The 71512-nt window shown below is 46.1% G+C and overlaps 2 protein-coding genes across 2 annotated transcripts; both read left to right on the top strand.

The window, feature by feature from the left end:
- Window positions 1–3896: 3896 nt before the first annotated feature.
- Window positions 3897–27665, top strand: LOC139163546 (papilin-like). Its single transcript, XM_070744379.1, has 13 exons — window positions 3897–3999; window positions 8081–8179; window positions 9748–9891; window positions 10275–10409; window positions 12835–13032; window positions 14820–14927; window positions 17188–17355; window positions 19315–19464; window positions 21561–21722; window positions 23837–23974; window positions 24101–24277; window positions 25962–26129; window positions 27484–27665. Exons 1-13 carry the CDS (start codon window positions 3930–3932, stop codon window positions 27522–27524), a joined length of 1758 nt encoding a protein of 585 aa, XP_070600480.1. The 5' UTR covers window positions 3897–3929; the 3' UTR covers window positions 27525–27665.
- An 11264-nt stretch (window positions 27666–38929) lies between these two features.
- On the top strand, window positions 38930–60358 carry LOC139163455 (tissue factor pathway inhibitor 2-like). Its single transcript, XM_070744255.1, has 7 exons — window positions 38930–39023; window positions 41227–41394; window positions 54986–55147; window positions 56667–56804; window positions 56914–57134; window positions 58468–58635; window positions 60311–60358. The coding sequence occupies exons 1-7, from the start codon at window positions 38930–38932 to the stop codon at window positions 60356–60358; spliced, it is 999 nt and encodes a 332-aa protein (XP_070600356.1).
- The last annotated feature ends 11154 nt before the right edge of the window (window positions 60359–71512 follow it).

Genomic DNA, 71512 nt, shown 5'->3' with positions numbered 1-71512 from the left:
ACTAATAAATAAAGTGAAGGATGCCGTGTTTTTCCTTGTGTTGCATCACAAAATATTCTATCTTCTGCTCTTTTAGGCTCTGCAATGCCTGGGATGAAGAAGCTGAAGAACCTCTATCTAACTTAGAACTAAGGAGAAATTTCCTGACAGTTAGAACAATTAATCAGGGGAACAGAAGTTGCCTCCAGAAGTTGTGAATGCTCCAACACTGGAAGTTATTGAGAAGTTGGGTAACCATCTGTCTGAAGTAGTGGAGGGTTTCCTGCATAAGCAGGGGGTTGGACTAGAAGACCTCCAAGGTCCCGTCCAACTCTATTGTTATTATTATTAAGTCTCCAGATGAGTCCAAGACAGGAAGGGATCAAAGCAAGCTTGAGTGATGGGTGGATGCTTTGATCCTGAAGGAGCAGTTGGATCCCTTCTTCCAAATGTGTCCTCGTCCCTCCGCACAATTCCAAGTAACTGCCCGCTGTTCAATCAAGCCTCTTGACCAACCCAAGTCAAATATTATTGTAATATTTTAATGTTTTGTTCTGCTCCTCTTACTTGTTCTAAACTGCCAAAGAGTTTGCCTCTGTTTGGTGAGATGGGTGGCATATAAATTGCATAACAGATGAAATAAAATATGTGAGTTCATTTTCCAAGACTCAGCTCTAAGAAAAGAATCAAACTAGAGCAAAGTGGGATGGACAGCAACAGCACCAGGTGGATTGGCAACTGGCTGACCAACTGCACCCAGCGAGTAGGCCTAAATGGGCCCATGTCCACACGGAAAGAAGTCCGTAGCGGTGCACCACAAGGGTCAGTCCTAGGCCCACTACTTTTCAACATACAGTGATTCCTCATTTTTTGTGGGGGATGCGTTCCAAGACCACCCACGAAAAACGAATATCCGTGAAGTAGAGGAAAGATATTTTTTATGTATTTAATGAGTATTTGGACTTTTAAAACCCACCCTTTGCATTAAACAGTCATTCTATAATGTTTCTCAGCTGGAACGACATGTGATATCCTACCGGTTTCTTTCATAGAGTACAGTAAAAGAATTTTATGCATTTTTAATGGATTTAAAATTTTCAATGGATTTAACCCCCCTTTGAAAACCTGGGAAGTGGCGAATCCGCAAAAGAGGAACCGCGAAGTAGCGAGGGATGATGGTATTCATTAATGACTTAGCTGCAGGAGTAGAAGGGGAACTAACCAAATTTGCAGATGACACCAACTGGGCAAAAACAGGTGCCATAGGTTTGCCATAGGTTTGCCATCACAGATACAGGGTTCCCTGCCTGAACAGGGGCTTGAACTAGAAGACCTCCAAGGTCCCTTCCAACTCTCTTATTCAGCTGACCAGAATTTGCCTTTGGTGAGGACAAAGGAAAGGAAACAGAGCTGTGAGTGGCAGGCTGGGGGTGTAAACAAGGGGTGTGCATAAGTGCACCAGTGTGCCTCCCGTCCCCTGTCCAGTTGTCTCTCCTTATCTCATTTATCTTTTCTTCCTTTCAAATTTGTTCACCTATACTTTTATATCTTTTCTTCTATTTGTTTCTTTTGTTATATTACTACATATCTATTCTCTAACAATGTGTATTATGTTTTGTTTGTTTGTTTGTTTGTTTGTTTGTTTGTGTATGTATGTATGTATGTATGGATTGATTGATTGATTGATTGATTGATTGATTGATTGATTGATTGATTGTTAGAGTTGAAAGGGACCATGAAGGCCATCGAGTTCAACTCCCTGCCCAAGCAGGAACCCTATAGCACACCAGTCAAGTGGCAGTTCAATCTTCTCTTAAAAATGTCCAGAGTGTTTGAGTTCACAACGTCCGCTGGTAGGTTGTTCCATTGGTTGATCGCTCTGACCATCAGGAAGTTCCTCCTTATCTCCATGTTGAATCTCTCCTTGGACTAAATAAATAAACAAATACACATAAATGAAGTCTTCCTCCTCCTTTCTGCAGTTGCTGGAGGGTGGGGGTGGGTGGGGCTGGAGGGGAGGGGGGGGAAACGTTGGCATCCCAGGTAAGACCTTCCAATTAACTCTGATTAAAGAGCTGCTGGCAGAATCTGTCCCTGTGGCTTGGCCGCAGCACAACTATTTTGCAGGAGGAAAGAGGTGTGGCTGCTTTGCCTAAGAGCCTGCTTAGAGAATGAAGAGTCGGTCACACCTGAAATGCCTGCCAAGGTGCCATTCCTCAACGGGGTTTCTCACATGCTGGGTGCCAACCGGGTTGGCTCAGCTCCCAGGAGGCTGAGAAGGCTCTGACATACTGTAGATCCGGGCCTGCTCAGGAATCTGAGGTTAGTTCTCAGTCAAAGAGGGAAACACCGAGTTGGAAGGGGACTTCGAGGTCTTCTAGTCCAGTGTTTCCCAACCTTGGCAACTTGGAGATATCTGGACTTCAACTACCAGAATTCCCCAGCCAGCATTCTTTTGTTTTTTCTTTTTTCTTTTGTTTTTGTATAAATCTAGAATTTTACCAATTTTATCACCAAGCTCAGAGGACACAACAGCGATAGCAATAGCATTTAGACTTATATACTGCTTCACAATGCCTTTCCAGCCCTCTCTAAGCGGTTTACAGAGTCAGCCTCTTGCTCCCAACAATCTGGGTCCTTGTTTGACCCATTATGGAAGGAAGGAAGGAAGGAAGGAAGGAAGGAAGGAAGGAAGGAAGGAAGGAAGGAAGGAAGGAGGGAATAGCAGTAGCATTTAGACTTATATACTGCTTCACAATGCTTTTATAGCGCCCCCTAAGAGGTTTACAGAATCAGCCTATTGCCCTGCAACAATCTGGGTCCTCATTTTACCTACCTCAGAAGGAAGGAAGGAAGGAAGGAAGGAAGGAAGGAAGGAAGGAAGGAAGGAAGGAAGGAAGGAAGGAAGGAATAGCAATAGCGTTTAGATTTATATACTGCTTCACAGTGCTTTTACAGCTCCCTCTAAGATCAAAAGCAACATGAGACAATATTATTTTACTGAAAGAGTAGTAGATCCTTGGAACAAACTTCCAGCAGACGTGGTTGGTCAATCCACAGTAACTGAATTGAAACATGCCTGGGATAAACATAGATCCATCCTAAGGTAAAATACAGAAAATAGTATAAGGGCAGACTAGATGGACCATGAGGTCTTTTTCTGCCATCAGTCTTCTATGTATCTATGTTTCTATGTTTACAGAATCAGCCTATTGCCCCCAACAATCTGGGTCCTCATTTGACCCATTTCAGAAGGAAGGAAGGAAGGAAGGAAGGAAGGAAGGAAGGAAGGAAGGAAGGAAGGAAGGAAGGAAGGAAGGAAGGAACTACAGCCAGCAGTTAGCTAAAGTAGCCTACAGTGCTACACTCTAACCACTGCGCCACTCCAGCTCAACAAAGGACACCTCCCATCCTCCTCCTCCTCCTCCTCCTCCTCCTCCTCCTCCTCCTCCTCCTGTACTTTTAGCATTGATGATGTTATCTAGTTTGGTAAAGAAAAGCACCAAGCTCTGGGAACACAAGGACCACCGTGGAAATCTTTCTCTTAGGGGACCCACCACAGATCACAGCACTCTGGAGAGTCAATGGCTTCCCTAAAAGCCACCTGGACATCTCCCCATCAGTAAGTGTCCGTGAAAGGCAACCCCGGTCCGTGGCCTTGTCAAATATTGACTCTCTCGAGTGGTCAGGTCTGCCTGCTGCCAAGGATGAAGCGGGGGGAGCTACCTGGCAGGAAACCTCCCCTTGGCCTCCCTCCAGGGGTCACCCTGACATGCCCCACAACCTTTGGGGAGCACGAGATAAGCCTGTGGACACAAAGAAGGGATTCTGGGATTTGGCACCAGCCAGGGTGAGGAAAGCTGACTCAGCAGGTCTGGTTTTGACCTTGAAGGTCAGGAGGTATATATTGCAAGCTCCGACACAAAGGCTGCACCAGTTGAACTTCAACCATGAAGGGCCACTTGGTCTGCTTCCTGCTCCTGGCGGTGACGTTTGCTGCAGCAACTGAATGGGATGGTGGTGAGTGCGGATTCATTTCTTCTTAGAAGCATAGAAACATAGAAGACTGAAGGCAGAAAAAGACCCCCTGGTCCATCTCGTCTGCCCTTATACTATTTCCTGTATTTTATCTTAGGATGGATCTATGTTTATCCCAGGCAGGTTTCAATTCAGTGAGTGTGGATTTACCAACCACGTCTGCTGGAAGTTTGTTCCAAGCATCTACTCCTCTTTCAGTCAAATAATATTTTCTCATGTTGCTTCTGATCTTTCCCCCAACTAATTTCAGTTTGTGCCCCCTTGTTCTTGTGTTCACTTTCTTGGATGGAGGGGCACAAGGGGACATTTTTGTCATACCCCAGTCCCTGGGGAACTCTCTGCAGACTTCCCAGACCCTCCCTCCAACTCATTTTTGTGGCTACAAATAAGCAATCAGGAAACAATCAATATTCATAAAAATCTTAAGGATACAAGCAACAAGTGACAGTCATACACTTGTAAATGGAGGAGATGGGTGATAGGAACGATGAGAAAAAACTAGTCGTAATAGTAGTGCAGACTTAGTAAATAGTTTGACAGTGTTGGAATTATTTGTTTAGCAGAGTGAGGGCATTCGGGGGGGAAACTGTTCTTATGTCTAGTTGTCTTGATGTGCATGATCATGTCCAATCACACTTGGCCAATAAAAATTCTATTCTATTCTATAGCAGTGTTTCCCAACGTTGGCAACTTGAAGATATTTGGACTTCAACTCCCAGAATTCCCCAGCCAGTGAATGCTGGGAGTTGAAGTCCAAATATCTTCAAGTTGCCAACATTAGGAAACACTGTTCTATAGCAGGGATGGAGAATCTTTTTTCCCCTTGGGTGCCAAAAGAGCATGAGTGTGCACTATCACGCATGCACAAGGGCCCACACCCATAATCCAATGCTTGGGGAGGGTGAAAACAACTTCTCCCACCCCTCGGAGCCTCTCTGGAGGCCAGAAACAGACGGTTTCCCAAGTTCTGGTGGGCTCAGTGGGCTCGTGTTTTGCCCTCCCCAGGCTGCAAAGGCTTCTCTGGATCCGGGGGAGGGTAAAAAAACCTCCCCCGCCCCCCTGGAGGCTCTCTGGAAGCCAAAAATGTCCCCCCCATGAGCCAAAAATCACCTGATTGGCACACATAGGCACATTGGAGCTCAGCTAGGGCAACCGCTCGTGTGCCGGTAGATATGGCTCCATGTGCCACCTGTGACACCTGTGCCATAGGTTCACCATCACTGCTCTATAGCATCATTTTGAGGGTCGGAGTTGAAACAGTTTTTGTCCAGTTTATGTGAGGAGTCTCTAAATATTTTCCCCTCCCTCTTTTTGACCTGTGCAGTCTACAGGTCCTCAATAGAAGGCAGGTTGACACCCATTGTGTTTTCTGCAGTTCTGATTCTCCTCTGAAGTCTGTGTCGGTCTTGTTGGGTTGCAGAACCGAACCAGACAGTTATACAGATGACAGACTCAGTGATTCCTCTGTAGAACTGGATCAGCAGCTCCTTGGGCAGTTGGAGCTTCCTGAGTTGGTGCCGAAAGAACATTCTTTGTTGTGCTTTTTTGATGGTGTTTTTGATGTTAGGTGACCATTTTAGGTCCTGAGATATGACAGAACCTAGAAATTTGAAGGTCTCTACTGTTGATACTGTGAGAGGTAGAAGGATGGGAGGGTTTCTCCTAAAGTCTACCCCCATTTCTACAGTTTTGAGTTACACATTGTTCCGGTTGCACCACAAGCGGAACATTAACGTAAGACCTACATTAATGGCTGGGAGAGACAGACTACTAATTACACATAGAATAGAGTAGAGTAGAGTAGAGTAGAGTAGAGTAGAGTAGAGTAGAGTAGAGTAGAGTAGAATAGAATAGAATAGAATAGAATTTTATTGGCCAAGTGTGATTGGACACACAAGGAATTTGTCTTTGGTGCAGATGCTCTCAGCGTACATAAAATAAAAAGAGACATTTGTCAAGAATCAAGAGGTACAACAATGATTGTCATAGGGGAAAAATAAGCAATGAAGAAACAATCAATATTAATAAAAATCTTAATAAAAATAAAATTGGCCTTGGATGACCAGCTGCTTGGAACAATGGAGGGAGGAATGGTGGTGGGCTTCTCATAGACATCTGGGAAGCCTCTGTGGGCTTTTCCCCTTCCTTAGGAATGTACACCCCCCACTTTCTTCATGCTGTGTGAGGCTGGGCATAGAGGGGACTGGGCTGCTTCCCTTTGCACAACTGCTGCTGGGTGTGAAACTAAGCCAAGGAGGATGAAGGGAAGGCACCAGCAGGGTCTCCACAGGGTGGCTGGTTTTTCTCCTTCTCAGGACAAATGTTTACTGTATTTTTCAGAGTATAAGACGCATCTAGGTTTTAGGAATGGAAAACAAGGAGAAATGAATTCTGAACCAAATAGTGTAGTAATATATCATTTAATAAAATACCAGTGTAACAGATTATATTTTACAACCATGTACATTTTTTACAAACTTCAAACTTGACAGCTTTAAGACTTGTGGACTTCAACTCCCAGAATTCCTCCTCCAGTCATGCAAGTTCAGGAATGGGAGTTGAAGTCCACAAGTCTTAAACATGCCAGGTTTGAAGACCCTTGCACCCAGTGATGGGCTCCTACGGGTACCATCAGGAATGCAGGACCAGTAGCAAAATTTGGAGCTCCACCCGAGAGCACTCAAGTTGCACTGAAAGATGTTGAAACAAAATGCATAAGCCACACCCACAGTGGGGTAGTAAAAATGTTGGTAGCCCATCACTGCTTGCACCCCGTAACACCTAATCCAGGGGTCTTCAAACCTGACAGCTTTTAGACTTGTGGACTTCAACTCCCAGAATTCCTCCTTCACTCATGCTAGCTCAGGAATGGGAGTTGAAGTCCACAAGTCTTAATCTTGCCAGGTTTGAAGACCCTTGCACCCCTAACACCTAATCCAGGGGTCTTCAAACTTGACAGCTTTAAGACCTGTGGACTTCAACTCCCAGAATTCCTCCTCCACTCATGCTAGATGGGGTAATTAACAGGCGAAAACAAACCAATTTTTGCAAAAAACGGCCCATTTTTCACAAAAACAGAGGCATTTTTGCCTTATGTCAGTCCCCAGGAGCTATCTGCAGGCTTCCCAGACCCTCTCACTGCCTATTTTTGGGAAAAACAGGCTCATTTTTTGCAAAAATGGGATGTGGGGACAGCAAAAAAATGGATATATTCGGTGTATAAGGCGCACCAACATTTCCACTCTCTTTTAGGCGTGTCTTATACAGTGATACCTTGTCTTACAAACCTCTCGTCATACAAACTTTTCGAGATACAAATCCGGGGTTTAAGATTTTTTTGCCTCTTCTTCCAAACTATTTTCACCTTACAAACCCAAACCGCCGCCACTAGGATGCCCCCCGCCTCCAGACTTCTGTTGCCAGCGAAGCGCCCGTTTTTGCACTGCTGGGATTCTTCTGCTGGGATTCCCCTGCAGCATCACAAAAACACAGAAGTCCGGAGCTGGGGATTCCATGGAGGGGAGCCTCAGGGGATTCCCAGCAGCACAAAAATGGGCGCTTCGGCTGGCAAAAGGAGTGAGTTTGGGGCTTGCACACATTAATCGCTTTTCCTATGGGAAACATTGTTTCGTCTTACAAACTTTTCACCTTACAAACCTCGTCCCGGAACCAATTAAGTTTGTAAGACAAGGTATCATGTACTCTGAAAAGTACGGTAGTTTGGGACTATGAGAGATACTTGTTGGTGGAGAGAATGAAAATAATGGCATTGTGGATGCATGCAAACACGCACACACACACACACACACACACACACACATACACACCTGTTCCTATATCTCGTTGGTTCTTCCAATAGCCCTCCCTCATCAGATCCGTCTTTTGGAAGAGGAACAGCCCCCGCGGAGCTGCTTTGGCCACAGGGCAGGCTAGTTTTGGCCAGTGGGGACTGGCAGTTTTGGCCAGTGGGTGCAGCAGCTTTTAACCGGCCCAGGCCAGCCTGAGGGCAGTCGAGGGCAAAGTCCAGAGGATGACGGTCTTGTGTTTTGTCCCCTGCTTCTAGATAGCATTCGTCCCCGTGTAAAGGGAGGACAGGTGCAGCAACAGACCCCGGAACCACCAACCATTGGCCCTCCTGGGACGAAGCAGCAGGGGAAACCTGGTAAGAGCTTGGTGGAGCCTTCGTCTTCCTGTCTTCCTCAGCCAATTTACTTGCGATCTAATCCTCACTTGTCCCCGCAGCTGTTTCCTCTTCCCCCTGGGTCTCTCCCCCTCCCCTTCCCCGTGGGGCCTCTCTGCGGTGGGTGATTTTCTTGCAGAGATTTCATGCTAGGTACCACCATCACCATTCCCTTTGGGTGGGTGGGTGGAGACAGGAGGAGGGGGGAGGGGGAGGAGGACAGAGAGGAGGAGGGGAGGGGGAGGACAGGAGGAGGAGGAGGAGGACAAAGAGGAGGAGGACAAAGAGGAGGAGGACGGCATACAAATCTAAGTAATAAATAAATAAATAAATAAAGAGGAGGAGGAGGAGGCAGGAGGAGGACTGAAGGTGCTCTCTGAGCTGGGTTGTTTTCTTTTTAAAAAATTTTTTTGAAATTCTAATTCTTCTTTTAAAAAATATTTTTATTGAATTTATTTTTTAAAAAGCTGACGCCTGTGACATATACAAAAAAGAGAAAACAATAACATAGAATACATATTGTTTCTATAACAATACATGGAAAACAACAAAAAAGAAACAGAACAAAAAAGCCGCAAATATATGCACTGCTCAAAAAAATAAAGGGAACACTTAAACAACACAATATAACTCCAAGTAAATCAAACTGTCCACTTAGGAGGCAACACTGATGGACCATCAATTTCACCTGCTGTTGTGCACATTCAACTTTGTACAGAACAATGGATTCAATGAGAATATTTCATTCCTTCAGATCCAGGATGGGTTCTTTGAGGGTTCCCTTTGTTTGTTTTTTATATGTATATGAAGGTCTTGGCATATTCGGGGGTTTTCCTGTGTACGTTTCAGAGATTCTATAAATTCTCATTTAGACTACCTCTACACTACTTATTTGTTTTGTTTTGTTTTCCTTGTCCAACCAATCGTACAGTTTCTCCCAGATTTTGTTGAAATCTGTTTCTTCCTTCTCCTTTATTTGCCCAGTTAGCCTCTTCACCTCTGCCAATTCCAATATCTTGTTTTTGACCATTAAGTGTTTTCTTGAAGATGTTTTATTGCCTGACTAGGGAACATGTGCGGTGCTAGAAGGGTGAGGGCTACGAAGAGGAGGAGGAGGAGGAAAAGAGGAGGAAGAAGAAGAGGAGGAGGAGGAAGAGGAGGGGGAAGAGGGGAGGGGCAGGAAGGCTGAAGGTGAAGTAGAAGGTGGAGGAGAAAAAGAGGAGGAGGGGAGGGGAGAACTGAAGGAGGAGAAGGAGGAGGAGTAGAAGAGGAAGGAGAGGAGGAAGAGAAGGGGAGGGGAGGGGAAGGAGGAGAAGGATGAGGAGGAGTAGAAGAGGAAGAAGAGAAGGAGGAGGAGGAAAAGAAGGAGGGGGAGAGAGAGGAGGGCTGAAGCTGCTCTCTGGGCTGGTTTGTTTTCTTGAAGACATTTCATTGCCCGACTAGCAAACATCTTCAGTTCTAGAAGAGGTGGGGGGTTGTGAAGAGGAGGAGGAGGAGGAGGAGGTCAGCTTTGGCCAACGCTGACGGAGGTTGCTTCCCTTTCTCTCCAGGTCCTCCTCGATATGGCGAATGTCCACCTACAACTACACTTCTTTACCCGCAAGTGCTCTACTGCCAGGTGGATCGACCGTGCCCAGGGGATGAAAAATGCTGCCAAATTGGGAATATAAGGAAATGTGTCCTTCCCAAAGGAGGTGGGTGAGACCCTGCACAATTTGGGGCAAGGCGGATGGAGGGCTGCTTCTGGTGGTGGTGGTGGTGACAACGTTCGGAAGTGGAAGGAGGAGAGTCCGGAGGGATTCCCCCTTGTGTCCCAGGTTCCAATTCTGCTCTGGTCAAGATTCTCCTTCCTGGGAAAGGGCAGAGTGCCACCTCCCTCATGCCTGAGGGCCCTTCTAAAGACCCCACAGATGGAGCACCCTTCCTGGTGCCCCCTCTATCAATGGCCATTGGCTGGGATCGCAGTGGTGCCCACCAGGCAACCCAAGGGTCGCGTTGAGAGACTCACCCTGCGGGAGATGCCAGGGGACCTTTCTTGGCATGAAAGACCCACTCCGTGCCCACCTTTCTCTTCCAGTCCATCATGGCTACTGCCCCAGGCCACAAGATCAGGCCATCTACAAGAAGCCCTGCACAGAAGACCACCAGTGCGGATGGCACGAGAAATGCTGCAGGACGGAAGGTCACAAGAAGTGTGTGGAAGCTGTACCAGGTAGAGTTCTCTGTGGGGCACCTGTCACTTCTTCCCAGGTGTTGTGGCTGCTCCTTGTCCACCTCAGGTCATGTCTGATTCTGAGGAGGGTGAGACCGGCCCCTCTGGAGACCCTGGGCCATGGGGGTTGCCAGCTGAAGCAGAGCGCAAGAGTGAAAGTGAGGGAGAAAGTGACATTAGTGAACTCGAGGAACCACTAGAGGGGGCTGACGTGACAATGGGGGAGTGGTCCCAGTCAGAGGATGAGGAAGACATGAGAGTGGAATGTCAGTGGATAGACCCTCATGGTAGGAGACTGCTGAGAAGGCGAGAGGAGTTGCATAATAAAAGGTATTAGCTTACAGCCTTAGCCTCTTTGGGTTGTGATGTCATTTCAAGGCAGTATAAAGGCAAAGGGTTTTGGGTAATTGGGTGTAGGGTTTCAACACCGTTCGTGGAAGAGGTTGTAGAGTGGAAATGTGCTTGAACAAGGCTTTAAACCCATGATTGCTGCCTCAATAAAAGACATTCTCTGCTGGAGGATTTTGGCTCAAGATCTCAGTGAGCTGATTCATATTCTTAAATGATAAAATGATTTGTTATCTAAGGAATTCCAATTAGGCCGAGTTTGGCACCTTCCCCAGACCTTGTTGAGGCCTCATTCTGGAGAGAGAAGCGACTCCCCTTTTTCTTGCCATTTAAATCTGCTTTCACCATGTGCGTGTTTTCAATAGAGTGTGATTTTACCATGCAATAAGGGACTTTTTGAGTTGGTGGGTTCGCTCCGAGGGCTGTGCACAAAACACCATGTGATTGACTCAAAGGGCAGGTATGTGAGCCCTGAAAAAATGAGGGCCCTCCGACTTTGGGGGCTACCACCACTCATTGGAGCATTGAATGAAAGCGGTTGCTATTGGGGACAGATTTGACCATTGGGGAAATGGCTGACTAATGGAAAGAGAGAGAGAGAGAGAGACCATCTAGGATCCAAGGTGAGCCATGGTGGTGCAGTGGTTAGAGTGCAGTACTGCAGGCGACTTCTGTTGACTGCTGGCTGCCAGCATTTCAGCAGTTCGAATCTCACCATGCTTGAGTTGGCTCAGCTTTCCGTCCTTCTGAAGTGGGTAAAATAAGGACCTAGATCATTGGGGGCAAATTATGCTGTCTGTAAACCACTTAGAGAGGGCTGTGAAGGCCCTGTGAAGCGGTATATAAATCTAAGGGCTAATTTAATTGAATTTATTTTATTGAATTTATAAGCCTATTGAATTTATTAATTTATTAAATTTATAAGCCTAAATCTATTGCTCCCCTTCCTGCTAATCTTCTGGTGGGGTAGATATGTGACCCCTCAAACCACATCCCCAGGCTCGGTTGCTATGGAAACCTCACCTGGAAATGAGGAGGAGGGAGCTGCCCCTTGGCTCAACGGGATCCACCTCCCTCTTTAATTTGGTTTAGGCTCAGTGAGTAAGGGAAGGACAGCAGACCCCAAATCCTTGGAAGCAACCTGAATGGGTCTCCAAGGGGGCCCTGCTTAGGGTGGGCTGAGTGTTGAGGAGTGTGCAGAGGGATCTCTGAGTTGTGAAAGATACACCTAGTTCTATCAGGTATCCAACTGGAAGCCCAGAGGTTCCAGTAATAACAATACAAGCCAGATACATTAAGTGTATAGAATATTATTTACTTTGACAGATATCTCAGCCAAGAACAGTCCTAGTCATACACAGTTAAATCAGGCAACACATATACAAAACTATAAGTCTTGCTTATTAGGCTTACAAATACATAAACCAGTACTTAACACACAGTTTCTACTACAGCAGTCACAGAGAACCTAATAGAAATAGCAGAGAGAGAGAATCTTGCTTCTGGCTCCCTCTTGTGTTTCAATACATTTAAGCATACATTGTTAGTTTGTTTCATATGTTGCCAAACCCAACCAGTTATCTGCATAGTACTAACACTGAGCACCGGAGTGCAACCCCTTCCCCTTTGCCCCCCCCCCCCCCCCCCCGGCAATCCTGGTCACAGTCGCTCCAGCAGGCTTAATCCATTCCCTCCCATCTGGCTACTGAGAGGTCCTTGGTGCTCTCAGAGGTTGGTGGCTTTGTCCCTCCCCAGAGCTGACCCGTCCCTCACAAGACCCTCACCTGATGTGACCGGCCCATCCCAAAACCTACTGACCACTCGAGGCCCCTGATGAGCAGAAGAACACTGACCTCCCTTAAGCGCCACTGAAGACGTCACCTAGCTTGGTAACGAAACATTCCAGAGCCAACCCACAAGCTCAGAGGATGAACCTCTGCCCCCATCTGGGTAGTTTCCTTGCAGACATTTCACTACCACACTAGGTAACATCATCCATGTCTGTGGGAAATGCGCCAAGCTCGGGGCCTCACAGTTCCACTCTGAGCCACAAATATTCTCTTCTGTTGGCATGCAGCTGTCCGTGGACTTTGCCCCAAGAGGCGTCTTCCTGAAGACATTACCCCCTGCGAAGGCGAGTGCGTCAACGACAGTGGCTGCAATGATGGGAAGAAGTGTTGCTACTACAACTGTGGCCTGAAGTGCGTGGAGCCTGAAAGACCCCAGGAACAAGACCAGGAACAGGAACAGGAACAGGAACAGGATCAGAAGAAAGGTGAGGAGGAGCTTGGCAAGACGAAGAGGGAGATTGTGATCCCGTTGTATAGAGCGCTGGTGAGACCCCATTTGGAATAATACTGTGTCCAGTTCTGGAGACCCCATCTACAAAAAGAGATGGATCAAATTGAACAGGTCCAAAGACGGGCTACAAGAATGGTGGAAGGTCTTAAGCATAAAACGTATCAGGAAGGACTTAATGGACTCAATCTGTATAGTCTGGAGGACAGAAGGAAAAGGGGGGACATGATCGAAACATTTAAATATCTTAAAGGGTTAAATAAGGTTCAGGAGGGAAGTGTTTTTAGTAGGAAAGTGAACACAAGAACAAGGGGACACAATCTGAGGTGAGTTGGGGGAAAGATCAGAAGCAAAGTGAGAAAATATTATTTGGTTGATGGGGACCAAGCTTTCTGAGACAACCCAAGAAAGGGATCTTAGGGTTTTGGTGGACAGCTCAATGAAGATGTCAACTAAGTGTACAGCAGCAGGGAAAAAAAATGAAATTCCATGCTTGGCAGGATTAGGAAGGGAATTGAAAGTAAGTCGGTAAGTGTTGCATTGCCTCCGTACAAATCGATGATGAGACCACACGTGGAGTCCTGTGTACAGTTCTGGACACCTCAAGGATAGAATGGAACAGGAAAAGGTGCAAAAAAGGGGCCACAAGAATGACCAAGGAAATGGAGCCCCTCCCTTACAAACCCAGGTTGCAACGCCTTGGTCTCTTCAGCTTTGATAGACGGCGTTTAAGGGGTGACTTGATCGAAGTGTATGAAATCAGGCATGGGACAGAAAAGGTGGATAGAGAAAAATCCTTTTCTCTATCACACAATACAGGTAGTCCTCGGGTTATGTCACCCCCGACGTACGACATTTCGGCGTTACGACGACTTGGGGACAGCATCGAAGCCATCGCTGCCGCCGCCACCTCCATTAAGGCGAAGGGATCTCTGCAGTGGGTGGCGGCTTTGGAGACCCCGTGGAGACCCCCTCGCCTGAACAGAGACAGCGACTACTTCAAGGGACCAACAGCCTTCTCGGTGCTGTGTTGCTGTAGCCTCCGAAGCTGCCGCCACCACCGCCACTGCCTCCGGTTGGGCGAGGGGATCTCCGCGGTGGGCAGCCTTGGAGCCACCACCGCCACCCACCATGGAGATCCCCTCGCCCAAACGGAGGCGACAATGCAGCGCCAAGAAGGACCGGCTGTTGGTCCCTTGAAGCTGCTGCCGCCACCTCCATTCGTGTAAATCAGAATACAGTATTCCGACTTACACGGAAATTCGGCTTATTACGCCCCATAGGAACAGATCGACGTCGTAAGTCAGGGACCACCTGCACTACGGCGAGGGGGCCCTCCCTAAAGCTCACAGGTCAGAAAGTGAGGACAAATCAAGGGAAATATTTCTTCACCCAGAAGGTCCTTGGTTGATGGGATTCCCTTCCAGAAGAGGTTGTGACAGCTGTCAGCCTGGGGAGCTTCAAGGCAGGATGAGACAGATTCAGGGATGCCGAGTGTATCATAGGTGATGATTGAAACAGATGTCCATGTACCACCTCTATGTTGGTACAGAGTACCATTTGTTGGGGGTCCAGGGAAAGGGAGGGTCCTGCCTTCTCTTTCTGCTCAAGATCCCCATGGACAATTGGGGGGCCACTGAGTGACACAGAACGCTGGACTCGATGGGCTTGGGCCCCATTCAGCAGGGCTGATTCTTATGTTCTAGGGGGCGTGGGTGGGGCAGCTTTGCCCCCCTGCATCTCAGGCTCTTTGCTCCCCTGCAGGGAAAGGTGGAGGAGAGGCCGGCAAGGGCAGGTGTCGCGCAGACCACGATTGCCTCCACGGGAAGAAGTGCTGCAAAGGAGTCTGCAGGCGGGAATGCCAGGCACAAGGTAGGCGGCCCAAGCGGCCTTGAAAGGGGCAGGAAGACCGGAAGGGGACAAGGGGGAGACCAAAAGGCCTCCGGGTGCAATTCAAGGTGGAGGGGGGGACACCGTCCGGCTGGTGGAAAAGGCCTGCGAATGGCCCACCCATAGATTTTGGCCTGGGAATGGCATGATGGACAGATTCCCGGGCTGAAATTTGCCAGTTTTTTTGCTTCTGCACATGCGCAGGAGCAAAAATAGTCCAAATCTCACTTGTGCTCGTGAGATTTCGGCTACTTTCACTGTTTTGTGCTTCTGTGCATGCGCGGAAAAATATAAGTGAAAATAGCCCAAGTCTCACAAGATTTGGCCTTGCTGCGCATGCCCAGAAGCCAACTCCAGCACAGGGCGCACACACATGGATGTCTTGGGAGCATGCGCGCCTGCACCGGCTGGTTAGCACAGTAAGTGGCTGCCCAATACTGCCTACCTGGCTTAGGACCAGGCTATTTGCGGGACCACCTTCCACCTCACACTTCCCTGTGACCAATAAGGGCCACATAGTCGGCCTTCTCCAGATCCGAGGGAAGGGCCTTCTCTGTGGTGGCTCCGATGCTCTGGAACCAACTGCTGCCAGAGATCCACACTATCCTTGCTCTACCATTAAAACTTGCCTTTTTTGGCAGGCCTGGGGCCGTTACGTGGTTACCTTGGCTCGGCCATGAATAACTAAGAGTATGTACAGTTTTCTGTGAGGTATAACAGGTGTTCTGTTAGATTTGTATTATATTGTATTGTTGTTGTTGTGAGCCGCCCCAAGTCTTCAGAGAGGGGTGGCATACAAATCTAATTAATAATAATAATAATAATAATAATAATAACAACAACAACAACAACAACAACAACAAGGTCTCCTGTTTCAGCAGAGGGTTGGGGTAGATGACCTCCGGTGTCCCTTCCAACTCTATTCCAACAATTCAGTTTCATTAGTTAAAAAGATAATTTAATATTTGCCCTACTTGTTTCATTTCGTTCCTCCTTTGGCAACCTTTCTTCAAACAATTCTAGTCCACAATTTCTTCGGTCTTAGTGGGAACTGTGTCCCATGGAGAGTTGGCTCTGGTGAGTTGTTGGGACCCCCAGTGGCCCCCCTCCCCAGAAAGCAGGTCCCAGCTGCTCAAACATGTAGGGAGGTCAGGTTCTTCTTTTGTGCAAATGCGCCCCCGTGTGGTATGGCAAAGAATAACAGAAGAACAGCTGGATAAAATGTCCATGGAGATTCCCAGTCATTCAAGTCTCAAAGGTGCATTTTTATAGCGCCTCGGTGGTGCAGTGGTTAGAGCGCAGTACTGCAGGCTACTTCTGCTGATCACCGGCTGCCAGCAGTTTGGCAGATGGAATCTCATCAGGCTCAAGGTGGACTCAGCCTTCCGCCCTTCTGAGGTGGGTCAAATGAGGACCCAGATTGTAGGGGGCAATATATGAAGGTCTCCCAGAAAATAATGCACCACATTTTTTTTCAACAATTATTTATTGAACACAATGAAACTCACATGCAAGAATGAATGACATTTCTTTTACGCTCCCTATTTCTTCATGTAATCTCCGTCCCGTTCAATGGCCTCCTCCAGTGAGACACAAAGGCGCGTTTGCCCTGTCGGTACCCCTCCTTGTTCTGGTCATGAAGCCATTTCCACACTGTGCGAATCACCTCCAATGGCCTCGTACCCTCTGTGCCCAGCGACTAATTGTACTTCTGTCGACTGCGGATTCTCCACAAACTGCACACAAACATTTGTGAATGTTCCCAACAGTTTCTTTCTCCACAGTGAGAAATCCAATGACGACACGCAGCTTGTAACGTCCATCACTTACAGACGCCATTTTGAAACACGGCTGCATCTACCCTCCCTGTCTGAAGAAACACAAAATTTACACACGCACTCCTGACAATTCAAATAATGTCTATCTAAAGTTTCGTACCATTACTGTAGGCTGAGAAAAAATGTGGTGCATTACTTTCTGGACGACCCTGGTGCTTACTCTCTGCAAACCGCTCAGGGAGGGCTGGAAAGCCCTGGGAAGTGGGATATAAGTCTCCCATAAGTCTATGGCTCTTGCTACCCCCTTGGCTTCTCCCCAAGACACGGGTGCAGGAAGCCACCCACTGGCAACAGGGCGCCCACCCTAGATAGGGGGCAGGTGTGTTCCGCTGTGGATGAGTTGGGCCCCCTCCAGGCCTCCAGGTGCCAACTTCTGAGTCTCTGCCACCCGCTCTGTCCCTCAGATCTCTGCCACCTGCCCAAGAGGGGAGGCCTGTGCATGGCCTTTATGCCTCGCTGGTTCTACAACTGGCACACAGGGGCATGCGAACACTTCATCTACGGAGGCTGCGGAGGGAATGCCAACAACTTCAACACTCTGAAGGAATGTGAGCTCCGCTGTGTCCTTCCAGGTGAGACACCGTTGGGGGAGAGGGAGGATCTGGTCCCAGGGAGGAAGGTGAGCTGTTGGCCATGGCAGGAAATGGGACAAGGGAGGGAGGGAGGGAGGAGAAGGAAAAGGAAGCAAAGGAAATGGGAATGGAAGTGGGAATGGGAGGGGAGGGGAAGGGAAAGGAAAGTTAGGAAGTTAGGAAGGAAGGAAGGAAGGAAGGAAGGAAGGAAGGAAGGAAGGAAGGAAGGAAGGAAGGAAGGAAGGAAGGGGGGAGGGAAAGGAGGGGGGAGGGAAAGGAGGGGGGAGGGAAAGGAAAGGGTATCGTCACTCCCCTTACTACCAAGGCAACCACCTGTCAGTCCGCCTTAGACTTCAGTTCACAAGACTCCAAAGAGAGAACTCAGAGAGTCAGATGGACAAGTCCATCAGGTGAGAGGGAGTGAGGAAAGGGTAGAGTGGACCTCCTTCTGCTGGCCTAACACATTTTGAGTTTATTTTTATTTGTTTTATTTTTATTTATTTATTTTGTCCAATACACAATAATACACAGTGAAGGTAAAAGAGGAGACCTTCAAGGAAATAGAGTTAGAGAAAGAATAGAAGAATATATGATAAAATAAATCGATGAGAGAATAGAGGAAAGATATAGGGATAGAAGAGAAGATATATGGGATATAGGAGAGACTATAGGACAGGGGACGGTAGGCACTCTACTGCACTTATGCATGCCCCTTACTGACCTCTTAGGAATCTGGAGAGGTCAACTGTGGACAGTCTAAGGGTAAAGTGTTGGGGGTTAGGGGATGATACTACAGAGTCCGGTAATGAGTTCTACACTTCAATAACTCTATTACTAAAGTCATATTTTTTACAGTCAAGTTTGGAACAGTTAATATTGAGCTTGAATCTGTTGCGTGCTCTTGTGTTATTGTGGTTGAAGCTGAAGTAGTGGTTGACAGGCAGGAGGTTGCAGCATATGATCTTGTGGGCAATACTTAGATCATGTTTAAGGCGTCTTAGTTCTAAACTTTCTAGGCCCAGGATTGTAAGTCTAGTTTTGTAGGGTGTTTTATTTTGGGTAGAGGAGTAAAGGGCTCTTCTGGTGAAGTTTCTCTGGACATTTTTGAGGGTGTTAATGTCCGAGATGCGATATGGGTTCCAAACAGATGAGCTGTATTCTAGGATGGGTCTGGCAAACGTTTTGTAGGCTCTGGTGAGTAGTATGAGATTGCCAGAGCAGAAGCTACGTAGGATTAGGTTTACAACTCTTGAAGCCTTCTTGGCTATGTTGTTGCAGTGGGCTTTGGCACTTAGGTCTTTTGTTAGTATTCCGAGGTCCTTAACCGAGTGGGGGTTATCTGTGATAATTCGATTATTCAGTTTGTATTTGGAGTTCTGATTCTTTTTGCCGATGTGTAGGACAGAGCATTTGCTGGTTGAGATTTGGAGTTGCCATGTGTTGGACCAATCAGAAATAGAGTCTAGGTCTTTTTGGAGAGCACTTGTGTTATCGGTGGTGTTGAAGAGCTTAACATCATCTGCGAAGAGGACACAGTTGCTTGTGATGAGATCAGAAAGGTCATTGATGTAGAGAACAAAAAGCGTTGGTCCAGTACGCTACCTTGGGGGACACAGCTTTTAACAGGGACAGGGGTAGATATGGTGCTTCCTATCTTAACCACTTGTTGTCTGTTTGACAGGAATGCTGTAATCCAGCTGTGGAGGGATCCTGAGATGCCATAGGATTTGAGTTTTAGGAGTAGTTTGTTGTGGACCACTGAATCAAAGTCAATATAAATTGCATCTACTCAGCGATACAATTCTACCTAGGTTTTAGGAGAATATATACATTTTTCTCCTGAGGGGGAAAAAACCTTTTTGAGTGAGCCTAACAAAGGCCCTGCTGAATCTCTGAATAATTTTCAAACACAACGGAAAAAGTTCCCCCTTGACTGATGGAAACCTCCTCTTCTTGCAGATACCAACAGGCCTGGCACGTGTCCCACCGGAGAACCTCGTGAGGGCAGCCCTTGTGGCAAATTCTGCTCCAATGATGCCAGCTGCCCAAACGTCCAGCGGTGCTGTGCCACTCCCTGTGGGGGGCAGGAATGTAGAATCCCACAAGAATGTAAGTCTGGTTCCTGGACTGGGAGGGGAGACCAGGGTGGTGGGGGGAACCAGGGGTCAGGAACGGTTGGCGGAGGGTGCCTGCCAGGCCTGGTACCAAGGAAAAAGCCACGGTGACGCAGTGGTTAGAGTGCAGCACTGCAAGCTCCTTCTGCTGATCACCGGCTGCCAGCAGTTTGGCAGATCAAATCTCAGTAGGCCCAAGGTTGACTCAGCCTTCCGTCCTTCTGAGGTGGATCAAATGGGGACCCAGATTGTTTGGGGCAAGAGGCTGACTCTGTAAACCACTTAGAGAGGCTGTAAAAGCACTAGGAAGTGGTAGATAAGTCTAAGGGCTATTGCCCTTCCTTCCTTCCTTCCGAGGTGGGTCAAATGAGGACCCAGATTGTTGGGGGCAAGAGGCTGATTCTGTAAACTGCTGAGAGAGGGCTGGAAAAGCACTAGGAAGCAGTGTATAAGTCTAAATGCAAACAAAGGTGGGGGGAGCTGAGTGGTGCCAGAGCTGCAAGGTCCTTTGCCCAGCCATGAACCACCACTGGAGCTCAGAGGAAAGCAAACCAGGTTCATCCTCCAAGTCCAGCAAGAGTTGAGATTTCCATGGAAGCTTTGCAGAATAGAGCTGGCCCCAGCTCTGTGTAGCCAGCCCAGTGGTTGCAGGAGGGCAGAAAGGGTCAGGCAAGTCGGAGCTGCCAAAGGAGGGTTGTTTGGTGCCAACCTGCACTGAGACGGCCTCCGTTGGGGGGAATCAGGCCCACGGGAGGCTTCTCTCTATGCAGCAGAGCGGTCGATGGGCTGGAGCATGCTAGGCAGTAATGGGCAGCCAAAATTTTTACTGCCACACTGTGGGTGTGGTTTATTTTGTGGGTGTGGCTTAATGATCATATGACTGTGTAGGAGTGGCTTGCTGGCCATGTGATCAGGTGGGAGAGGCTTGAACGATCATCATCGTTCATACAAACTGTTAAGTCCTCTACTTACAACCTCACCAGTGTCACTCGCTGGGGTGACCATTTGCTTCGCATTTCCCGCACTCTCCTTCCTGGCCTCAGGCTGGGCAGCTGGGCGAAGGGGTGCTGCCAGAAGCATCAATGCTGCCAGCGCCACTTCCACCCATGGCTTCTGCTTGCAACTCAGGTAGGAAGTGGCCGTGTGAGGCTGGAGGGGAGCCGGGCAGGAGAGAGGGAAGCTCGTCTGAGGCCAGGAAGGAGGGAAGAGGAAAAAAGCAAGGAGCGCAGACACAGCAGCAGCAGCAGCAGCAGGGAGAAAAAGGAGAGCCGAGTGGAGACCAGTAATCCAGGAAGTGACAGCTGCCAATCAGCTGGAGCTGTGCACGCATCTTCATTTCCACCGGTGGAACTGCATTCCACCCCATCCTGCCTGCTGCCCACCCCTGATTCTAGGAACGGTTCCCCTGCCACCTGGTGCCGCTTGACCAGAGAAGACCCTTCAGGGTTGTCCGGCCGCACAAGATTTATTTATTTATTTGTTAGTGAAATTTCTAAGCCTCCTTGTGGACTCTGGGTGGTGATGCTTCAATTCCCCCATGCCTGATGGCAGAGGTGGGTTTTGAGGAGTTTACGAAAGGCAAGGAGGGTGGGGGCAATCCTAATCCCCAGTGATGTAGAGCTTTATAGGTAATAACCGATACCTTGAATTGAATTGGGAGACCGACTGGTGGCCAATGCAGCTCACGGAGTGTTGGAGTAATGTGGACGTAGCTTGCACGGCTGTTCTGGCCAAAGATTTCCAACTCTTTGGTGAATGAGGCTGGAGGACCTTTGACCTTTGCAAACTCACTGCCACAGATGCCCCCTGCCGGGCTGAGTAAGGTCCTGCAATGTTTGGAGGAGGCCTCTAATAGATTTAGAGCAGGTGGTCCCCAGTCCACAGGCTGTGACCCACCAACAGGCCTTCAGCTTTTGGGAACCAGGCCGTGGAACAGGAAGTGGAGAGTGCAGGCGGTCTTGCCAGTTGCACACGCGGAACCGTCCACAGACGCCTCCCGCAAGCTGAAAGATTTGGGGAACTCTCTCCTTCAGGTGTGAGGCCCAGTCAGAATGCCCTCTTTTCTGTCCTGTGTTTCCCTTTTCTCTCTAGATTTGCCAGGATACTGCCCCATGGTCCTGCTGCCCCCCAGCACAGGGGACGTTTGTTTCCCCAACTGCACCAACGACTGGGACTGTAACCGTGGCATATACCTTCCGAGGAAGAAGTGCTGCGTCTTTGGAGATAGGAAGATATGTGTGGAGGCTGTAGAAGGTGCCACTCCTTCCTTCCTTCCTTCCTTCCTTCAATTCTTTCTTTCTCTTTTTCTTTCTTTTCTTTCTTCCTTCCTTCTTTCCTTCCTTTCTTCCTTCCTTCCATTCTTTCTTTCTCCCTTCCTTTCTTTTTTTCTTTCTTTTTTTTCTGTTGGTTCACTCCGTCCTTTTTCCCCTCATTTCCTGAGCAATCTGTGCCTCTCAGTTTTCTCTTTGAAATCTTGTGAATCGCAGTCTATAACAGACCGACAGACCGAAGCCTTTGTAGTACTGTGAGTGACAATATCCTTTCCCTCCTTTTCTTCACCATATCTTCTTTCTCAGCCCTCTCCCTTTCTTGCTTGCTTTCTTTCTTTCTTCTCTATCTTTCCCACCCTCCCACCATTTACCCTTCCTTCCTTCCTTCCTTCCTGTCCTTCTTCCTGTCTGTCTGTCTGTCTCTCTCTCTCTCTCTCTCCTCACCTCAACACTTCCACTACACACACATGCATGCAAGCACAACAGGGACAGATGGCCCGATGCTCAATCTCACAGTGATATCCCGCATCCATTCCCATCATACACTTCAGCTTGTTCCTAAATTAACCCATTTCTTCCACACCCAGAACCGGTGTCTTAAAGGGTCTGCACCAATTGTGAAGCCAAAAAGGTTCCTGCATAAGCTTCACGTTAACCAAGTTGACCACAGGGATGGGTAATATCTGCTTGTCCTTTCCTGGTATGGCTCACATTTCGCATCGTCACAGGGCCGCTCAGTCCTTCTCACACACCAAGGTTTTAGGGCAGAACCCTGGAATCCCTTGCTAGCGCACTCTAGGGTCGAGCATTGCACTGGCCTAGCCTGGCAGCACTAGAGAAGCTATGAGGCTGCACCAGGAAGACACCTCTGCCATCCGACCCCAGTAACTGCTCCCACTCCCTGTGGTAGACTGTAGTCTGGATTCCAAGAAGGGAGGGGCCAAGAGCAAAGAGAGAGCAAAGAGGGAGGAAAATCTGGATAGTTTGGTCACCAGGCAGAGACTTAACATAGCTCCTCCCAAGAGATTCAAGGAGTATTATCTATAAAATGCAAGTTGTTGCTTTAGTCTGGCAGGATTCCATCTGGAGATGAGGAACACCAAAGTAAACCGCTCTGAAATAACTATGGGTCTTTTGGGGGGGGTGTATAAATTTTTCTTTATTTTTCTCCACCATACAATAAAACATACATGGAATAATAAAAAACACAGCTTCAATGCTTAAAAATAGCAATATGTAACATTTACTTCTCAAGTAAAACATTTTAAGGAGCATCATAATTATGTTTTCCATTTAAACAGTTCTATCACCCTTAATCAGATATTTAAAACTAAATATCAATAATCTATAGAAATCATGAACTAACATTTCTATCCATCTATATATTTAAAGTTCCCTTATCTACTAAAATCTACTAACATTCCCTAGCTCCAACCTTTTAAAAATATGACAAATTATAGCTTTTATCTAATTTAACCTTTTTAAGTCTGTGTTGTATTGTTATCTATTGTTGCCACCACATTCTCATATATCACTTCAAAAATAATTTTAAAATTCTTGACCATTTTTCATTTCCATCCATTTATAAAACTTTTCCCCAGATTTTATAGTAGTCGGAATCTTCTTTATCCTTAAGTTTAAAAGAAAGCCTATTCCTTTCAGCACATTCTAAAATCTTCCATAGCATTTCTCTTTTGTTTGGGATCTTATTCAATTTCCAGTTTTGTGCATATACTATTCTAGATGCTTTCACAATATGTACAACCAAATATACTTCTTCTTTGTTTAAATTCTCTGGTAAGATGCCCAGAAGAAATATCTCTAGTTTAAATTCAATAGTCCTTTTTAATATCTTCGTTATCCAATGTTGAATATCTTTCCCAAATTTTTTGAACTTCCGTGCACGGCCACCACATATGATAAAAAAGAGCCCGGGGCCTGGTAGACATTCCCAACATTTCATTGACCTATTCTTAAACATTTTTTCTAACCTCTCTGGTGACATATGCAGTCTATAAAACATCTTATGTGCATTAACTATGAAATAATTATGTGCCTTGATTAGTTTTGGGGACCTGACCCTCCCTCTCGTTCTAGAGCACCCCGGCGTGTGTCCGGCAAGGGTCGAAGTGCAGCTCTTTGCTCAATGCAACAACACTTGCACTGGGGACCACGACTGCCCCCTGACCGAGAAGTGCTGCTTCACCGGATGCAGTCGTGGCTGCCTGCCTTCAGGTGTGTCCAGGCCTCCTTCCCCCACCTGCTTCCTTCCCCCTCCACCCTCCGCTCCTGAGCACCGGGCAGCAGGGAGACCCCCTGAGCCAGAGTCCACGCAAACCCCCTCTTCTCCCTCCCTTGCAGTCCGCAGTGAGAGGTGCCAGCGACCTCCGCAGGAGGAGAGCTGCAAAGGTGCTTTGCCACGCTACCACTACGATCCAGACAAGAAGAGGTGTGTCAGTTATCAGAGCTGCAAGGACTATCCCAACAACTTTAAGACCAAGGAGCTGTGCGAAAAGGCCTGTGGGAAAATCAGCAAAGGTACGGAGGAGGGCTAGGGCACCGGAGTTCCTGCAAGGTCAAGCTAACCCTTCCCTCCCCTGGGAGTGAGTTAGTCCAGGCAAGAAGCACCAAGCAAGGTCTCTTCTGAAACATCCTCCAGGTCCCCTGTCCTTCCGTGGATTCAGCTGCCTCTTGTTTACATGCTTACTTACTTACTTACTTACTTACTTACTTACTTACTTACTTACTTACTTACTTACTTACTTACTTACTCATTAACATACTTACTTACTTACTTACTTACTTATTTACTTACTTACTTGCTTACTTACTCATTTACATACTTACTTACTTACTTACTTACTTACTTACTTACTTACTTACTCATTTACATCCTTACTTACTTACTTACATCCTTACTTACTTACTTACTTACTTACATCCTTACTTACTTACTTACTTAAATCCTTACTTACTTAAATCCTTACTTACTTACTTACATCCTTACTTACTTACTTACATCCTTACTTACTTATTTACTTACTTACCTATTTACTTATTTACTTACTTACATACTTATTTACTTACTCATTTATTTACTTACTTACTTACTTACTTACTCATTAACATACTTACTTACTTACTTACTTATTTACTTACTTACTTGCTTACTTACTCATTTACATACTTACTTACTTACTTACTTACTTACTTACATCCTTACTTACTTACTCATTTACATCCTTACTTACTTACTTGCTTACATCCTTACTTACTTACTTACATCCTTACTTACTTACTTACTTACTTAAATCCTTACTTACTTACTTACTTACATCCTTACTTACTTACTTACATCCTTACTTACTTATTTACTTACTTACCTATTTACTTATTTACTTACTTACATACTTATTTACTTACTCATTTATTTACTTACTTACTTACTTACATCCTTGCTTGCTTGCTTGCTTGCTTCCTTACTTATTTACTTACTTACTTATTTACTTATTTACTTACCTACATACTTACTTACTTACTCACTCATTCGTTTACTTACTTTTTACTTACTTACTTACTTATTTACTTACTTACTTATTTATTTATTTGTACAATTTATAAGCCGTCCCTCTTATTGAACAGCAATAAAACAACAACAAAAATTAAAAATATCCCAAAATGCAATTGCTCAAGGGCCTCCAGGCCTGCTGGCACAGGTGTGTTTTCAAAGCCTTTCAGAAGGCCAGGAGGGTGGGGGGCGGTATGAACCACCGGGGGGATCTGATTCCAGAGGACCAGAGCCATCACAGAGAAGGCCATTACCCGTGGTCCCGCCAGCTGGCATTGCCTGGCCAATGGGAACCGGTCCCAAAAGTAATCTGGTCCCAAGTCAGGTAGGGCTTCATAGGTAATAATCAACACCTTAAATTGCATTTGGAGACTGATTGGAAGCCAGTGCAGCTCGCGGAGTGCTGGACTAATACGGGAGTATCTGGGTACGGCCATAACAGCTCATGCAGCTGTGTACTGGATTAATTGGTCGGGGCCGCCACAAAGAAGGCTCTTCCCCTGGGTCCCGCCAGACAATTTAATTTGGATGTTACCTGGAAACTTGGACACTAAGGCGTCCAGGGAGATGGGGCCCAACCCACTTCCTGGAAGGAAGAGAATCTTTCTCTGTCCGTCTCACTTTCTTTCTCTCGTGTTCTCATTCCCTCCGCAGAGGTTTGCAAACTCCCAGCAGACCCGGGTCGATGTCAAGGATATTCACGACAGTATTATTTCAACTGGAACACCAAAAGGTGTGAAATCTTTAATTACGGATTGTGCGGTGGCAACGACAACCGCTTCGCCACAAGACTGGAGTGCGAAATGGTCTGCGGCGAATTTGGTAAGGGACAGGAATGGATGTGGCCTTGTGCATAATGTCCCAATGTTTTTATTTGTATCCTCTTTCATGTATTCAAAACCATGTTTATACCTCTGTTATATGACTGTGGTGGGTGACGTTTTTTCCCTGGGGTGCCAAAAATAGTGTGCATGCACCCAAGAGCATGTGCATGCATGTTGCCCTCCCCTCCCCCCCATGCAATACTGCCCAGCAGGCCCAACACACCCATGCACACAAACACCGGCAGCCTGCTTGAGTGCTAGCCGGCCTCCCTGAAGGCTCCTGTGACCAAAAACCCCTCATGCCCCATTTTCAGTCCCAGGAGGCTTCAGGGAGGCCTATTGCTGGCACCAAAACAGTCTGCTAGCCTCATTTGCCCAGCAGGGGCTGGTTTCCCCCATGGATTCCTTCCTCCCGACCCTCCTCCAATCCCTTTCCACTGCAAAGCCTGTGGAAATACCCCACCTTAGCAAATGCGCAGCAGAGACCTAAAGGCTAGCTGGCTGGTGGGAAGCACATACATGCACAGTGGATCTGGGTTGGCCGATGGTTGACGTGTCTGTGGAGAGGGTACATGCCACCTGTGGCACGAGTGCCATAGGTCCGTCATCATATATGCTTGACAAATTATAGCAATAGTATTTAGACTTATATACCACTTCCTACTGCTTTTACAGCCCTCTGTAAGCAGTTTACAGAATCAGCCTCTTTCTCTCAATAATCTGGGTCCTCATATTACTCACCATGGAAGGAAGGAAGGAAAGAAGGAAAAGGGGAAGAAGGGAGGGAGGGAGGAAAGAAGGAATAGCAATAGAAAAACACACCCTCTAGACAACAGATAGCAATAGCAATAACACATACTTATATACCACTTCCTGGTGCTTTTACAGCCCTCTCTAAGCAGTTTACAGAATCTGCCTCTTGCCACCAACAATCTAGGTCCTCATATTACTCACCATGGAAGGAAGGAAAGAAAGAAGGAAGGAGGGAAGGAAGGAAGGTCGTTTAGCAATAGCACTTAGACTTATCTACCACTTCATAGTGCTTTTATAGTCCTGTCTAAGCAGTTTACAGAATCAGCCTCTTGCCCCCAACAATCTGGGTCCTCATTTTACCCACCCAGGGCTGAGTCAACCTTGAGCCTGGTGAGATTTGAACTGCAAAACTGCTGGCAGCGGTGATCAGCTGAAGTAAGCTGCAGTACTGCACTCTAACCACTGCGCCACCACAGATCCAGGCAGAAGCTTCCCCCTGCCACAAGGCTAAGCCCCCTCTGCTTTGCTCTGCTTATCCAGGGACAGAAACTGCTTGGCCCCCCACTCACCCACTCCCCTCTCCCCTCTTCTCTTCACAGAACAACAGCAGCAGCAGCAGCAGCAACGTCCCAAAGAATGAGTCCTTCTTCAACATCCCTGCGTGGAAGCGTGACCTTGGGAGCAGAATCCACCACCAGGGCTGTTCCGGCCACCGCCCCGGTTCCATTCCTGTTTGTGATTCCTCTGCCTTCTCAGAAATAAAGGCCTGGCTTTCCCTGCATCCTCTCAGTGCGGTTCTTTGAGTGGGAGGTCGACACCCCAGGGTAGTGCAGACTCTGTGGGAAGCCAAGGTCAAACCACCCTCCGGTTGTCTAGCACAGAGGTCTCCAACCTTGGCAACCTTATGACTCGTAGGGTATTGCAGATAAACTAGTTGACTGTAATTGAGCCATTATTTAGCATTTAGATTTATATACCACTTTACGGTCTCTCTAAGCACTTTACAGAGAGTCAGCCTCTTGCCCCCAACAATCTGGGTCCTCATTTTACTGACCTCGGAAGGATGGAAGGCTGAGTCAACCTTGACCCGGTCAGGGTTGAATTGATAACAATGGGCAGAGTTAGCCTACAATACTGCATTCTAACCACTGTGCCACCATGGATGGAAGGTAGGTAGGTAGGTAGGGCACTAGCAATAGCATTTAGACTTATATACCACTTCACGGTACTTTCCAGCCCTCGCTAAGCAGTTTTCAGAGAGTCATCCTTATGGCCCCCAATAATCTGGGTCCTCATTTTACAGATCCTTGGAAGGATGGAAGGATGAGTCAACCTTGAGCCTACTGAGATTCGATCTGCCAAACTGCTGACAACTGGTGATCAGCAGAAGTAGTTTGCAGCATAGCACTCTTACAACTGCACCACTGAGGCTCCTCAATTTGTACAACAATACAACTTTAACTGTCTGAGTATACAAACTGAATATTCACACTACTCACTGTCAATAGCTCACTGGTAATACCTTACTGGAAATACACACTGGAAAATATCCATGCTGGGAATACCACACTGGGCCCATAACCAGTGTTAAGGAGCATGCAGAGTGACCCCTGAGTTATCAAAGATACACATGCGCAAAGGAAACATGGGACTCTAGCAGATGTTCAGTAGGTAGTCAGTAGATATGAGTAATGGTTCAGTCATACAAACCAGATACATTAAAGCGTATAAAATAGTATTTACTATAGCAAATATCATAGACAAGTTAAACAGTCCAGTCAATAACTCTCAATACATTAACAATAGTTGCTTGTACAGCTTAAAAATACATAAACTATCATCGGACACTCAGATCTTACTACAGCAGTCACAATGAATCAGCCATACCAAACAGAGAAATAACAGAGACAGAGAGAATCCCGCTTCTGGCTCCCCCTTGTGGCCATCTCCAACACTAACTCTTAAAGCCCATATTGCTTCAATACATACAAGCATTCATTGTTAGCTTGTTTACATATTGCCAAATCCAAACTGTTATGTACCTAGTACTAACAGACTTCACCTCCCATAATGCTGTCTGAGGAATTCTGGGAGTTGAAGTCCACAAATCATAAAGTTGCCAAGGTTGGAGATCCCTGGTCTAGGAGATTTGAGGGACCATCTCATCCCGCCTCACTCGTGCCAGCAGAGGGGCCCCATCAACCAGGGTTCCAGCTGGTGGGGTCCAGAAAAAGACCCTCCTCTGCCGTTGCGCCTGCCCTTGGGAACACCTTGCCCCTCCTGGAGGGAGGTCATCTCCTGACATTTCATAAGAGACTAAAGATCTCGCTCTCCCAATTGGCCTGGGGCTGCAATGGAGGGGCTTCACATGGGAGGGGGAGCAGGGTAGTTGATAGATTAACTACAAATCCCATCTCCCTCCCTTTTTTAAACTGGGGTGTAGCGTTTGGATCTTCGCAGTATTTTATTTGTGGCTTTTTGCTTTTTAAAGATTGTAAACCATCCAGAGTTACCCACTGATAAAACGGAGATATTAAATTTTGGCAAATAAATAAATAAACTCAGGACCTCCAGTGTTCCCTTCTGGAGCCCTGGTGGAAGATCCAGGTAGCCCTCTATATTCAGCCATGTAAACACACTAAAATAAGCATCCCTAACTATGAACATTCGCACCAAGAAGACAGCTTCCTCCTGCTTCATTTGTCCTCCTTCTGGGAACCCTCTGCAGCAAGACTTTGATCAAGAGATTTAGGCTTCTTCGCCTGGTGGAATTGCAGCAAAGTGAAGGAAGAAGAATAACAGAGCTGGAAGGGACCTTGGAGCAATAGTGGGTCCCTACCGGCACGGTCAACGTCATTATGGAACCCATATCGCATCTCAGACATTAACACCCTCAAAAATGTCCAGATATACTTCACCAGGAGAACCCTTCACTCCTCCACTCGAAACAGAATACCCTACGAGACTAGACTTACAATCCTGGGCCTTGCAAGCCTAGAACTAAGACGCCTTAAACAAGATCTAAGTATTGTCCACAAGATCATATGCTGCAACGTCCTGCCTGTCAAAGACTACTTCAGTTTCAACCACAACAACACAAGAGCACACAACAGATTCAAGCTTAATATTAACCGCTCCAAACTTGACTGTCAAAAATATGACTTTAGTAATCAGGTTGTCAAAGCGTGGAACTCATTACTGGACTCTTTAGTATCATCCCCAAACCCCCAACATTTTACCCTTAGACTGTCCACGTATGACCTCTCTAGGTTCCTAAGAGGTCAGTAAGGGGCGTGCATAAGCGCACTAGAGTGCCTTCCGTCCCCTGTCCTATAGTCTCTCCTATATCTCATATTTCTTCTCTACTATATGCTCTATATCCTTCATTGTGTATTATTGTGTACTGGACAAAATAAATAAATAAAATAAAATAAATTATTGCGGATGCAATAAGTGCAGACCAATGTGGACATTTTGCTGCCCGTATCGCCAATAGATAAGTCGTAACAAAGGCTCCTAGATTCAGAGTTACTGGTTCTCCAGCGTTGCTCTAGACATCTCTTCTGGCATCTCATCCCCCAGAATTCCTCGGAAAGCCAAAGAGCCCTCCTGGATCTACCACCACAGAGAGGTCGCAAAGGCACAACCCGGTCTTATTCCAGGCCACCATCAGGGACTCAGCCAGATTGTTTATTTATTTCATTTATTTATTTTGTCCAATGGACAATGAAGGTTAAAGAGAATAAACATGTAGTAATATATATCAAAAGAAAAGATAGAGGAAAAGATAAAAGAATAAAATACGTCAATGGAGGATTGAGGAAAAGATATATGAATGGAAGAAAAGATATAGGAGATATAGGAGAGACAATAGGACAGGGGACGGAAGGCACGCTGGTGCACTTATGCACGCCCCTTACTGACCTCCTATGAACCTGGAGAGGTCAATTGTAGATAGTCTAAGGGTAAAATGTTGGGGGTTAGGGGTTGACACTATGGAGTCCAGTAATGAGTTCCACGCTTCGACAACTCGATTGCTAAAGTCAAATTTTTGACAGTCAAGTTTGGAGCGGTTAATATTAAGTTTGAATCTGTTATGTGCTCTTGTGTTGTTGTGATTGAAGCTGAAGTAATCGTTGACAGACTGGACGCTGTAGCATATGATCTTTTGGACAAGGGAGTCCAGTATTTCCACAAGTTCCTTATGGCAGTGTTTCCCAACCTTGGCAACTTGAAGGTATCTGGACTTCAATTCTGGGAGTTGAAGTCCAAATATCTTCAAGTTGCCAAGGTTGGGAAACACTGCCTTATTTATTTTATTTATTTATTGTTAGAGTTGGAAGGGACCATGCGGGTCATCATGTTCAACCCTCTGCCTAAGCAGGAACCCTATACCATCCCAGCCAAATGGCAGTCCAATTTCTCTTAAAAATGTCCAAAGTATTGGAGTTCTCAACGTCCGCTGGCAGGTTGTTTCACTGGTTGATCGTTCTGACCGTTATGGAACCCTTCAGGGTCCATTAGGCATTTGGAGCAGACCACTTAATCGGCTCCGCCTCCCTTTGGTGGGGGAGTGGTGCCTTAAAGTCCAGCCTCAGCAGGAAATGACCTGACCGTGACAAGGGAGAAGCATTTATCCTTCCAGATCACGTCCCCACTGCCCTGAGAGGAACACTAGGTCAAGTGTGTTTGTCCCCCCATGAGTCAGACCCTGAACCACTTGGGACAAGTCCATGTTTGTCATGGAAGCCATGAACTTCTGAACCGCATTCAAGGATTCAAATGATGGTAAGTTGAAGTCCCCTAGCACCATAAGTCTAGGAAACTCTGCCACCAGCCCGGCTACCACCTCTAACAGTGCAGGCAGGGTTGTTGTAACGTGTCCTGGAGGCAGCTCCGTCAACAACAAACCCAACTGAACCCAGGAGTCCACCCTCAAGAGGAGAGATTCATGCCCAACAAACTCTGGGGCAGAGGTCCTGCGAGGACAAAGACTCTTCCAAACTGCAATTGCCACTCCTCCAGCCCTTCCCTGGAGTCGTGGCTGGTGCAATACCTGAAACCCATCTGGGCAAATCTCAGAGAGGGGAACACCCCCCTCATGGCCCAGCCAGGTCTCGGTTATACGTGCCAGGTCAGCCCTCTTGTCTAGGAGTAAATCTCAAACGAGAAGGGCCACGTTGACAAGAGACCTGGCATTAGGTAGCAGCTGCCTGAAACCAGGGCCCTGACATTTATTTATTTATTTATTGTTAGAGTTGAAAGGGACCATGCAGGTCATCAAGTCCAACCCCAGCCAAGTGGCAGTCCAATCTCCTCTTGAAAGTGTCCAGAGTTGGGGAGTTCACAACCTCCACAGGCAGGTTGTTCCACTGGTTGATTGCTCTGACTGTCAGGAAGTTCTTCCTCACTTCTAGGTTGAATCTCTCCTTGGTCAGCTTCCAGCCGTTGTTCCTCGTCCAGCCCTCTGGTGCCCTGGAGAATAGAGTGACCCCCTCCTCTCTGTGGCGACCCCTTAAGTACCTGTATACAGCTATCATGTCCCCTCTGGCCCTCCTTTTCTCTAGGCTATCCATGCCCAGTTCCCACAATGTCTCTTTGTAAGTCTTGGTTTCTAGACCCCTAATCACTTTGGTTGGTCTTTTCTACATCTCATGTGGCCACCTATACAAGGCGAACCAGAATCAGAGGGGCTGGAGCAAATAATCCCTCTAGTGCAGTGAGTCCGAGTTCCTGTGAGTGGCTGACCCCTTGGCTCCCAACATACCTACCCAGTGAAGGGCTACCAAAATTTTTACTACCACACTGTGGGCAGGTCTTACGCAGGACACCCTGCATTTTTTTTCAACCTATTTCAGTGCAATTTGGGGGCTCTGGGGTGGAGCTCCACTTTCGCTACCCCACTGTCTTTCCCCCACGTCCGGGCAGTAGCCCACCCCTGCACCTACCTCTCCCGGTCATAACCCTGATACTCGAACTCTCCAACATCCTGGAGATCCCCTGCCCCATCTCACTAGCCCACCTCCAGGCCATACATCTCACCCATGCCAAGCCAGGGGGTGTAACCAAGCCCCCACCTGCTTTTGTCTGCAGGGGTCTCCAACTCTTGCCCCCCGGCTTCCTCATTCTTCCAAATCAAGCACTCCATCCATGGTTCCACCTGAATCCTCCAGTTCCTTTTACATAGACCCAAATACTTCCTCCCCCAGGATAAAACAGCAATATCAAAAGGAACCGTAGGGAGTTAATACAAGGTGTGTGGAAAGCATATATGACAGCTACCCAGACCAGCCAAAGTTTGTCCTTTCTCCTTAACATCAGGAGATTCGATGGTATACCAAATTGTCCTTTCTCCTTAATGTCCCTGTGGGGGATATACTTACTTACTTACTTACTTACTTACTTACTTACTTACTTACTTACTTACTTACTTACTTACTTACTTACTTACTTACTTAGTCCAATACACAGTAATACACAATGAATGTTATAGAGGATATAGTAGAGAAGAAATACGAGATATAGGAGAGACTATAGGACAGGGGACGGAAGGCACTCTAGTGCGCTTATGTATACGCCCCTTACTGACCTCTTAGGAATCTGGAGAGGTCAACCGTGGATAGTTTAAGGGTAAAATTTTGGAGGTTAGGGGATGACATTACAGAGTCCGGTAATGTTTTTGTTTGTTTGTTTGTTTGTTTGTTTGTTTGTTTGTTTGTTTGTTTGTTTGTTTGTTTGTTTGTTTGTTTGTTTGTTTTGTCCAATGCACAATAATCAGGTAGAATGTATTAAAGGGGGAATAGAGGAGAAAATAAAGGAGTAAAATATAACTATGAGAGAATAGCCGGAAATGATATAGGTATAGAAGAAAAGGAGAGACAATAGGACAGGGAACGGTAGGCACACTAGTGCACTTATGTACGCCCCATATTTTTTACAGTCAAGTTTGGAGCAGTTAATATTAAGCTTGAATCTGTTGTGTGATCTTGTGTTGTTGTGGTTGAAGCTGAAGTAGTCTTTGACAGGCAGAACATTGCAGCATATGATCTTGTGAGCAATACTTAGATCATGTCGTAGTTCTAAGCTTTCAAGACCCAGGATTGTAAGTCTAGTTTCATAAGTGGAGGAGTGCAGGGCTCTTCTGGTGAAGTATCTTTGGACATTTTCTAGGGTGTTAATGTCTGAGATGCGATATGGGTTCCAAACAGATGAGCTGTATTTGAGGATGGGTCTGGCAAAAGTTTTGTAAACTCTGGTAAGTAGTGTGAGATTTCCAGAGCAGAAGCTACGTAGGATTAGGTTTACAACTCTTGAGGCCTTCTTGGCAATGTTGTTGCAACGGGCTTTGGCACTTAGGTCTTTTGTTATTAGTATACCAAGGTCTTTAACTGAGTGGGGGTTATCTGTGATAATTTGATTATTCAGTTTGTATTTGGAGTTCTGATTCTTTTTGCCGATGTGTAGGACAGAGCATTTGCTGGTTGAGATTTGGAGTTGCCATGTGTTAGACCACTCAGAAACAGCGTCAAGGTCTTTTTGGAGAGTAGTTGTGTTATCGGTGGTGTTGAAGAGTTTTACATCATCTGCGAAGAGGACACAGTTGCTTGTGATGAGATCGCAAAGGTCATTGGCCTTCTTAGCGGTGCTGGGAAAAAATGTTCTTCCTGAGACAGTCAAGGTTCCCCCCAGAGAAGGTCCTGTAGATACAGTGGTGGTTGGAGCAGTGGTGCCTCTCAGGATTAATATGAACCCAGGACAGCCTCCAGCTGGAGCAGAAATCCAGGCAGAAGGTATTGCAAGCCCAGAAGAAGTGGAAACAGTCAGCAAAGCAACGGGAGGGGCTGAACCCAACGGCTTGACTGAAACCTAAACCCAGGGCTGTGGTGGAAGGAGTAGAAACAGGTGCAACGAATGTTTATTTGTTTATTTATTTGCTTATTAGATTTCTAAGCCGCCCAACTTTTTCCAGACTCTGGGAAGTCAACCCTGGAGCAATAACTATAGCTGTTCCCGTATTCGTCCCTCCTAAATCTGTGGCAGACTCCGAGCCAAAAGGTCCAGGGCCAAAACTCACAGAAGGGGCGGCTGCAGCACCAGGAGCTGTCGAACCCAACGTCCCAGAGTTCATAGCAATAGCATTTAGACGCCCTCTCTAAGCAGTTTACAGAGCCAGCCTCTTGCCCCCAACAATCGGGGTCCTCATTTGACCCACCTCGGAAGACTAGAAGGCTGAATCAACCTGGAGCCTGGTGAGATTCGATCTCCAAACTGCTGGCAGCCGGCGATCAGCAGAAGGAGCTTGCAGTGCTGCAGTCTAACCACTTCCATCCATTATTCCTCCTCTGGCCTCCTGGTGCTTTGGAAAACAGAACCCATCCCTTCCTCTCTGGGGCAGCCCCTCAAATATTGGAAGACTGCTATCATATCCCCCCACCCCGGTTCTTCATTAGACCAGCCAGGCCCAGTTCCTGCAACCGCTCTTCGTATGTTTTTTTTTAAAATTATTATTTAACATACAAACATTTAAACACCATACAAACAACATTAAACATTTACAATTTCCTATATGCATAAAAAGTTTGTCTTTTACAATTCTATTTACTATGCATTTTTTTAAATTTCTACCCAATTGTACAATTGTATGTTTTAGTCATCCTGGTTACTCTCCTCTGCACTTTCTCTAGAGTTTCCATGTCTTTTTTGTAGTGTGGTGACCAAAACGGAATGCAGTGCTGTAGGTGTGGTCTAACTAAGGCTTTACAGAGTGGTATTAATATCTCTCTAGTCTTGGAGTGTTTCCCTCTGTTAATGCAGCTCAGGATCCTATTGGCCGTTTTGGCTGCTGCTGCGCATGGGTGGCTCCTATTTAGTCGGTTGTCCACCAAGACTCCAAGATCCCTCTTGCAGCCGCTGCTATTGAGGGAGGTTCCACCCAGTTTGTATGCATGTCTTTGGTTTCTCTTACCTAGGTGCAGGATTTCACTTTTCTCTGCAAGGAATTTCATTTCATTTGTCTGGTTAGTTCTCCATCCATTGCTTCCTGTCCTGCCTGTGGGTGCATCGCGAAAGGATCCCGGCCACTGCCATGGGTCAGATAAAGCTCCATTTATACTGAATGTTTTTCTCCTTTTGCCCCTTGCCAATACGATGGATTATGATCACGCTGGCCAATGGGACCCTTGTGCCTTCAGTGTTGATAAGAATAACAACAGAGTTGGAAGGGGCCTTGGAGGTCTTCTAGTCCAACCCCCTGCTTAGGCACGAAACCCTACATTACTTCAAACAGATGGTTATCCAACATCTGCTTAAAAACTTCCACTGCTGGGGCCTTCACAACTTCTGGAGGCAACTTCTGTTCCACTGATCTACCATTCTGACTGTCAGGAAATTTCTCCTTAATTGTAAGTTGCTTCTCTGCTTGTTTAGTTTCCACCCATTGCTTCTTGTTCTACTTTGAGGTGCTTTGGAGAATATGTTGACTCCCTCTTCTTTCGGGCAACCCCTGAGATATTGGGAGACTGCTATCCTGTCTCCCCTGGTCCTTCTTTTCATTAAATAGACATAAACCCAGTTCCTGCAACCGTTCTTCGTACGTTTTAGCCTCCAGTCCCCTCATCCTCTTTGTGGCTCTTCTCTGCACTTTTTCTAGAGTCTCAGCATCTTTTTTAAATCGTGGCGACCAAAACTGGATGCCAAAACTCTTAGCCCCTCGGCTGTGGCAATAGGCAAGGGGCTCGGAGGCTGGAGTTGGATCAGCAATAGTAAGTCTCACTTCCCACCCAGATCCAGTTTGGGCCAAGAAGACAATGAAGCTGTCCCTTGCCTGGCACAGATCCAGCAGTTCCACGAAGCACAGTAAGGCAGGGCAGATCCCTCACCAGGTTGTGACATAAACGCTGCCATTTGCATTCTTGCCTCTGACGTTAGGAAACACAAAGGGAAGCCAAGATTTACGTTGCAATCCTGGAATGCAAATTTATTATGATTCACAGCAATGTTTTCCAGCCTTGGCAACTTTAAGATGCTGCCTGAGGAATTCTGGGAGTTGATTGGCATCTCAACGAAAGTATTTCTTTTTCAAACCTTTGTCACTTTTTAGGTCTTCTCTGAAGTGCAATCACCACCTAGAGCCTCAAAAATCCTAAGGAGAATGAAATGTTTCTCGACCACTCGTAACTGAAAAGAAAATGTGAATGTCTATTATGATGGGATGGATGTGGATGGTTGGTTTTTAAGTATCAGGGTTATAGATTCATTTTAGGCCTTGGATTTCTGACAGGCTTATTTTTGTATTTTTATATTTATCTTGTTGTGAGCTGCCCTGAGTCTTCGGACAAGGGTGACATAGAAATCCAATTGTAGATAGATGATAGATAGATAGATAGATAGATAGATAGATAGATAGATAGATAGATAGATAGATAATAGATAGATAGATAGATAGATAGATAGATAGATAGATAGATAGATGATAGATAGATAGATAGATAGATAGATAGATAGATAGATAGATAGATAGATAGATAGATAGATGATAGATAGATAGATAGATAGATAGATAGATAGATAGATAGATAGATAGATAGATAGATAGATAGATAGAGATAGACAGACAGACAGACAGACAGACAGGGATGGATGGATGCATGCACGGATGCACGGATGCACGGATGCACGGATGCACAGATGGATGGACGGCAGACAGACAGACAGACAGATAGGGAAATGCCTTAACAGGACATCTCCCATAATATCAGTATGTTCCCTCACTCTGAACTCTGCTGAAATGAAACTGACTGTTCTCTGCTGTTCGTAACTGCTTGAAGAACTCTGCTAACGGTATTAATACCGTAACTAATAGTGCCTAAATTAATCTGTTATTATATTTATAAATAAGTTAATGAATCCAGCTGACTCAGTCATCTGTGTGTGTTTCTCAAAATTGATTTTTTTTCTGCAACAAACTTTTTATAGTTAAGAGCCATACCAGCCTGGCGTCATTCCATGGGAGGAAATGTCATAGACCAGACTTGTAAAACTTTATCCACCACAAGTTGTGATTGTCCCAACACTGGAAGTTTTTAAGCAGATGTTGGATAACCATCTGTCTGAAGTAGTGCAAGATTTCCTGCCTAAGCAGGGGGTTGGACTAGAAGACCTCCAAGGTCCCTTCCAACTCTGTGGTTGTTGTTTGTTAGATTCTAAACAAATGCAGCAAGCATGGAAAAAACCCTTGCATCCTGGACATAAACAGTTTCAACTCCCACCCTCAAAACATTGCTACAGAGCCCTGCACACCAAGACAGCTAGACACAAAAACAGTTTTTTTCCCCAAACACCATCACTCTGCTAAACAAATAATTCCCTCAATGCTGTCAAACTTTTTACTAAGTCTGCACTACTATTACTACTAGTTTTTTCCTCATCATTCCTCTCTCCCAACTCCTCCCACTTAGGACTGTATGACTGTAAGTTGTTGCTTGTATCCTTAAAAATTTTATTAATATTGATTGTTTCTTTATTGTTTATTTGACCCCTATGACAATCATTAAGTGTTGTACCCCATGATTCTTGACAAATGTATCTTCTTCTTTTATGCACACTGAGAGCTTATGCACAAAGACAAATTCCTTGTGTGTCCAATCACACTTGGCCAAGAAAGAATTCTCTTCTCTTCTATTTCTAATTCCATTCCATATTTTCTATTCTATTCTATTCTATTCTACAATAAAGCAATTTCCCAGGCCCGTCTCTTTGGGAGGCAACCAGTCCATGGGGCTCACCCCAACCTCTTCTCCCATCCTTCCAGCCTATTGCAAAATGTACCCAGGGCGGAGTTCGATGTATCCTCCCTGGGGGAAGATTTCCTTGTGGAAATTGCCTCCAGCTCTGGCACCGCTTGCGCAGCTTGGCTCTCCTGCCTCAAGGAAGCCTCACGTAGGGAAAGTCCCACAAACTTAAGGTCCAATCGCTACCATCCCTCCGTTCCTTTTATTCGCTCCTTGCTCTGCTTCGATCGAGACATCTGCTCCCTCCTGAGAGACCATGTGGGCCAGGGTCCTCTTTCTCCTGGGGGCGCTCCTCTCCCTCATTGCTGACCTTGATGCTGGGGGTCAAAAGATCTGGAGCTCTCGGAACAGTGAGTAGCCCCTCAGCAGACCCCTTGTCTGCCTCCCCTGCTTCTCTTCACCTACTTGCCCCAGCTGCCATAGTAACGGAGGGGAGGGGGAGGCCCGTTAATTGGGAGGGGGCACGTGTGCTGGTGGTGAGGGCCCTGCTTGAAGTGGCAAATATTGCGAGGGAGGAATTTTCTCATCACTGTCTGCCTGGTACAGTCCTCGGAGAGGGGCGGCATACAAATCTAATAAATATTAATAACAATGATGATGATAAAGATGATAAGGATGATAAGGATAAGGATGAGGAGGAGGAGGAGGAGGAGGAGGAGGAGGAGAAGAAGAAGAAGAAGAAGAAGAAGAAGAAGAAGAAGAAGAAGAAGAAGAAGAAGAAGAAGAAGAAGAAGAAGAAGCTGGGATTGGCAAACATCAGTCACCGCTACATCACGCAGTCCTAGGTGCTTGGGAAGTGCCCGACTGGGGATGAAATACAAAATACAGTCTTCAGAGAGGGGTGGCATACAAGTCTAATAAATAAATAAATAAATAAATAAATAAATAAATAATGTATTATTATTATTATTATTATTATTATTATTGTTATTATTATTATATAATGCTTCCTAGAACTTTTCCAGCCCTCTCTAAGTGGTTTACAGAATTATCCTCTTGCCCCCAACAATCTGGGTCCTCATTTGACCCACCTGGGAAGGACTGAAGGCTGAGCCAACCTTGAACCAGTGATGAGATTTGAACAGCTGGACTACAGCCAGCAGTCAGCAGAAGCAGCTTGCAGTATTGCACTCTAACCACTGCACCACCAAGGCTCAAGACCAACGGCCCATCCCGTCCAGCTCTGGAGTCCCAGAGAACCCATCTGAATGAATCTCAGACTGGAATTAAGAAACCTACTTCTGCCCCCATTAAAGAGCCTGCGTGATCAATAGCTGCTCATCATCAATGTTGCGTTGCCTTTTTGTCCCCTCAATGTTGACAGCCATCTCTACAACTTGAGAGAGAGGATTTCTTTAGCATCAGGAGGCCGGACAAAGAGGCATCTCCACCTTTGGGGGCCAGGGGTGGGATTCACTACCGGTTCTGTGGGCGTGGCATGATGGGCTTGGTGGGCGTGGCAGGGGAAGGTTACTGCAAAATCCCCATTTCCTCCCGACCAGCTGGGACTCGCCGGAGGTGGCACTTGCTGGTTCTCTGAACTACTCAAACTTTCTGCTACTGGTTCTCCAAAACTGGTCAGAACCTGCTGATTGGATCCCATCTAGTGATCCATTGGATTCCAGCATGAGTGTGGAGGAAATGGCGGGGAGGAGATCTCCTTCTTAGCTCATTTTATACATCTGCAATATCTGGGAGGCTTCCTCGCCTCTACTCCTAAATCCAGAACCCGCTGGGATCAACCTTTATCCTCAAATGTGAAGTGGACAGAGGGAACCTCTTTGCAAGTGGAACTCATGGCCACAAAATGGGAAGTTGATCACCAGCTCTGTTGACTTGTGGAACGAAGAAACAGGAAAAGCTGCAGCCATACCTAGGAGAGACAGGCTACTAATTACTCATAAATACAGAGAACTTTTAAATGTCTATCTTCCTACATGGACTGAAATAAATCAACCTTAGAAACCTAATAATGGCAGACAGTCAGCTCAAGTTAATTCATCACCCCACTATACCAGTTATTGAATGATTACAAAACTATGAAGACATATAATACTGTATATTATAATCAACTTAATTGTTTTTATTATTAGTATACAAAAACATTTAAGACAAAGTTATAAGTACATATAAGATACATAGGAGACTTATACTGTACACTGCTCAAAAAAAAGTGGGACACTTAAACAACACAATAGAACTCCAAGGAAATCCAACTTCTGTGAAATCAAACTGTCCATTTAGGAAGCAACACTGATTGACAATCAATTTCACCTGCTGTTGTGCACATTCAACTTTGTACAGAATAATGTATTCAAGGAGAATATTTCATTCATTCAGATCTAGGGTGGGTTCTTTGAGTGTTTCCTTTATTATTGTTTTTTGAGCAGTATACTCACCTCAGAAGGGCAGAAGGCTGAGTCAACCTTGAACATGGTGAGACTCCATCTGCCAAACTGCTTGCAGCCGGTGGTCAGCAGAAGTAGCCATGCAGCCCTGCAGTTTAACCACTCTAACCACTCTAAGCTCTTGGCCTCCTCCTCTGTTTTCCAGGCAACTGTGAGCTCCCTCCAGAGAAAGGTCCTGGTAACAAGTTAGAACTTCGCTGGTTCTACAACTCGAAGTCCAGGAGATGCGAACGTTTCTTCTATGGAGGCTGCAATGGAAATGCCAACAACTTCAAGGACATCAATGAATGTGACCGCTGTTGTGTCGACCCAGGTGAGAGGAGGGTCTGGTCAGAGGGAGGAACATAGGCTGCAGACCAGGTGGGCTTCAGCAATAGCAAAGATCTCTTGGCAGAAGAAAGGGAGGGAGAAAAGAGAAAAGAAAAGGAAGAGGGAGGGAAAGAAGGGAAGGGAAGGGAATGAGACGAAGGAAGGAAGGAGGAGAGAGAGAAGAGAAAGAAGCAAGCAAGCAGGGAGGGGAGAGGAAGGAAATGAGAAAAGAATGAGGGGAAGGAAAGAAGAAAGGAAGGAAGGAAAGAAAGAAGAAGTAAGAGAGGGAGGGAAGGAGGAAATGAGAAGGGAAGGAAAAGAAGAAATTTAAGAGAAATTTAAATTAAGGAATTTAAATGTAAAAAGTGTAAAAAATGTAAAAAATGTTATATATATATATATATATATATACATACATACATACATATATATATATGTCACATGTTTAAGCTGAATTTGAAAATTAAGGGATCTATATATATGTAGATTGACCATCATCAGGCTGAAGTTTTAAGCTTCGTGCTGCTGTAAATATGGAATGTTTGCAACTGCCATTTGTTCCTTATATATAGTGTTGGGGGTGGAGATTTGGTTAGAATGTAGCAAATAGATTGGGTGGCTATGTTTTAATGATTTGATTGGTTGGTGGAATCACAATTACTTGAAGGATTGACATGGTGATTATTATGATATGTTTTTTTGTTTAAGGCTGGTTTCCAAATCTCTGGTAGGCGGGACGTGTCATCCCGTTTGTTCATGCTGAAGGGGTGTTTCTCTATCTCTATAGCTTCCATAGTAATTCTTCTGTATAAATTTTCTGTTTTGGAAAGTAATTTAGTTTTTTCAAAGTCAATTTCGTGCCCTGTTTTTTTTAATGTGCTGGACAAGGGAGGAAGTCTTTTCTTCTTTTTTAACTGCATTCTTATGTTCTGCAATGCATGCGCTCACTCTTCGATTGGGTTTAGGTTTAGGTTTATTGGATTTATATGCCGCCCCTCTCCGCAAACTCGGGGCGGCTCACAACAATAATAAAAAACAGTACAGTACACAATACCAGATCCAATGCCCACCCATCCAGATTCCAATTGAAATTAATAATCTCATAAAAAAACAGTATATATAAAAACAGGCACACAGTCAATCAATTAACAAAACAACATGGGCAAGGGGGAGGTGTTTTAGTTCCCCCATGCCTGACGGCAAAGGTGGGTCTTAAGGAGTTTACGAAAGGCAGGGAGGGTGGGGGCAATCCTAATCTCAGGGGGGAGCTGGTTCCAGAGGGTCGGGGCCCCCACAGAGAAGGCTCTTCCCCTGGGTCCCGCCAGACGACATTGTTTAGTCGACGGGACCCGGAGAAGGCCAACTCTGTGGGACCTAACCGGTCGCTGGGATTCGTGCGGCAGGAGGCGGTCCCGAAGATATTCTGGTCCGGTGCCATGAAGGGCTTTATAGGTCATAACCAACACTTTGAATTGTGACCGGAAACTGATCGGCAGCCAATGCAGACTGCGGAGTGTTGGAGTGATATGGGCATACTTGGAGAAGCCCATAATTGCTCTCGCAGCTGCATTCTGCACGATCTGAAGTTTCCGAACACTTTTCAAAGGTAGCCCCATGTAGAGAGCGTTACAGTAGTCGAGCCTCGAGGTGATGAGGGCATGAGTGACTGTGAGCAATGACTCCCGGTCCAAATAGGGCCGCAACTGGCGCACCAGGCGAACCTGGGCAAACGCCCCCCTCGCCATAGCTGAAAGGTGTTTTTCTAATGTGAGCTGTGGATCGAGGAGGACGCCCAAGTTGCGGACCCTCTCTGAGGGGGTCAATAATTCCCCCCCCAGGGTAATGGACGGACAGATAGAATTGTCCTTGGGAGGCAAGACCCACAGCCACTCCGTCTTGTCTGGGTTGAGTTTGAGTTTGTTGACACCCATCCAGGCCCCAACAGCCTCCAGGCACCGGCACATCACTTCCACCGCTTCGTTGACTGGACATGGGGTGGAGATGTACAACTGGGTATCATCGGCATATTGATGATACCTCACCCCATGCCCTTGGATGATCTCACCCAGCGGTTTCATGTAGATATTAAATAGCAGGGGGGAGAGGACCGACCCCTGAGGCACCCCACAAGGGAGAAACCTCGGGGTCGACCTCTGACCCCCCACTAACACCGACTGCGACCGACCGGAGAGGTAGGAGGAGAACCACTGAAGAACAGTGCCTCCCACTCCCAACCCCTCCAGCCGGCGCAGAAGGATACCATGGTCGATGGTATCGAAAGCCGCTGAGAGGTCAAGGAGCACCAGGACAGAGGACAAGCCCCTGTCCCGGGCCCGCCAGAGATCATCCATCAACGCGACCAAAGCAGTTTCCGTGCTGTAGCCGGGCCTGAATCCAGACTGCTGAGGACCTAGATAATCGGCTTCATCCAAGGACCGCTGGAGTTGAAGTGCCACCACCTTCTCGACAACCTTCCCCATGAAGGGAAGGTTGGAGACTGGACGGTAGTTATTAAGCACGGCTGGGTCCAGGGAAGGCTTCTTGAGGAGGGGGCGCACAACCGCCTCCTTATAAAGTGGCGGAAAGGACCCCCTCCCCAAGGAGGCGTTGACAATCTCCTGGACCCAGCCCCGTGTCACCCCTCGACTGGCCGAAACCAGCCAAGAGGGACACGGATCCAGTAAACAGGTGGCGGAACTCACAGCTCCAATGGCCTTGTCCACTTCATCAGGTGTCACCAAGTCAAACTCCTCCCAGACAGATGGACAAAGACGTTTAGCCCCAGTCACCTCGACTGACTCATTGTCAGTCGACTCTGTTTCACAATTGGAGTCGAGGTCTGCTCGGATCCGGGCGATTTTATCAGCGAAAAACGTGTTAAAATCCTCGGCACTACTCTGCAAGGGCTCCCCAACTCCCCTCTGATTAAGAAGGGAGCGGGTTACCCTAAACAGAGCGGCCGGGCGGGATTCCGCTGATGCAATCAAGGCGGCATGATACGCGCATCTTGCCGCCTTGAGCGCCACTTTGTAAGTCTTAATATGAGCTCTTACAAGTGATTGGTTTGTCCAATGTATGTGGCTGCACATGTTTTGCAAGGGATTTCATAGATTCCTTGGTGTTCTAGTTGGATTTTATCTTTTGGGTTTCTTAGGATGTTTGATATTTTTTGGTTAGTGACAAATGAAGTTTTGATATTATCTTTGTGTAGAATTTTACTAATTTTGCCCTTGATGTAAGGGAGGAGGGTGGTACCATTATCCTGTTCTTGGTCTTGATTTTTGGGGGGTGTCTCTTTTTTTATTAGGTTTGTAATTGTTTTCCTTTCGAATCCATTAGAAATTAATACATCTTTGAGTTTGTTCAATTCAGTTTTTAAGTGCTCATGGTCAGCTAGGCGTTTGGTTCTGGTGATGAGAGTTTTGGCTACTGAGGTGATCTGTGCGGGGTGGTGGTGGGAGTGTGCATTTAAATAACGGTTGGTATGGGTTTTCTTTTGGTAGATGGTGTGTCCTAGGGTGCTATTGGGTTTTTTATAGATTAGTACATCCAGAAAGGGAAGTTGATCATTGGCTTCTGTTTCCATAGTAAATTGTATTTTGGGGTGTAGGCTATTGAGATGTGTGAGGAAATTGTCTAGTTTTTCTTTTCCATGTGTATGTATATATATATATATATATATATATATATATATATATATATATATATGTAGATTGTTCTGAGTTCGGGTTTTGCCCTGTGTAATGTTTTGCATGTCTATGCGACGTTTCGGTAAAATCACATTTACCATCATCAGGCTGGAGTTCCAATCTCTGTGTTTTTGCAAATGAATATTAGCAACTGACATTTCTTCTTAGCATGTAGTGTGGGGGTGGAGATTTGCTTTGAATGTAGCAAATAGATTGGGTGACTATGCTTCCGTGATCTGATTGGTTGGTGTAATCATGGTTATAGAAGGAATGGTATGAAGATTATGAAGTGTTTTGTTTAAGTCTGATTTCCAAATATAAAATTCTAAAATCATAATAATTAAAGGATTGACATATTGATTATAATGAAGTTTTTATTTTGTTTAAGGCTGGTTTCCAAATCTCTGGCAGGCGCGAGGTATCATCCCGTTTATTTAAACAAAAAGATCTTTTTTCAATTTCAATAGCTTCTAGAGAGATTCTTTTATATAAATTCTCTGTTTTGTGGAGTAATTTAGTTTTTTCAAAGTCAATTTCGTGCCCTGTTCTTTTAATGTGCTGGACAAGGGAGGAGGTCTTCTCCTGTTTCTTGACTGCATTCATATGTTCTGCCATGCGCTGGCTCACTCTTCGGTTAGTTTGTCCAATATATGTGGCTGCACATGTTTTGCAAGGGATTTCATAGATACCTTGGTATTCTAATTGGATTTTATCTTTGGGGCTCCTTAGGATATTAGATATTTTTTGGTTAGTGCAAAATGAGGTTTTGATGTTATGTTTTTGTAGAATTTTACTAATTTTATCCGTGGTGCCTTTGATGTAAGGAAGGATGGTGGTGCCATTGTCCTGTTCTTGATCTTGTTTTTTGGGGGGTGTCTCTTTATTGATTAGGTTTGTTATTGTTTTCTCTTTGAATCCATTAGAAATTAGTACATCTTTGAGTTTGTTCAATTCAGTTTTTAAGTGCTCATGGTCAGCTAAGCGTTTGGTTCTGGTGATGAGAGTTTTGGCCACTGAGGTGATTTGTGCGGGGTGGTGGTGTGAGTGTGCATTTAGATAACGGTTGGTATGGGTTTTCTTTTGGTAGATAGTATGTCCTAGGCTGCCATTGGGTTTTTTATAGACCAGTACATCTAGAAAGGGAAGTTGATCATTGATTTCTGTTTCCATAGTAAACTGTATTTTGGGGTGTAGGCTGTTGAGATGAGTGAGGAAATTGTCTAGTTTTTCTTTACCATGTGGCCAAATTACAAAGGTATCATCAACATATCTCAGCCAAAGTTTGGGTTTGTATTTGGCTTGCTCTAAAGCATTATTTTCGAAATATTCCATATAGAGGTTGGCTATGACAGGTGATAGAGGTGATCCCATGGGGGCTCCCTCTATTTGTTTATATCTTTGTTCATTATAGATGAAGTATGTATTGGTCAGGCAGTGGTTGGTAAGGTCTAGGATATATTTGGGGGGTTTGTGTTTGTCTTGGATAGCTGTCAAGGCTTCTGTAATAGGTATTTGTGTGAACAGGGACACGACATCGAAACTTACAAGTAGGTCATCGGGTTGTAGGTTTTGTTTTTTAATTATTTGTATAAAGTGGGATGAATTTTGAACATATGAGGTAATAGTTTCTGTATATGGTTGAAGGTATTTGGCTAAAAATTTGGCAAGGTTTTGTAGAGGGGAGCCTATAGAACTGACTATTGGCCTGAGAGGTATTCCTTCTTTGTGTATTTTTGGAAGGCCATAGAGTTTTGGACATATGGAAGATTTTTCTCATGGTAAAGAAAAACTAGACAATTTCCTCACTCATCTCAACAGCCTACACCCCAAAATACAGTTTACTATGGAAACAGAAATCAATGATCAACTTCCCTTTCTAGATGTACTGGTCTATAAAAAACCCAATGGCAGCCTAGGACATACTATCTACCAAAAGAAAACCCATACCAACCGTTATCTAAATGCACACTCACACCACCACCCCGCACAAATCACCTCAGTGGCCAAAACTCTCATCACCAGAACCAAACGCTTAGCTGACCATGAGCACTTAAAAACTGAATTGAACAAACTCAAAGATGTACTAATTTCTAATGGATTCAAAGAGAAAACAATAACAAACCTAATCAATAAAGAGACACCCCCCAAAAAACAAGATCAAGAACAGGACAATGGCACCACCATCCTTCCTTACATCAAAGGCACCACGGATAAAATTAGTAAAATTCTACAAAAACATAACATCAAAACCTCATTTTGCACTAACCAAAAAATATCTAATATCCTAAGGAGCCCCAAAGATAAAATCCAATTAGAATACCAAGGTATCTATGAAATCCCTTGCAAAACATGTGCAGCCACATATATTGGACAAACTAACCGAAGAGTGAGCCAGCGCATGGCAGAACATATGAATGCAGTCAAGAAACAGGAGAAGACCTCCTCCCTTGTCCAGCACATTAAAAGAACAGGGCACGAAATTGACTTTGAAAAAACTAAATTACTCCACAAAACAGAGAATTTATATAAAAGAATCTCTCTAGAAGCTATTGAAATTGAAAAAAGATCTTTTTGTTTAAATAAACGGGATGATACCTCGCGCCTGCCAGAGATTTGGAAACCAGCCTTAAACAAAATAAAAACTTCATTATAATCAATATGTCAATCCTTTAATTATTATGATTTTAGAATTTTATATTTGGAAATCAGACTTAAACAAAACACTTCATAATCTTCATACCATTCCTTCTATAACCATGATTACACCAACCAATCAGATCACGGAAGCATAGTCACCCAATCTATTTGCTACATTCAAAGCAAATCTCCACCCCCACACTACATGCTAAGAAGAAATGTCAGTTGCTAATATTCATTTGCAAAAACACAGAGATTGGAACTCCAGCCTGATGATGGTAAATGTGATTTTACCGAAACGTCGCATAGACATGCAAAACATTACACAGGGCAAAACCCGAACTCAGAACAATCTACATACATATACCCGTGAAAATTTACGAAAACAAATATATATATATATATATATATGACGGTCTTGGTATATTCGGGTTTCTTCCCGTGTAGGATTTGGAAATTTCTGGCGACGTTTCGATGAGGTCTCACTCATCATCTTCAGGCTGGTGTTTCTGTCCTTTTTCTCAGGCGAAGTCTTCGCCTGAGAAAAAAGGACAGAAACACCAGCCTGAAGATGATGAGTGAGACCTCATCGAAACGTCGCCAGAAATTTCCAAATCCTACACGGGAAGAAACCCGAATATACCAAGACCGTCATACCTGTACCCGTGAAAATCTACGAAAACATATATATATATATATATATATATATATATATATATATATTTATATATATATATATATTTGTTTTCGTAGATTTTCATGGGTACAGGTATGACGGTCTTGGTATATTTGGGTTTCTTCCCGTGTAGGATTTGGAAATTTCTGGCGACGTTTTGATGAGGTCCCACTTGTCATCTTCAGGCTGTCCTGTTTCGACGAGGTCCCACTCATCATCTTCAGGCTGGTGTTTCTGTGTTCGCCCTAGAACAAGGACAGAAACACCAGCCTGAAGATGTCGAGTGGGACCTCGTCGAAACGTCACCAGAAATTTCCAAATCCTACACGGGAAGAAACCCGAATATACCAAGACCGTCATATATATATGGCCCTGGGTTGGGCCAAGAGGCAAAAAAGGAGCTGTGATGTTCCTTCAATATACCAGGGTGATTCGACACAAATGTAACCCTTCCCTGGTACAGAGCTGAAGGGATTGGATACTGTAGCCTAGAGGATAATTCTCTGCCTTACAAGGCAAAGGTTGCAGGTTCAAGTCCCAGTGGGTATGGCTAGCTGATGAGGCCAAAATAAGGCCGAAATAGATCTATCCTAGTCTCCCTTAATTTTCAAAATTCAGCTTAAACATGTGACATATATATATATATATATATATATATATCAAGAATAGTCCTAAAAATGCGAGTTCCAGGTATATATGTGAATGATGAGGCAGCAGCCATCTCAATCACCGGAACATACAAGCTTTAATAAAACCACTTAGCTTTCGTTAGCGTGCTGCTAACTTCGTCAGAGTATTAAAATGTCATGGGAGACAATCACATTTATAAAGCTTTACTCAGTCTGCTCATTGCCCGCGTCACAGGGCCACACCCTTCCCTCCCCTCTGCGGCAAGCCTAATTGTGGGCTTAACCATGCTGGCTGAAGGGAGATCTACCACTTTTACTCGTGTCCGTTGCCTCTTTGTATGTTCCGGTGATCGAGATGGCTGCTGCCTCATCATTCACACACACACACACACATATATATATGTGTATATCGAATCCCAGTAAAAGAGTGGGTGTGGCCAGCTGATGAGGCCTAATAAGGCCGAAATAGATCTATCCTGGTCTCCCTTAATTTTAAAATTCCAGCTATAAACATTTAACACATATATATATATATATATATATATATATATATATATATATATATATATATATGTCAGATGTTGGGTTTTTTTTTGCTGAATTTGAAAATTAAGGGAGTCTAGGATAGATCTATTTCGGCCTTATTTTGGCCTCAACAGCTAGCAATACCCACTGGGACTTGAACCTGCACCCTTTGCCTTGTAAGGCAGAGAATTATCCTCTAGGCTACAGTATCCAATCCCTTCAGCTCTGCATCAGGGAACGGTTACATATTTTTGTGTCGAATCACCCTGGTGTATTGAAGGAACATCACAGCTCCTTATTTGCCTCTTGGCCCAACCCAGGGCCATATATATATAAAATGAATTAATTTTTGCTCTGTCCATCCCATAAATTCGACAGGGCATCCTGATCAGTGCCGCAATTAACTATCTGGCTGTTTTCCCCCAGTGTATACAACCTCTTCCCAACTTTCATCTTACGGGTGAAGCTACCACTCAATTTCGACTTTGGCTCCTTTTAACTCCCCCTTGTACAACTCCCATCTATTCCTTGGTTCCCCCCCCCAGCTTGATGAAAGAGCATGAAAAAGTCCTTCTTTAGAGAGGGCTGACGGACCCCAACCAAAGCTTATGCCTGAATTCATGGATCATATGTTCAGAGAGAACAGAACTGCTTTCACTTTACTCATAGGTTTCCCATCTCTCCCCCCACCCTCAAAAAAACCTTACAGGTATCAACAAGCCTGGTAGATGTCCCGCCCCATTTCCAATCAATCACCTACTTTGTGGCAAATTCTGCTCCAGCGATGCCAGCTGCCCGGGCTCTCAGCGGTGCTGTGCAACGTCTTGTGGTCAGCAATGTTATCTCCCAGAAGGAGGTAAGTCCAGTTCCTGGACTGGGGGGGGATGAGGGAGTTTAGTTTAGTTTATTAGATTTGTATGCCGCCCCTCTCCGAAGACTCGGGGAGGGCAGAGAATGGAGCATAACCTGGTTACTCCACTCCTGGGCCCATAACCTGTCCAGAAAATTAGCATTTGAAATCAAATCGCTACTTGTGAGTAAGATTTGTTATACCTTCATGTACATAGCTAAAATGAAGTATACAGTGATACCTTGTCTTACAAACTTAATTGGTTCTAGGACAAGGTTCTTAAGGTGAAAAGTTTGTAAGACGAAACAATGCTTCCCATAGGAATCAATGGAAAAGCAATTAATGCGTGCAAGCCCAAAATTCACCCATTTTGCCAGCCGAAGCACCCATTTTTACACTGCTGGGATTCCCCTGAGGCTCCCCTCCATGAGAAACCCCACCTCTGGACTTCTGTGTTTTTGCAATGCTGCAATTTCACTGAGACTCCCCTCGCTGGGAAACCCCACCTCCGGACTTCCGTTGCCAGTGAAGCACCTGTTTTTGCGCTGCTGGTATTCCCCTGCTGGTATTCCCCTGCAACATCGCAAAAACACAGAAGTCTGGAGGTGGTGTTTCCCATGGAGGGGAGCTCAGGAGAATCCTAGCAGCGCAAAAATGGGCGCTTTGCTGGCAATGGAAGTCCGGAGGCGGTGCATCACAGTGGTGACGGTGGGTTTGTAAGGTGAAAATAGTTTATAAGGAAGCAAAAAAATCTTAAACCCCGGGTTTGTATCTCAAAAAGTTTGTATGACGAGGCGTTTGTAAGACGAGGTATCACTGTATTCTGTAAATAGAAGAAGATGAAATAAAGTATTTTTTTTAATACACCAAAGAGTAAAATTACTTAAACCTGTTCCTGCTGAACTGCCCTCATTATTTATCTACGTTGGTTCCTGAGTTCCTGGCTGGGCATTCTGGGATCTATCCACTTCCTACCCACTCGCTTTCAAACGCAAATTTTCTGGACAGAGGGTGTCTGCTAAGCCTGGCAGGAAGGACAGCAGAGCCGAGCCCTCTCTGAAGACTCAGGGCAGCTCACAACAATAGTGAACAATATAAACAAATCCAATACTTAAAAACACTATCTAAAAACCTTACCATTAAAAATAACCACACAACTCAGTCATATCATACATAAAACATATTAGCTGGGGGATACATCAGTTGTCCCATGCCTGGCAAAAATTAATGAAAGGCGAGGAGGGTGGGGGCAGTTATAATCTCCGGGGGCAGTTGATTCCAGAGGGACGGGGCCACCACAGAAAAGACTCTTCCCTTGGGTCTCGCCAGACAACATTGTTTAGTCGACAGGCCTCAAAGAAGGCCAACTCTGTGGGACCTTATCGGTCACTGGGATTTGTGCAGCAGAAGACGGTCCCGGAGGTATTCTGGTCCGATGCCATGTAGGGCTTTATAGGGCAAAAGGCCTTCTATTAAAGAGTGCAGTTATCTCTGAATGGCCAAAGATTAAGGTGACCAGACGTTTATTTATTTATTAGATTTGTATGCTGCCCCTCTCTGTAGACTCGGGGCGGCTCACAACACAATAAAACAGTTCATAACAAATCTAATAATTTACAATTTAAAATATTTTAAAAACCCCATTATTAAGCAGACATACGTACAAACATACCATACATAAATTGTATAGGTCCGGGGGAGATATACACATTATAAGCCTAGGGGAAGGAATATCTTAACTCCCCCATGCCTGACGACAGAGGTGGGTCTTGAGGAGTTTACGAAAGGCAAGAAGGGTGGGGGCAGTTCTAATCTCTGGGGGGAGCTGGTTCCAGAGAGTTGAGGCCGCCACCGAGAAGGCTCTTCCCCTGGGGCCCACCAAATGACATTGTTTAGTTGACGGGACCCGGAGAAGGCAAACTCTGTGGGACCTAATCGGTCGCTGGGATTCGTGCAGCAGAAGGCGGTGCCTGAGATATTCTGGTCCGATGCCGGGGGTGAGTGACATCCCGATTTTGTCAGGACAGTCCTGATTTTAAGCTATTTGTCCTGCATCCCACGGCATACTAAAAAAAGTCCCAATTTTCCAAAGAAATATCAGTCGGTGGCTTGAACTCCGGCTAGACATTGCATTGGAGTTGGAAGGACCGACTCTTCATCCTTGGACGCCGGGCGATCATGTGTCTTGAAGGGATCGCCCTGCAGGCAGCTCAGGTTCCGTGCTGCCCGAAATCAGCCGATGTGGAGCTGAGCTTCCTTCTTCATGGCTTCCAAGTTTTTTCCCCCAGCGGATTCTACTCAACGGTGCCAGGAAAAAACTTGGAAGCCGCAGAGAAGGACAAACCGAGCCACAGTGTCCAGAGCAAAGTTTCCTTCAGGACAGGCAGCAAAGTGAGGAGGGAGGGAGAAAAAAATGAGGGTTGCAATTAGCCGCAGAGCACAACGGGATCTGATCTAAACGCTGAGATAAAAATCTGCAGAGATATTTTCAGTCATCTGTCGTCGTGTCCCCGTCCCCCCCCCCTCGCCCAGTCAATAGTGTCCCGCTTTACCAAAGTAAAAATCTGGTCACCTTATCAAAGATACATGTACACAGAGGAGGAAACGTGGTGGTCTTGCAAATATCCAGCTGATAGCCCAGAGATATGAGTATTAATTCAGTAATGCAATCCAGATACAGTAAGTGTATAAAATATTATTTACTTTGGCAAACACCTTAGTCAAGAACAATCCTAGTAATAGACAGTTAGATCAGTCCATACATCACAATAAAAAAACAATCCCACAAGCGTACTTTTCCAGCTTACAAATACATAAACCATCATCTGAATACACAGTTCTTAATAGTCACAGAGACAAATCAGAAATAACCAAGAGTAGCTGAGGGAGTGAATCACGCTTCTGGCTCCCCCTTGTGGCCACCCGTAACACTAGCTCTTAAAGCAACAGTGTTCTAATACATGTAAGCATACACTGTTGGTTTATTCTACATATTGCCAAATCCAACTACTTATGTACATAGCACTAACACCTTCCGCTTATTAACTACCAATCCCACTGCCTATAATGACTCTGCTACAACATTTGGAGTGGGCCTCTTCTTCTACTAGGGCAGTGTTTCTCAATTATTTTCTGTTATCCACCACCACCACCACCCCAGGAAGAAGTCGATTCTGGAATCCACTATCACCTGAGATCCGTACTACCCCCACCCTACTGGTTTTCCAGAAAGCCTTAAAAACCTGGCTTTACTGGCAGGCGTGGGGGTCATAAGCAATTGACCCGTCTTCATTCCCGGCCACAGTAGATTGCATGATTTGATACAACTGTTTTAATGGTAATTTAAGCTGTATTTTAATACTATTTTTATTGTTGTAAGTCATCCAGAGTCCTTTGGGAGCAAGCGGCGTACAAATTTAATAAATGAATGAATGAAAACATTTTGCATGCCCCCAACTCTCCACCATGGCTGTAAATAGTCTCATGGCCCGGCTCGCCTGACCTGCCACCCCAAAATTGCGCCCCACTGCAAGGCACGCATCCTACCTGACACTTGTACCAGTACCTCCATCGCATTTGTCGGCGTTGTGTCCAGGGCAGCCCATTTTAAAAGAAAACATCTCGCAAGTTTGAGAAGTTTGATTGAACTTTCAAGGTATTTTCTTTTAGAACAGGCTGCCCTGGACACAAGGCGGAAGAAAGTGATGGAGGTATTGGTACAAGTGTCCTACTCTCTGTGGCAAAAGAAAACCATGTTCCCTGGGGTCACGCACCCCCGGCATTGCTATGTGCCCCCCCAGGTGGCCCTGCCCCACTATTGATTAGCATTGGTAGGGACCTAGTCCAACCCCCTGCTGGTGCAGGAGACCCTACATCACAGTGGTCAAATAGCAGTCCAGTCTTTTCTTGAAGGTCACTAGTTTTGGAGCCTTGACCACCTCTGCAGGCAAGCCGTTCGACTGATTGATCGCTCTCACCGTCACAAAGTTCCTCCTTATGTCCAGGTTGAATCTCTCCTTGGTCAGCTTCCATCCATTGCTCCTTGTCTGGCTCTCTGGCGCTTTGGAAAATAATGTGACCCCCTCCTCCCTGTGGAAGCCTCTCAAGTATTTTTGACTTCTATTATGTCCCCCCTGGACCTCCTCTTTGCTAGACTGTCCATGCCCAGTTCCTTCAACCTTCCCTTGTATGTTTTAGTTTCTAGTCCCTGTGTCATTCTGGTTGCTCTCTTCTGCACTTTTTCTAGTGTATCAATGTCTCTTTTGTAGTGTGGTGATCAAAACTGAATGCAGAACTCCAGGTGGGGTCCAACTAAGGCTTTATAGAGGGGGTTAGTAGCTCCCTTGTCTTGGAGTGTCTCCCTCTGTTGATGCAGCTCAGGATAGTGTTGGCTTTTTTAGCTGCAGCTGCACATATTGCTGGCTCTCTCTCATATTCACTGCTCTTGAGAGGGTTTTCACCCAGTTCATATGTGTGTTTTGGGTTTTTCTTACCTAGGTGTACGATTTGAGAAGCACTGTCCTAGGGTGTGAGCCCCACTCGGTGACTGAATTCCCTCTTTTCTTCTGTGTCCCCGTTTTCTCCCCCAGATAATCGAGGATACTGTCCACTGATGATTCCCCCACCCACCAACAAAGACCTTTGCTTCAAAAGCTGCACAAGGGACAAGGAATGCAGCAATGGTGTCTCCGCTTCCGGGCAGAAGTGCTGCCCCTTTGGAGACACGAAGATATGCGTGGAAGCTGTGGAAGGTACGACTCCTTTCTCTCCCCCCCTCACTCCCCCTCCATGCATCAGGGTCTGGTCAGCAGAGGGCACAAGCCCATAATATCTCCCTGGGTCTATTCACATCATACAGATTAACCGAGTTGGACGGTCATCTACAAAGTCTTCTGAAATGGTGTAAGGACTCCTGCTTGAGTGGGGAGTTGGACTAGATAATAATAATGATAATGATAATGATGATAATAATAATAATAATAATAATAATAATAATAGTGATAGTGATAGTGATAGTGATAGTGATAGTGATAGTGATAGTGATAGTGATAGTGATAGTGATAGTGATAGTGATAGTGATAGTGATAGTGATAGTGATAGTGATAATGATAATTTATTAGATTTGTACGCCACCGCGAGTCTTTAGAGAGGGGTGGCACACAAATTTAATAAATTATTATTCTGCACTTCCTGGATTGAGTGATCAGCACCTTCTGTGAGGAATGACTTTGCATTTCCTGTGCTGAGTGACTCAGGAGAAGAGGAGAAGCCTCTTCTAGATGCCAGAGTTCGTAGGGCATCTAGAAGTCATGAGTGGTTGGCTAAGAGGAGATTGACCCATGAGCAGTACTGACTATTGGGTCACGCCCTTGCACTATGTGAGTAGTACTGACTATTGGGTTACGCCCTCACACTAAGGGTGAGGCATACCCCATCTTGTTGCAGAGAACAGCGTCGTTCATTTTGGAAACATCTTTTCTTGACTATTTAATTCAGTTTGTGTTTCAAAAGAGCACATACTTGGCTTTGCTAATGAGAACTACGCCTTGGAACAATTGCTTCACTTGATAATTATTATCATGTTTATCTTCTCTCTGGGATTTTGGCCAACTGATAAGACTTTGCTAGAATTGCTTCTCCCTTTGAAAAGACTCTTGAAATACTCTTACATGACTGAGAATTTTGTAAATATCAAATCCTTTTATTAGTTAGACAATTGGTTTGCATCTGACTATTGGGGCGGGGGACTGAGACAGAACACTGGGGCTGGACTTCAGAGAGCAAAGAGCAGCCCAAGGTAGATAATGTGGTCATGAGGCAGAGACTTAGACAAAGCTCCTTCCTAGAGATTCCCAGACTGTTACCTGTAATCTGCAAGTAGTTGCTTTAGTCTGGCAAGATTCCGTCTGGGGGAAACTAACAGTAAAGGAATCAACTCCCCCCAGAAATTTGCACTGCCCCCACCCTCCTCGCCTTCTGAAAAAGTCAGGCTTGGGGCCATTGGACTGTAGCCCCCTGGCCGACAAGTGTAGTATGTCTTGCTGTGTGAATTGGAATGAATGGTTTTAAATGCTATTTGAGTTTTTAAAGAGTTTTTTAGTGATATTAATTGAATTTTTTTAGAAATGTACATTGTACATTGTTTTGATATGTTGCGAGTTGCCCTCCGAGATGGGCAGCATACAAATCCAATAAATAAATAAATAACCTGCTCAGAAGTAACTCCATTTCCTGATTGGTTCTTGGGTCTGTCACTCCCTCTCATTTTAGAACACCCTGGCGTGTGTCCCAAGAGGGTCGAAGAGTTCACCTTTGCTCCCTGCAACCAAACCTGTGCTGGGGACCACGACTGCCCCCTGACTGAGAAGTGCTGCTTCACTGGCTGCAGCCGAGGCTGCCTGCCCTCAGGTGTGTCCGGGCCTCCTCCTCCCGCCTGTCTCCTGACCCCTCCTCCCTCCACCTGAGCCCCTGAAACAAGGACCAAGCAACCTCCCCTCTCTCTCTCCCTCTCTCGCAGTCCGCAATGACCGGTGCCAGTTGCCTCGAGACCACGGCAGCTGCTCAAATGAGTTGCAACGCTTCTACTATGAACCGGAGGAGAAGAGGTGCCACCCATTTGTCTACCGCGGCTGTGAGGGCAACAGCAACAACTTTGAGACCATGGAGCTGTGTGAAAGGACCTGTGGGGAAGTCAGCAAAGGTACAGAGGAGACGTGTCGCACTAAGGTCCCTGGCATGGTCAGGCTGGAAAGGCAACAACTCCCTCCTCTCTGATCGAGTTAGTCCAGACAGGGAGGTCTGAGCCCTATTGGACACACTAATTAGGTGTCTTTAACAGGGACACTACAAATATGAAAGTATAGCACAACTCTCGCCACTACCCTCACCTTTTCAGGTCAAGAAACTAGGGAGGGTCTCTTCTGGGACATTTCCCAGGCCCCTCTTCCTCCTGTGGATTCAGCTGCCTCTTCTTCAAGCATCCCTTCACCTGCAGCTTCTCCTCCTGTCCACCAAGGCCGTTCCCACAGGCCCTTAGAGATGCCAGCCTCATTCTGAGTCCACTTTTCCACATGACCCATTCAGTCACACGCAAGATCAAACCTTAGGAATAATAGCAATAGCAATAACAACAGCAACAGCAGCAGCAGCAATAATAATAATAATAATAATAATAATAATAATAATAATAATAATAATAATAAATGTTTACTTATAATGCCCTTTAACACAGGGCATAACAGCAAACCGTATACAACTAACAAAGACAGACAGTAGGCAATGCACACACTTAGCTAAAACACAACTAATAAAACCACAAAACCTGTTAAAAACCTTCCCAACCTCTCCAAAGTCTTCCCCTCTTGCTGATCCTCAGAACAAGAACCATTCAATCTGCCAAATCAAAAGTCTTTAATGCCTCACGGAAGTGGAGAAAATTCTCCTCTAACTGAAGCTCTAAGACTGTCCTACAGACATGGGGCCACATCTTGAAAGGCCCTGCAATTTTGATGTTGCTGTGTATGCCTGTGGAACAGTCAACCAACCCTTTCCTGCCGAGCGTAGGTCCCTCAATCGTGTATAGCAAGATAAATGGGCTGCCAAGTAATTTGGTGTGTTTGAGCGCAGGGCCTTAAATACCATCACTAACAGTTTATATTGGTCCCTGGCTCGAATTGGCAACCAATGTAGATCTACATGAGGCCGACACATGGGATGACCTGGAGAGGTTTAGAATTGCATTATTTTGTACCAGGGTTAATTATATGAGCAAGATGGCAAGGCTGCCAATAACTATAGCTATTAACTAACCCTTTGGTTCCATCTCAGGCACAGCTGTCGAACATCCCTCATCACATTGCCATCACATGATGTATCATGACATTTTCCCCTTTGCTGAGCTGGGGTGGGCATGGCTGCGCATGATGCGTTCCAGCCCATGGGTCATCAGTTGGACCCCTGTGGTCTAAGACTTTCAGGGAAAGAGGGCTCGGCCCCACTTCCTGGGGAGAAAAGGTCCCTTCGGTCTCACTGCCCTGCCTCCTTCTCTCCTGGTCTCACTCCCTCCGTGCAGAGGTTTGCAGGCTCCCAGCAGATCCAGGTCATTGTGCAGCACATTCAGAACAGTTTTACTACAACTGGAACACCAGGAAGTGTGAAACGTTTTCTTACGGATCATGTGGTGGCAACGGCAATCGCTTCACCACAAAACTGGAGTGCCAGATGGTCTGTGATGGATTCGGTAAGGAACTAGAATTCACACGTGATTGATTACTTATACACACAAAGGTTGTGACTGTGAGAAACAGCCCTCCCCTCCCCCTAAGCACAGTCCAGCCATTAATCATTCCTCCTAAGGGGTCACCTACACCTACACCATCCTCCATTCCCCAAGAGAGAGAGAGCCTTTCTCATTCTCCTCCGAGTCCTGAGATTGTGTTTCCAACTTCACTGGGGGGGGGGGGGGGGGCTGATTGTCCGATGGTGCCTCTCTATGTTGGGTAAAAACCTGGTCATTGTGGTTACCTGGAGGAGCACAATAACTCCGGCTCACTCTCAGCTCTTTCCCCATCCTGCACAAGGCTGATGTGACACAACAACCAAATGAAGGTCAGAGTGGAGACATCCGAAATCTCTCTGCTCGACTCTTTTGCAAAACGTGTCTTCTGAAATAACAACATGCAGGGGAGGTGTAGTGACTCGGACTGGGATTGAAACCCCCTCCTGTTCTTTTTTTTTTAAACTTGAATCACACCCATGGTAACCTGGGGCGTAGAAAGAGGGGAGGTGCTATGGGGCTGTGTTTGGTGCCAGGGGTCTTCCTGGCTGGTGACGTTCTGGAGAGGAGGGTTGTGGTGTGGAAAAAAACTCCAAGATAAGCAAAAAGCAAACAAGAGTATTTGGCCCAGGGACGTCTCTGGCCAGCAGAGATTTCCACAAGATTACTATCACTTAGCCTGAATTTGTGAAACATTTATTTATGGGTTTTGCCACAGCAGCCCTTGACTCAGCTGGGGGAAAGGCCCAGCCTGGGGAGGGCAAGAAAGCAGAGGGGCCCACTCAGGGCTGCTGGAGGGGTCTCACTTGTGAAGAGGTGCAAAGGATTCAAAGATAGACAAAAATGATTGCAACTTGAGTGGAAAAACCCAAACTTTATTTCACACAGCCCTCTTTTTATAATCCATTGTTCCCTATGACCTAATTCAGATAATGCACAGTTTTACGTGATGCTGTAATTTATAAACAGACCAATATATCATAGATAACACTGCAGGTGTAATGACAGAATCTTCGGGAGCTTACAGGAAAGCCTTGATAGTTGGGTAAAGGAAGGTCCAGTGTTTTGAGGGTAATAGCTAGCACGTCCATTCCCTTTGATGATATCATTCTGCACTGTCCATTCCTGAGAACATTTTGCCAGGGTTTGAACTGTCCCTGAACTTTCCAGGACTACAAATCCAGGCCTCCCTGAACTGCAAGGTCTGAGGAAAAGCTCGTGCTAGCCTAACAGCATAAGGTGAACTAAGCCCCCATGTGCAGCTTTGGTCATACCTGGGCGTGCCCAACCATATGGCCTTTGACCTACACAAGGAATACTACACATTTGTCTCTGGAACACAGCTTGTGAGTTGGCGGTTGGCAAAATACACCCGCTACACCTTCTAGACCAGTGTTTCCCAACCTTGGCCACTTGAAGATATTTGGACTTCAACTCCCAGAATTCTGGGAGTTGAAGTCCAGATATTTTCACGTGGCCAAGGTTGGGAAACACTGGTCTAGACAACAGATCCAGGTAGAAGCTTCCCCCTGCCTCACCTCAATGCTAAGCCCCCTGTGATCTGCTCTGCTTAGCCAGGGCTTGGGAACAGGAGAAGAAGCCCCTTGTTCACCTACCACCCCTCTTTTTTTCTTCACAGGACAAATGCCATCCTCTAGGGCCTGAGTCCCTCCTGCGTCTCCAGTGAGACACCACCGTCATGCTCCCAAAAGGCTGCCCGACTCCTTCCAGGGGTTGTTTCCTATCTTCTCCAGAATAAAGGCATGAATTTCCCTGCATTCTCTGAGTCTGGTTCTTGACTGGGTAATCAACACACACACACACACAGGCTAGTGTGGATTGTGCAACCTAAGGAGTCCAGTGCTCTTGCCTGGAGTCAGATTGTGATGGTGCCGGGTTTCTACATGCCCTGTAAATGCAGCAAACTGGCCACCACCCAGCTTCTCTTCTTCTCAATCCCTCCTCTTCCGGGGTTTTCATGGGGGACCTCTGGAGCAGGACTTTGGCCCAGAGTAGGACGCTTCTCCACACCGCTGAATTGCAGCAAAGTGAAAGAAACCACCAGGATAGAATTCCAGCAACTGCTATGTAGCAGATGCAAGCTCCATTTATAATCAAATTATATCCCTGCACCTCTTTCGTCTCATCACCACCACCACCACCTAACACAGGTGCTTAATTTGTGTTCTGCTCAAAAAACACACCCTAAAGTTCTGTTCCCGGGTCTATTTGATCCAGACCAGAAATTGTTCATTTTAGGTACTTATGTTTGGTCTTTTTGAAAGCTTTTTTCACTTGGAAACAAGTTTGAACATTTCTGCACACAATGAAATGGAAATTGAAATGAAAAAATTAATGCTTATTGGTTTATTTTGCTGATAAAATGCCCCCCCCCATTTTTGTGAAATATTTTTCAATTTATAGATAGTTTTGCCTGCAAAATGGGTTCTATTTTAGTAAAGTTGGTGTGGGATTGGTAGCTTGAACATTTCTGAACATAATGAAATTGATGCTTATTTGTTTATTTTGCACATAGAGCCCCCCCCCCCCCCCCCGCTGTGTTCAATTGTTTCAATTTATATAAAATTATGCTGTTAATTTCAAAATTACATACTTGTTTTTAGTAAAATGGATTTCTTTCATAAAATTAGTTGTCTGGCTATCATGTGCTTGCTTTTCAAAAGGATATTCCAAATATTTCTAGCCAAATCTATATAAAAAGTGAAAATAATAGCACACAGCAAGGCCAAGGGGGTGGCCCTTTTGTGAACAAAATAAACAAATAAGTATCATTTTTTTCAGGTCATTTATATTTTTACTATGATCAGGAATGTTCAATTTAGTATATCAAAACTTTTGGGGGGAAATTCCTTGAAGATTTGTAGCCTAAAAAAACCATAAACTGACACAAAATGCTTAAAAAATAGAGAGGTTTTTTTTAAATCAAAATACACCAATAAGCATCGATTTTTTTTTCAGTTCCATTTTCATATCATTATGTTCAGAAATGTTCAAACTATAAATTCAATGCAAAAAGTTTTCAAAAAAGTTGCAACTGGCAGGCTAAAAAAACTATAAATTGAAAATGATTACACACGGCCTGTGGGGGTGAGTCCTTATTTCTGATTTTAAAAAATACATTTAGCATAATTTTTTTTCAGTTCATTTACATTTTTCTTATGTTCAGATATGTTCAAACTACCAATTCCACACCAACTTTAGTAAAATTGAACGCATTGTGCAGGTAAACTATCCTTAAAACCCACCTCTGTCGTCAGGCATGGGGGAATTGAAATTTCCCTTCCCCCTAAGCTTATAGAATTTATACATGGTATGCTTGTACATATGAGTGGTTCTTTCAATTGGGGTTTTTAAGATTATTTTTAATATTAGATTTGTTTACATTGTCTTTTTATACTGTTGTTAGCCGAGTCTTCGGAGAGGGGCGGCATACAAATTTAATAAATAAATAAATAAATAAATAAATAAATAAATAAATAAATAAATAAATAAATAAATAAATAAATAAATAAATGAATGAATGAATGAATAAATAAATAAATAAATTGAAAAAAGTTCACAAAAAAGCGGGGCTGCCTTTTATGAGCAAAACAAACCAATAAGCATTAATTTTTTCAGTTCAATTTTCATAGCATTCGCTGGCTGTGGAATTCTGGGAGTTGAAGTCCAAATATCTTCAAGTTGCCAAGGTTGGGAAACACTGGCCTTAGGCACCAATTGTGACCCTACCTGAATGAGGAGGCATTTCATTCATGCCCTTGTCACCTCAGAGTTGGACTATTGCAACGTGGGGCTACCCCTGAAAAGCAGTCAGAGATTACAATTGGCCCAGAACGCAGCCACGTGAACTGTTGTGGGTGCACCTAGGTACCCTCACGTCACACCAACACTCCACGAGCTGCACTGGCTCCCAATTGGTCTCCGGACGCAATTCAATTGGTTTCTGAAAGCAACTAAAGCAACTACAATCCTGAGTTGCATTAAGAGAGGGATACAATCTAGGACTAGGGAGGTACTAATGCCACTATAAAGCCATAGATAGACCACACCTAGAATTCTGCGTCCAGTTTTGTTCACCACAGTACAAAAAGAGACATTGAAACTTTGGAGAAAGTGCAGAGGACAGCAACCAGGATGATAAGGGGACTGGAGACTATACGAGGAGCGGTTGCAGGAACTGGGCATGGACAGTCTAGCAAAGAGAAGGACCAGGGGGGACAGGAGAGCAGTCTTCCAATACTTGAGGGGCTGCCCCAGAGAGGAAGGAGATCAGGCTGTTTTCCAGAGGACCAGAAGGCCAGACAAGGAATAAAAGATGGAAGCTGACCAAGGAGAGATTCAACCTGGAAATAAGGAGGGACTTTCTGATGGTGAGAGCGACCAACCAGTGGAACAGAAGTTGCCTGTGAGCACTCCAATACTTGGGACTTTCAAGGGGAGATTGCACTGCCATTTGTCCAAAATGGTATAGGGACTCCTGCTTGAACAGAGGGTTAGACTAGATGACCTATAAGGTCCCTTCCAACTCAAATAAATAAACAGAGAATAAATAATTGATCCAGAATGCAGCCGTGTGAGCTGTTGTGGGTTTGCCTAGGTACACCCACATCACACCAACTTTCCCCGAGCTGCACTGGCTTCCAATAACTCTTCGGACACAATTCAAGGTGTTGATCATCACTTATAAAACCCTACATGGCTTAGGGCTAGACTATCTTCAGGACTGCCTTGTACCACATACCTCCCAGTGACCGATAAGTGCCCGCAGGGTCGGCCTTCTCCATTAGCTAAACAGTCTCGGCTGCCAGGGCCATGGGGGAGGACCTTCTCTGTGGCTGCTCCATCTCTTTGAACATAAGAACACAAGAAGAGCCATGCTGAATCAGGTCAAAGCCCATGGAGTCCAGCATTCTGGGTCGCACAGTGGCCCCCCAATTGTCCATGGGGATCTTGAGCAGAAGGAGAAGGCAAAACCCTCCCTTTCCTTCGACCCTCAACAAAAGGGACCCAAGGGAACCCTGCCTGCCTCAACCAACATAGAGGTGGCACTTGGGCATCCATTTCAGTCACCACCTATAATACACTTGGCATCCATGAATCTGCCTTGAAGCTCTCCAGGCTGACAGCTGTCACGACCTCTTCTCGAAGGGAATTCCATCAACCAAGGACCCTCTGGTTGAAGAAATATTCCCCTTTATTTGTCCTCACTTATGAGCTTTAGGGAGGGCCTCCTCGTCCTAGTATTGTGTGATAGAGAACAGAATTTTTCTCTATCCACCTTTTCTATCCCATGCATGATTTTGGGAACCAGTTACCTCCATAGATTCATACGGCCTCCACCCTACTTGCCTTCCAGAAAGCCGTGAAGACCTCAAAAAAGGTACCATCTAGATGCAGCCACAAGAAGTATGTATGGTTTTAATGTGAGTTTTACATTATCTTTTTAGATTGTTCTTATTAGATTTATTCTAAAAAGTGGTAAGCCACCCGGTGTCCTTTGGGAGTCGAGCGGCATGTAAATTAAACTTATAAATAAATAAATAATAAAATCTGGGATGAGCCTGTTTGCTGCTGAGAATGTGGAAACCTGTTCTCACAAACAATGTTGGTGTGGGAGGTGCCCCCTCTCTCTCTGGATCCAGAGCTGGCTTGCCTGCTGACCAAGGAGACCCTCCTCTGGCAGGCTAAAGGGAGGGGGCCCTCTGGCCTCAGCCCCTCACCTGTGGCCATGTGCAGGTAACCAGAAAGGGGGAGCAATGGCCGGTCCCACTTTTCCAGCCAGATTCGGAAGACAATGAATCCGAAGCAGATGTTCCCTCACCTGGCCCATGTCCACCTGGTCCAGGGAGGCACAAAATTTTCCTCACATGGTTGTGACATAAAAGGTTCTGTTTGTGTTCTGACTCCAAGAAACTGACATGGAAGACACGGTTGGCATTCAGATCTTGACATGCATGTTTTGCTATGATTGATGGCAGTGTTGTTCACCCCTGGCAGCTTTAAGATGCTGGATGAGGAATTCTGGGAGCTGAGGTCCACTCCTTTCACATTTGCTAAGCTTGGGAAAATCTGGATTTAAGAGAAAGATTTTGGGGAGGGGCACCAGTGAGAAGCTAAACTGGCATCCAACATGCCTTTTATAAGACCCTCCAGCAGATGCAAGGCAGGGACAGTATTTCTTTTTCAAATCTTGTCTTTTCTGAGGTACAGTCTGCATGTAAAAGTGTAACATTTATGGGACTAACTTTCAGGCTATTTACAGGGCCGTCTCCTTCCGCATACCACCCGGAGACCAATAAGATCACACAGGGTTGGCCTTCTCCAGTCCCGTCGACTATGCAAGGCAGGTTGGCAGGGCCAAAGGGGAGGGCCTTACCTGTGGCCACCCCAGCTCTATAGAGCCAGGTCCCTCCCCTGATGTCCGTACCACTCCCACCCTGCTGGCCTTCCAAACAGGCCTGGGGGTGGAGCATGAATTTACATCTTTCCTGGGCAAATTGTATTGAATGATACCGTGTTTCCCCGATAGTAAGACACCCCCGATTGTAAGACGTATCGGGGGTTTCAGGGGGGTCGGCTAATATAAGCCGTACCCTGAAAGTAAGACATATGTCTTACTTTTGGGGAAACACGGGGGTATTGCCGGGAGGGGCGTTCCCGGAGGGCTCTTCTTCCCCGGGGTTTTCTTATGCGCCTTGCCCGCCGCCGCGCCCCGGCCTTTGCCTGGGGAGCCCCACTCGCTGGCCGAGCCTTGCGCGGGGCTGTGGCGTGGAGCAGCCGGCGAGCAGCAGCAGTCCATTTTCAGGCTGCCCAGGATCTCCGCCTCGGGGAGGTCTTCGGCATCACTCAGCGAGCCCGTGGACATGGCCTCGGGATGGCGGGGGCAGGGAAAGGGAGTCGTCCCACCGCCCAGGGACCCCCGCTAAGCCTTCTGCGCCTGACTCGGCGAGGCGAGAGGGAAGAAGGAGAAGCTCAAGTGGATGCGGAGCGCCCGGGAGGCATTTATCCGTCCTTCGCTTTGACGGCGCTGGTCCGAAGCGAGCCGAGCGGGCGGCGGCTTGCAGCGAAGGCGCTCGTCCCAGCAACCAAGTCCTGCCGAGGCTCGGCTGCAAGCGGCCAGTGAGGCCGACCGGCTCCGAGGCGAGCGGCCGGAGCTGCGCCCTCCTTCGCCCGCCTCCTTTCCGGCAGGCAGGTGGGGCGAAGGAGGGCGCAGCTCCGGCCGCTCGCCTCGGAGCCGGTCGGCCTCGCTGGCCGCTTGCAGCCGAGCCTCGGCAGGACTCGGTTGCTGGGACGAGCACCTTCACTGCAAGCCGCCGCCCGCTCGGCTCGCTTCGGACCAGCGCCGTCCTTCGCTTGAGTCTCCCTTACGCAGCGCGCCACCGCCAGCTGGCACCAGGCTGCGTAAGAGAGATTCTCCTGGGCGCGCAGCTCCCTCGTCAGCGCCGCGAACGGCTCCGCCGCTTCGGCCAGGGCCGCCGCCTCGCCCGCCGGGTGGCCCAAACTGGTGGTGGCACGCTGCGCCCAGAGCTTGGGCCACCCGGCGGGCAAGGCGGCGGCCCTGGCCGAAGCGGCGGAGCAGTTCGCAGCACTGGCGAGGGAGCTGCGCGCCCAGGAGAGTCTCCCTTACGCAGCGCACCACCGCCAGCTGGCACCAGGCTGCGTAAGGGAGACTCTTCTGGGCGCGCAGCTCCCTCGCCAGCGCCGCGAACTGCTCCGACCCTTCGGCCAGGGCCGCCGCCTTGCCCGCCAGGTGGCCCAAGCTCTGGGCGCAGCGGAGCTTAGACGACACCAGCCGGTAGCGCGTCAGGAAGTCGCCGCCGGCTCCGGCGTCCGAAGAGGCCTCGCCCGAGCCGAAGCCCGAAGACGAGCCGGCCCCGGTGCCCGGGACAATATAAGACATACCCCGAAAGTAAGACATAGTGGGGCTTTTGTGGATAAAAAGAAAGTAAGACACTGTCTTACTTTCGGGGAAACACGGTATGTATGTTTTGATTGGGTTGCTGAGTTGTGGGTTTTAACTGGAGTTATTGTTTTAATTTATACTTGGCTTCTTTTTATTGCCAAGTGTACTTTTGTATATTGTTTGTAAGCCACCCTCAGTCCTTCGGGATTGGGCAGCATAGAAGTCAAACAAACAAGCAAACAAACTTGGTACGGCATCCAGTTCTGGTCACCACACTTCAAAAGAGACATAGAGACTCTGGAGAAGGTGCAGAAAGGAGCAACCAAGATGATTAGGGGACTAGAAACCAAGACTTATGAAGAGAGGTTGCAGGAACTGGGCATAGACAGCCTAGAGAAAAGGAGGGCTTGGGGGGATCGTGATAGGTACTTGAGGGGCTGCCACAGAGAGGCAGGGTCACACTGTTTTCCAGGGCAACAGAGGGCCGGACAAGAAACAACGGTTGGAGGCTGACCAAGGAGAGATTCAACCTAGAAATATGGAAGACCTTCCTGACAGTCAGAGCAGTCAACCAGTGGAACGGCCTGCCAGCGGAGGTTGTAGAGGTTGTGAACTCCCCAGCTTTGGACATTTTCAAGAGGAAATCGGACTGTCATTTGGCTGGGGAGGTGTAGGATTTCCTGCTTAAGCAGGGGGTTGGACTTGATGACCTGGAAGGTCCCTTTCAACTATAAATGAATGAATGAATGAATGAATGAATGAATGAATGAATGAATGAATGAATGAATGCTGTAGAAACATTTCTCAGTCGCATATAACATACAAATGAAACGGAGAAAACGCCTTCACAAAATATCTTCCATTGGCCATGCGGAAAGTACCACAAATGGTCCTATCGTGTTCCTCCAGTCTGGTGCTTCCTGATACCAATAATTCCCAGCCAGCACAAGGCTGTGGCTGACAATGGTGTGCCTTGTGGTGCTGAGACCCTGCAGAGACCAAGTAGGTCTTGGTCCATTCCACCCTGGATGGGAAGAATAAAGGATCCCATTGCCCGTCCTTTGCTTGGTTGAAGGAACCTGGTGGCCTCCACTTCGTCTTTTCAGCCAGAACAAGAAGCCCCCAGACCTTCTGTTGCACACATCATGCTCTGAGGTTCAGCTCTCTCACTCACACACTCACACCAGGGGTGGATTCCCATTCCCTCCGTTACTGGTGCACTGGCGCACAGCTTTGCATCTTCTGCATTCATGCACATGCATCCCAGTGTGTTTCTACTTCTGCGCATGTGCAGGAGGCAAAATGTGGTGAGGGGATGCACATGAGAAATTTCGGTGGGTTTTCTTTTTGCTTCTGCGCATGCACAGAAGGAAAAAAAATCACCAAAATCTCTCACACACATGCGTGTCCCCTTGCAAGATTTCTGGTCAGATCCCGATGGCGTGTGCCCTCTGACCAATGACCTCAGGCCTGCCGGGAAAGCCAGGCCTTTGCGGATTTTTGAAAGACCAGTCAGGTGGGGGCAGTCTGCATTTTTCTTTGTTGGTTTGTATATAGGATTGTATAGGATTGTAGCTTGTATAAGCATAACATAAGTAGAAAGTAATGATAAAAGAAAACAATAAGACGGTAGGCACAACGGTAAGCACCCGGATAAGACGGAGTGGCTGTGGGTTCTGCCTCCCAAGGACAATTCCATCTGTCCCTCCATAACCCTGGGGTGGGGAATCATTGACCCCCTCAGAGAGGGTCTGCAACTTGGGCGTCCTCCTCAATCCACAGCTCACATTAGAGAACCATCTTTCAGCTGTGGCGAGGGGGACGTTCACCCAGATCCGCCTGGTGCACCAGTTGCGGCCCTATTTGGACCGGGACTCACTGCTCACAGTCACTCATGCCCTCATCACCTCGAGGTTCGACTACTGTAATGCTCTCTACATGGGGCGACCTTTGAAAAGTGTTCAGAAACTTCAGATCGTGCAGAATGCAGCTGCGAGAGCAATCATGGGCTTTCCTAAATATGCCCATGTCACACCAACACTCCGCAATCTGCATTGGTTGCCAATCAGTTTCCGGTCACAATTCAAAGTGTTGGTTATGACCTATAAAGCCCTTCATGGCACCGGACCAGAATATCTCCGGGACCACCTTCTGCCGCACGAATCCCCGCGACCGATTAGGTCCCACAGAGTGGGCCTTCTCCGGGTCCTGTCAACTAAACAATGTCGTCTGGCGGGACCCAGGGAAAGATCCTTCTTTGTGGCGGCCCCAACCCTCTGGAACCAGCTCCCCCCAGAGATTAGAATTGCCCCCACCCTCCTCGCCTTTCGTAAGCTCCTTAAAACCCACCTCTGCCATCAGATATGGGGGAATTGAGATATTCCTTTCCCCCCAGGCCTATACAATTTATGCATGGTATGTTTGGTTTGACTTTTTAATAAGGGTTTTTAGTTATTTTAAATATTAGATTTGCCATATGATGTTTTATTATTGTTGTTAGCTGCCCCGAGTCTATGGAGAGGGGTGGGCATACAAATCTAATAAATAAATAAATAATAAATAAATAAATGGTGCACTTATGCACGCCCCTTACAAACCTCTTAGAAAAGGGGAGAGGTCAATTGTAGATAATCTGAGGTTAAAGATTTGGGGGTTTGGGGAAGAAACCACAGAGTCAGGTGGGGCATTCCAGGTGTTGATCACTATTGCTGAAACTGTATTTTCTTCAATCTAGTTTGGAGCAGTTTACGTGAATTTTGAATCTATTACATGCTCATGTGTTGTTGTGGTTGAAGGTGAAGTAGTCACTAACAGGAAGGACATTTTGCAGTATGATTTTATGAAAGATCAGATTGGAGGCAATGTAGTTGTAAATTGTCTAATTGCAGTATGTCAAGTCTGGTGGAGTCAGGTATTTTGTTGCAAGTGGAGGAGTGAAGGACTCTTCTTGTGAAATATTTCTGGACTCTCTCAGTTGTATTTATGTCTCATATGCAATGCGGGTTCCATACAGGTGAGCTGTATTCTAGAATTGGTCTGACAAAAGTTTTGTAAGCCCTGGTTAGCAGTTCAATGGTTTTGGAGAAGAAGCTACGCAATATTAGACAACTCTTAATGTTTTTTGGTAATGTTGTTACAGTGGGCTCTGGCACTTAGGTCATTGGATATGAGGACTCCAAGGTCTTTGACACAGTGAAGGTCATCTACAAGTTCCTTTCCGCCAAGCTTGTATTTTGTGTTCTGATTCTTTTTGCCAATGTGTAAGACAGGGCATTTGTTGGTTGAGATTTGAAGTTGCCAGTTCTAAGACCATTCACTCCCTAAAGCTCATAGGTAAGAAAGCGAGGACAAATAAAGGGAAATATTTCTTTCCCCAGAGGGTCATTGGTTTATGGGATTTAATTCCAGAAGAGGTCGTGATAACTTTCAGCCTTGAGAACTTCAAGACAGGATTAGACAGATTCATGGATGCCAAGTGTATCGCCCCGAGTCTGCGGACAGGGGCGGCATACAAATCTAATAAATGAATGAATGAATGAATGAATGAATGAATGAATGAATGAATGAATGAATGAATGAATGAATGAATAAACAAACAAACAAACAAACAAACAAATAAATAAATAAATAAACAAATAAACAAATAAACAAATAAATAAATAAAATCGGTGGTTATTGAAACGGATGTCCATATGGAATTCCTTCCCAGAAGAGGTCGTGACAGCTGTCAGCCTGGAGAGCTTCAAGGCAGGACTAGACAGATTCCTGGATGCCAAGTGTATCGGTGGTTATTGAATCGGATGTCCATGTGCCACCTCTATGTTGGTTGAGGCAGGCAGGGTTCCCGTGGGTCCCATTTGTTGGGGGTTAGGGGAAAGGGAGGGCCTTGCCTTCTCTTTCTGCTCAAGATCCCCATGGACAATTGGTGACACAGAATGCTGGACTCAATGGGCTTTGGCCTGACTCAGCAGGGCTCTTCTTATGTTCTTATTCCATGACTTTGCAAGTGACGCAACCCAAAGAGATTAGCCTGTAGTTTTCAATGTTACTTGTATCTCCTTTTTTGAAGATAGCGATGACTTTGGCTAGAGACCAAGGTTTAGGTAAGGAGCTAGTTCTAAAAGATATTTTGAAAATTATGCTTAATTAAGGGTACAGCCAAGGTTGAGGAGAGGTTTTGTAAGAAGTATGCACATAGTCCATCAGGTGCAACAGGTAGAAATGGTTTTAGTTTGTGTAATGTATTTCTAACATTTTCTTCTGTAAAATCGATCATTGAAGTTAGCCAGTCCATGGGGTTCCTTCCAGCCTATTGCGAAATGTACCCAGGGTGGAATTACCTGTCCTTCCTCTGGGGGAAGATTTCCTTCTGGAAATTCCCTCTGGCTCTGGCCATGGCTTACTCAGCTCGGCCCTCCGGCCTCGGGGAAGCCTCGCATTGGACGGTCCCCCAAACCGCCCCCAACCCTCAGCACCATTTATACGCTCCGTCCTCTGCCTTGACCCAGAGACCTGCTCCTTCCTGAGAGACCATGTGCACCAGGGTCCTTCTTGTGGGGGGGCTCCTCTCCTTCCTTGCTGACCTCCATGCTACCAGTGGTGAAGATGCTGTGGGTCAAAAGTACTGGAATCCTCTGAACAGTGAGTAGCCCCTGGTGGAGGATGGACCCGAGAAGCCGGTCTCGCTGGGCTGGGCTCCTTTATCCTTCGTGGTGGGATTCAGGCAACACCTCCCCTTCCCCTTACTTCTCCTCCACCATAACGTGGGGATCCGTGGGCCCTCAAACAATCCTTGTAGCCTCCTGTGGAACTCTCTTTGGCTAAAGCTTGGTCCACTGCTGGGGAAGAACCGTCCTCCTCCAGAGTTCAGTGTTTAGACTTATATACTGCTCCCTAGTGCTCTTACAGCCCTCTCTA

Source organism: Erythrolamprus reginae, chromosome 3 (genome assembly GCF_031021105.1).
Source record: "Erythrolamprus reginae isolate rEryReg1 chromosome 3, rEryReg1.hap1, whole genome shotgun sequence".
Lineage (NCBI taxonomy): Eukaryota > Metazoa > Chordata > Lepidosauria > Squamata > Dipsadidae > Erythrolamprus > Erythrolamprus reginae.
The sequence above is the reverse complement of the archived record's forward strand: the minus strand, read 5'-3'. Positions and strand labels throughout refer to the sequence as shown.

Bases quoted from the DNA above. Each gene is read 5' to 3' on its own strand.
- LOC139163546 (XM_070744379.1), top strand. From the start codon at position 3,930: ATGAAGGGCCACTTGGTCTGCTTCCTGCTCCTGGCGGTGACGTTTGCT. The intron at 17,356-19,314 runs GTGAGACACCGT...CTCTTCTTGCAG, and splicing joins GCTCCGCTGTGTCCTTCCAG to ATACCAACAGGCCTGGCACG. The intron at 26,130-27,483 runs GTAAGGGACAGG...TTCTCTTCACAG, and splicing joins AATGGTCTGCGGCGAATTTG to AACAACAGCAGCAGCAGCAG.
- LOC139163455 (XM_070744255.1), top strand. From the start codon at position 38,930: ATGTGGGCCAGGGTCCTCTTTCTCCTGGGGGCGCTCCTCTCCCTCATT. The intron at 56,805-56,913 runs GTGTGTCCGGGC...CCTCTCTCGCAG, and splicing joins CCGAGGCTGCCTGCCCTCAG to TCCGCAATGACCGGTGCCAG. The intron at 58,636-60,310 runs GTAAGGAACTAG...TTTTCTTCACAG, and splicing joins GATGGTCTGTGATGGATTCG to GACAAATGCCATCCTCTAGG.